The following is a 72,089-nucleotide window of genomic DNA, read 5'->3' on the forward strand; positions in this document are numbered from 1 at the left end:
TATCTTGCTTCCAAGATTCCATACTTCCCTGATTTTTATTTTAATTCTCTGGCCACTTCTAGTTTCTTTTCCTGGTTCCTTTATTACTCCTCAACCAGAAGCAGCTACATGATTTGTGGAGCACAGTGCAAAATGAAGATGTGGGGCTACTTAGTTCAATCAAGAATTTCAAGGCAAAGAACAGAAACTTAAAACAAACTCGAGGCCCTTCTGGGTGTGAGGCCTGGAGCAACTATAAAATATTAAAACCAGGAAGCCAAACTTGCCCAACCTCTAAATTTAGAGTGCCCAAAAGCCCTAAATATGAAACATTAGCAATGTTCTCTTTTCTCTTTACATCTAATCCTTAGGTGACCTTATCCGGTCTCTTGGATTTAAATCATTATATGCTGATGATTTCTGAATTTGTATCTTCATATTGTAACTCGAATCTGATTTCCATTTTTATGACTAATAGGAATTCCAAACTCAGTGCACCCCAAACTATGCCATGGATCTTCCTTTCAAAACCAGCTGTACTCATAGCCTTCTCCAATTCGGTTAATGAAAGCTCTATTCCTTTCATTTCTTAGTTTCAAATCATGGCGTCGTCCTTGATGCTTCTCATTTTTGGCCAATTCTACCTTCAAAATCTATCCAGAATATGATAACTTATCTGAGCAACCACTGCCATCATCTAATATAGTCTATCATAATTTCTCATGTGCCTTATGGCAATACCCTTCTGGTTGATCTCGTGCTTCTACTATTGACCTCTTTCAGACTATTCTTAACTTAGCATCCAGAGTGATCCCCATTAAACATTAGACAGATAAAGTCACTTTTTCCTCAAAACCATCTAATGTGTCCCTATGTCATTCAGCATGTAAGACAAAGCTCTTCCTATGTGATGTATTGTCATATCCTAGACATTCTAGGTAACTACCACAAAAATTGTCACCCATGTGACCTCACTACTCTCTCTTGCAGCTTTCTTCTTGTTCCTGAAACATATTAGGAATACTCCTAATCAATAACTTTGTGTTTATTTTTTCCTTTCCCTAGAAAGGTCTTCCCCTGGATATATTGCATTGCTAGGCCCCTTGTTCTCTCAGGTCTTTATTCAAATTTTACCTTCTGTGGCAGATTGAATACATACCACCCACCTCCTAATCACTAGAACCTATGATCATTTTACCTTATTTGGCAATAAAGTTTTTGTAGATGTGATTAAGTTAAAGATCTTGAGATGGGATTTTATTCTGGATTATCCAGTCAAGCCCAAATTACTCACAAGGGTTCTTATAAGAAGGAGCCAGGAGGGTCACAGTGAGTAGTAGAAGATGAGCCAGTGAAAGCAACAAGGTAGAATGACTTGAGGAAGAAACCATAAGCCCAGCAGGCAACTTCTAGAAGCTAGAAAAGACAAACTAATTCTCCTAAGATGGAACACAGTCCTGTCAACACATTGATTTTAGACTTTTCCCCCAGAACAACAATATTCATACACTTGTATTGTCTTAAGCCAGTAAGTTTGTGCTCATTTGTTACAAATCAATAGAAAACCAATACATCTTCTCAATGAAGTCTACGTTGACCATCTTGTTTAAATTTAGTCCTCCTATTTATTTTTATTCTTACCCCTATCCTATATGCCTCATACTGTACATCATCCAGCTGATTTTATTTAAGTACTACTATGTTGTCAATTCCTTCCACTGAAATATGAGTTCCATAAGTGCAAAATTTGGGGCCTGTTTTCTGTTCAATGCCCTATTTGTAGTACCTAGAACATGCCAGGGGCACATTAGGTGTTCAATAAATATTTGCTAAAAATGAGTAAATAAATAAGCTTAGACTTTTGTTTCTCTTTTGTTTCTCAGTGATTTTTATGCATTCTACAATAGTGCTCATGAATCTTCTGGCATAGTATAATGTGCTCTAAAAGCAAATGTGAGTGTGTGTGTGTATGCACAATATAGTAGCATATTTATATGTAACTGGAAACGGCAGGATACAGGCATAGGATCATATTGTGATCTTAATGTGTAATCAGTAGGACTGACATGACCAGACCAAGCATTTCCTATCTCATGGCTGCTTATTTCTGCATTGGAAATGAATAAAGTCGTCCATGATGCTTTTAATTAAAACAACATAAACAACAGAAAAACAGTGTCAACAATTAGGGATAGATGGCATTGCCTTTTATTTTAATATATTACTTCTTAGAAAGGGTGAACAATATAGTAAAGAAAATCCAATGCCTCTTTCACTTTCTATATATATATTCATTACTCTTAGCACATAACCATAGCATTTCCCACTAGCACATAGCCTCAAATACGCCATAACTATTACAAAAGAATGTATCACCTCTTAAACATCATGGTAGAATGTCAATGTTAGATTTTGACCTTAAGAAAAACTTAAAATCATATACTCTAATTTCATTTATGCCTATAGAACGTCATGTTAGAGGAGCAAAGCAGTCTTTGAAATAAAGCAGACACCATACATAAAAGCTGACTGCATTTTAAGTTTTAGTTTTTACAAAGAAAACACAAAGGAAGCTAACTATAACTGTGCATTATTTCCACATAAAGAAGTCCTTAAAAATCATGCTATTCAAGCTTAATAAACTGGAATCCTCAATTAGCTTGTTGCTTATGCAGTGTCTGTAGCATATCCAAGCTCGTTATCCCATGCCACAGGGAGTACATCATTCTGACAAAGATATTTCCTTAGTGATATTTTTATTTACGGCCTATAATACAGGAATCGATTGGGGGAAATGTTGTCTTATTACAGAAATAGAGATTTTTACAATTGGTTTTCATTTTCCCCTCTAGGGTTGACTTGGCAGTGTAAATTTATATTTAAAGTATATTGATAATTCTCAGAAAGTATATTTAATCCTATTAATTGAGATCTCTAAGAGGACTCAGTGAGGTTAAAATAAAAAGCTACTGTGAATCTCTAGTATTTCTGGTATTGCTGACTGTTTTTAATGTCAGAGGACAAAAGAAAAACACTGCTTCCTTGTCATTATAATTTCACAGAGCAGGTGTGACACTGAGTCATGGAGTGGGAAAAAGGTAGACCTTTGACACAATTTGGCCCCAAGGGTTTATATATCACACCAGCAGTAGAAGAAAGCTCTCCTGCTGATAAAAAATTACTTATCATTGACAGAGCCATATTCAGGGTGAGGGGAGAAAAGAAGAAAAAGAATATGCATTTTTTAAACTTTTCATGGGAAAAGTCCATATGTGTTCATTAAAATTAGCTTATGCAAATGTACCAGAGGACATGTGGAACCAAACACCCATATACAGTCCAGGCATATTCCCTTATCATATAGCTAGCTCACCTCACAAGCTACTCCACTTGAAATGTGCAAAGTCAGCATATACAAAAATGCTTTTAAGCATTATTAATAACAACATCACATATATAAATGTCAACTTTGACCAAGTAACTCAAGCCATGTTACAGAGAATCCTTCTTTAAGTAACTAGCTTCACTATGGAGGTAAGGAAACTGATGAACAAAGTAAATGAATTACTTATCCAAGGTCTATTTCACAGGCCAGGAACAGAGCCAGTACTAGATCTTATCCATGAGAACAGTTCAACTCCCTCTCTTAAAGCTGGCATATTACACTGAAGGTAACATCATAGGAGTATCTAATAAAGACTTTAAGCTATTATAGTAGAGTGGCTTCAGACAAAATTCGAATTGATTGAAACTTTCCTCTGAAACTTGAATCAAAGCAAACCCCATCTTTTTTTTTTTTTTCTGTACCTCTTCTCTTGTAGTGAAGGATCCAAAGATAGCACACAAATGGATGTTTCTCTGATACCTGTGGCTTATCAGTAAGAATAGAAGTAATGGAAATCTCATGGGAAAGCCTGCTCTTAAAAGATTTCCAATCCAATTTTTGAGCTCAAAAGGCTTGAATTAGTTTCAGATTAACATCCAAGTCTTTCAAAGGACATCTCCCAGAATTCAGTTGTCAGGAGGACATTGGACAACAGAACCTAGGTTCGATTTTTTGTGTCAAGAAGACAGGAATTGGCAAATATTCAAGTTTTCTTTCTTTTTTTTTCACTTATGCTTTTTCTTAAAAAAAAATAAAAATCTTTTTATCTCTTTTCTACATGTAGTTTGTTTTCTCATTTAAACTTTCATTACCTTCTTATAAAATAATTACCCACATTCATGCATGTATACACATACAGCTGTATGTATGCCATGCAATGTGTCTTAATGTTTGGCTAAGGCAGTAGTAACTCAACAGAACATCTTACCTCCCTTTACGTGTGATACTCCATGGCTACTAAACCTAGAAGAATTAGAGTTCAAAGATGTTCAGTTTCAGTGTCCTTCATATGAATTTCAGTGGAGGGAATCCCATTCCATACATAGTGCTCCTAATCAGTGTCACCTCCATCCTTTTTCCTGTCTCTGATCCTCAAGTTTTCCTCATTGCAGACGTAGTTGCGTTGACTGCCAAACTTTTTTCCAAATTTTTTCTTTGAGTCTGTTGATACTGACGTATAATCTCTATAAGAAAAGCAAGTGGTAAGGCTACTACAGAGAGATATTCACCTCAGTCTTCCTGTGATAACTTGAAGCAAGAATATTTATAATACAGAGAGGAAGCCTTTGGGGGATGCACACATTACCAATTTAACCAAATATACTGATGTTTATTAATTAGAGAGAAAAATCTAGTCTTTTTAAAGAGGCCACAGAAGGATATTATTAAGAATCCCATTCCAATGTACTTTCAGCAAACTATTCTTCTGTGTCCTCTTCCAAATCTTCCTTTTGAGGACAGTTCTCCTGCTGAGGTCTGGTACCTGTAGAGGGTGAGCACTACCTTGAAGTTTCACACTGTATCCCTGAGTGCTTTGTCAAATTCTAAAGAAGAAAGACGTTCACATCTCACATTACAAATTGGGGCAAATGCTAATATCCTTTTATGTACACACGTTTATTTTTATAAAACTAATATTTAATTTGTTTTAATTAAAATCAAGCGCATATTATTTGCCTACAGATTGTACATATTTGAAAGCTGATGGCCACTATATGAGGGAAAAAATAAAAACCCATAGGTTTTCTGCAACGCTGAATCAAGTGCAGTGCAAACTGAGGCAGGTCCCTGCTGGGTAGTTGCACATGCTTCTACTCTGGGTAAGTCTAATGTCAATATTAGAGGAAATAAAGGGTCACAGTAAGGATCCATGTTTCTTTAGCTTATGCCTTTCTCCCTAAGTGACTTTAATGTAGCATGTCTTCAAAGCTGATACAAACTGCAACTTTCCTTATAAGGTCTCCCCACAAAAATGTTTGTTTTCCTAAAATTCTGGTTGATAATAAGATAATTGTGAAAACCTTTGTTTTACCTCAAGGCATGAAGAGTAGATTGTAAACATACAGTCCAATACAGAGGAAGATCCTATTGTATATAGGTTCACATTTTCTATAGTAATTACATCCCATAAAACCTCTCCTTATTTCCTCTGAAGGTTAACCAATATTCGTGCCCAATTGTAATGCTAAGTAAAAGCTACAGGGAAGAATTTGCCTCATCCTTGCCTCACAGCTCTCTTATTTCCCAGAATTCTTCTGCTTGTTTTGCTTTTTCTCTTGGTGTTTTTCTTTCTTAAACTTAACTTAACACTCTGCAACAATTGTCTCCTCAAATACGAAGTGTTCCAATTTTAATTCCTGTAGTGGGTTGAATGGGGGCCCTCCTAAAAGATGTTTCCATACCTCAATCCCCAGAATCTGTGAATGTCATCTTAACTGGAAAAAGAGTCTTTGAAGATGCAATTAAGGTAAGGCTCTTGACAGGAGATCATCTTAGACAATCTAGACTAGCCCTAAATCCAATGACAATTGTTCTTATAAGAGGAGAAGGCACAGAGACAAAGAGGAGAAAGCCATGGGAAGATACAAGAAGTGATACATGGAGTAATACAATCGCAAACCGGGTAATACCTAGAGCCACCAGAACGTAGAACAAGCAAAGAAGGAGTCTCTCCTAGAGTCTTTTTTTTTTTTTTTTTGAGACGGAGTCTCGCTCTGTCGCCCAGGCTGGAGCGCAGTGGCCAGATCTCAGCTCACTGCAAGCTCCGCCTCCCGGGTTCCCGCCATTCTCCTGCCTCAGCCTCCCGAATAGCTGGGACTACAGGCGCCCGCCACCTCACCTGGCTAGATTTTTGTATTTTTTAGTAGAGACGGGGTTTCACCGTGTTAGCTAGGATGGCCTTGATCTCCTGACCTCGTGATCCGCCCATCTCGGCCTCCCAAAGCGCTGGGATTACAGGCTTGAGCCACCGCGCCCAGCCTGTCCTAGAGTCTTTAGAGGGAATAAGTCACTGTTGACAAGTTGATTTCAGACTTCTAGTTCCCAGAACTGTGAGATAATTAATTTCTGTTGTTTCAAGCTGCTACATTTGTGGTAATTTACTAAGGCAGTGCTAGGAAACGGAATCAGCCCTTTCTTCTTTACCCATCTAGCCCAATATTCACCTGTTTCACACATTGTAAAACTTTTTCCGCCTTTCACTATGTTTCTTCTTTGTCATCTCTTCAGATATTTATATACTATGAACAGAACATGACCCCCAAAATATGCTTCTTTAGCATAAGTATTGTTGAGCTGAAGGCAATTAAGAAGAATCAAGTGCAAGAAAGTGCTTTGCTCTCCCTCTATTTGCCTAAGAATCAAGACACGGATTTACAAAGAGAGAAGGTATCCTGCTCCTGCCACCCTGTTTCTATCAGGGAGAACCAAAGAGAAATATTCATAATACATCTATGGAGAAAACAGAAATTATAACTAGACTTAGATTTCTTAAACTCAGGGACTCAGTACTGTATTGTCATCCTGAGATCACTGACATCTAGCATAAATACAGACACACGTATTGTTTAATACATATTTTTAATTAATAACTTCTCAAGTTAAGTAAAAATGAAACATCAATCATTTCAACCTCTGAAGTCCTGAGTTGAAAATGTTTCAAACTTAAACTCTACTTAAATTTGCCAAGATATTTTCATCTATCTCCTCATCCTCTTCAAATTCAATGTGTGTCCTCAAACACCAGTGATCCATATGAGTAAATAATAATAATAATAACAATAAACAAGTGACAGTAACTCAGGGTCCAGTGGTGCCAGAGTCCAAGTCATGTCATGACACCATATCTAATTGTGTCAGTGTCTAATAAGGGCATGTCAAAATGAATATTTAGTTTCATTTTAAGAAAAATATATTTTAGAATTTTATCAGGGAACCTAAATACTATTTAATATACTGTTTACATTAAAACGTATATTCCTCATCCCAAGAAATGTTTTGCAATGTAATTCCTGGAACACAGAATATTTATGAGATAGAAGCCGTCCTGTCCTATTGTTGATAATCCCAACCCCATATTGGCATGTTTGTGAGATTGGGATGCTTGGAAGAACAGAACATTCCCTGCCAAAATATGCTTCTTCAGCATAGGATTGTTGAGCTGAAGGCAATTAAGAAAGAGCTAGCCGGGCGCGGTGGCTCAAGCCTGTAATCCCAGCACTTTGGGAGGCCGAGACGGGCAGATCACGAGGTCAGGAGATCGAGACCATCCTGGCTAACACGGTGAAACCCCGTCTCTACTAAAAAATACAAAAAACTAGCCGGGCGAGGTGGCGGGCGCCTGTAGTCCCAGCTATTCGGGAGGCTGAGGCAGGAGAATGGCGGGAACCCGGGAGGCGGAGCTTGCAGTGAGCTGAGATCTGGCCAGCGCACTCCAGCCTGGGCGACAGAGCGAGACTCCGTCTCAAAAAAAAAAAAAAGAAAAGAAAAAGAAAGAAAGAAAAAGCTAGTGCAAGGAAGTGCTCTGCCCTTCCTCTATTTGCCTAAAAATCAGGATATATATTTATTAATACAAAGAGAGAAGGTATCCTGCTTCCCCCACCCTCTTTCTATCAGGGACAGCAAAGGCTGACCACTGAAGACTTTAGCCCTGAACAGTCCAGAGATGGCAGCAGAGGAATTGACAGTCACCGATTTATGCATTAGCCTTTATCTGCCAGTTATTTGTCTTCCTACAATTGCCACCCCTAGAAACTCAAAGTCCTTGTCCTGTGTCTTGTCAATTCTCTAAACATTTACTGTTCTTTGTTGAAAATGCTACATTAACTGGAATGTAAAACCATCTCTTTTACAAGTACTCATTTTCTGGGTATCTCTCATGTGTATATGAAAAAACTGTTGTTTTAAATTTTGTTAATGTCTTTTGTTAAAGGGGTTTATTTCAACCAAGAATTTATGAGGTCTGAGAAAAAATATACTTTTCTCCTCTAAACTAGATATATCCATTTATTGTCATCTCTAAGTAACAGTAGTGGGAACTTGTAATAATAAAAAAGAATCTTCTGTGAATAGCATCATTATCAGCAGCTTTGTGACTACCATCCATCTTCCCTTCTCATTTGCAATGTTATATTGTAAAAGTAATTCCTGTCTTTCTTCTAATCTGAGACAGGGATCTCTGAGACTTCCTGAAAAGTCTCAATACTTGTCCTTAATTTCCTCTGCCTTTGCTTCATGAGTCACCTCATTTTGTTTCATCACCCCGTGTTTTCTATTGAAAGGCAACAGGTACCTAAGTTCACCTTGATAGTCTCCTTAACATTCACTGCTTTTCTTTATTGCTGTTGTTTAGACTACCCTTCCCTGCTCTGTCTTTTGTTCTTTTATCTTATTTTGGTTTCTAAAGCAAGGTAGAATAGTCCCCTCTTATCTGTAGTTTCCAATTCTGCAGTTGCAGTTACCCACAGTCAATCACCGTTCCAAAGTATGTGAATACAGTATAGTAAGATCTTTTGAAAGAGAGAGAACCACACTCACATAATTTTTATTAAAGTGTATTGTTATAATTGTTTTAATTTATTATTAATTATTGTTTTTAGTCTCTTCTTGTGCCTAATTTATGAGCTTTATCACAGGTACATATGGGAAAAATGTAGTATATATTATAGGGAATTAAGTACTATCTGCAGGTTCAGACATCCACTGGGGGTCTTGGAACTCATCATCAGGGATAAAGGAGGGACTACTGTAGTTGTGTTTTCTTTTTAAAGCCTCCTGCTGTTTAACTTTCTCTTCATCTTATTTCCTTGGCTCCCATTCTCCCTTACTACAATTCACTGCTACAGCTTCCTGCTGCTCAGATTGTGTTAGTTTTAAAATCTACAGAAGAGTTTTCTTTCTGACATTTACTAGCCAAGTTTCTTACTAGAGTCCTCCTGCCTGTGATTTTGTATACTCTTTGAATACTCAATAAGTTACAAACTGTAAAAACCCATTTATTGACAATTTCTAGATAAAAAGAGAGAGCTGAGATGTTGGGAAAACTTGGATGGCAGTAGTTTCCCAGGTTTGAATGGCAAAGGGACTCTGATCAAGTCCTGTGTACTAATGTGAGTTGATTTTGCTCATCTAGATAATGAATGATAATGCCTCTTACAGAGGTCACATGTGAGGATGCATTAAAAGAATGAGAGTGAAAAATATTTAGAAAAAACAACCAAGATATTCAATATCTTGAAGGCTAGTATCAAAGAGAATGTAGAGAATTTAGTTGACAAATAAAAGGAGATACCTACGAGTGTTAATGAGATTCTTCTGTAGTCCTTATATAATTTTTTTGGTGAATTTTCTCCTTTCTTGTGGCTGGTATTAAAATATGGCAGGTCATCACAGAAATTTACTTGGGTACTTGGTCATTCTTTTGCCTCTCACCATTTGATCAACAACATTTATTACATTTGATGTGCTCTGTGCTTGAAATAGTATGATGAAACAATGCACATATAGACAAAATTATATATTATTTCTGCCCTCATAGAGAAAAGGGTAACATGACTGGAGTTGTAATAAAAAAGTGTAAACCTGGGTACAATATTGCGAAAGTTTATTTTATGTGTCAACTTGGCTGGGCCATAGAGCCCAGATATTTTGGCCAGACAGTATTCCAAATGTTTCTGTGCAGGCATCTTTGGACGAGAGTAACATTTAAGCTGGTGGACCTCAAGTAAAGTAGATTGCCCTCCATAATATAAATGAGCCTAGTCTACTTAATGGAAGGCTTGAATAGAACAAAAAGCCTGACTTCCCTTGAGCAAGAAGAAATTTTACCAACAGGCAATCTTCAGACTTGAATTGCACATCAGCTCTCTTTTGAGTCTCCAGCCCACTATGGAGATTTTGGACTTGGCTGCCTTCATAATCACATGAGACAATACCTGAAAATAAATATATTTATGTTTATAATTAAAATATATTTATTAATGTACTATTTATTATAACACAAACATACATATATCCATATATAACTATATATGTGTGTGTATCTATACATATATGTAACTATCTTATTGATTCTGTTTTTGTGGAGAAGCCTAATACAAATTTGAATATTTGGTTGTGGATCAAGAAGAATGTTGGCTATTATAGTATTTCAGGTGTGGGTTCACAATGTCATGTTTTAGGGGAACAGTGCTGGAGGTTGAGGGAAGTGGATTGAAGAGCCAATTAAGAACCAAAATATGCAGGGCTTGGTGTTGCACTGGATATTACAGGCATGAGAGAAGGACAAAATAGACTCCTGAATTTCTGACTTGCCCATCTAGATGCGTGATAGTGCTGATCACTAACTGGTATTGCCCTGGAAGAGGACTAGTTTGGAAAGAAGGAATAAGTTTGAACAAATTGAGTAATATGTTTTTGATAGATCGAAACATGGTACGTTAGTGTCTCCGTATAAAGTCTACATAACAATGAAGATTTAGAGTACATGTAAATTTGAGAATCATCTTTTTATAAGTGGTAATTGAAAAAGTGGACATAGATGAAAATACATAATATAGAGAAAAAGAAAGCTAGGACCAAGTCTTGAAAAACTGCAACATTAAATGATAGGATGGAAGACAAGAAATGTATTGACATTTTAAATAAATCTTAAGGTTTTACAGTTTTAAATTTTAATACAACATACCGGGCTAATGTGTTTGAAGGTCTTTGTAAAGTGTCATAGGAGCAAGGCAAGATCTAATTTTTGATTTGATTCTTCTTCCTTCATTCTTCAAGGGAAAAATTGGTCATTTGCATTATTTTCTTACTTTTTCATTAATCAAGAAACCAGGACAGAGTGTTGTGTAAGTGTCACAACAGTACCTGCGTTCAGGTCCTAATTTCTTATTTAAAAATCTTCTTTGCATAGCATTTCATGAGCATAATGCATGAGCAAGTTAGAGGCTTTTCCACATTTATCAAGAACCTACCCTTGAGCTAATTTTATAGGATGTTTTGAAAGTTATTTTTGTGGTTTCTTATGTAAGTGCTTCAGGAACAAAATCACAAAGCATTCATCCTGCAGCTGAAAATATTAATTTATAAAGTTTGTAGAGTTTTCCAGATATACAAGTTCTGTGAATACATAGGTGTCTTGAAGTTTATCAGACATATTTACTAATATTGGGCTTGAATATTATTGGATTTATGATTTTGTATTGATACATAAAATTACACACAAATAATTGCTATTTGATCTGAACTCAATGCTGACTTATTTATTCAACAAACTATTTATAATCTAAAATGTTCTGGGTACCTTATGAGACAGTAGCATGCAAATATAATTAAGACACAGTTCCTGTGCCATTAAGAAGCTCACAGTCTGGTGGATATATATATATATGTATATATATATGTATATGTTTAATGGAATGTGTTGTAATATGCAATAATGATAGTTTATTCTCAGAAAAAAGAAGTGGAGATAATCTGTCTTGCAATGGGATGGAGCCAAGAGTGAGGGAATTTTTAAAGGATTAGAAAATATTAACCAAACCAAGGGGGAATGATAGAAACTGCATTCCAGGCAGAATAGACAGCATTATCAAAAGTACAAAGGCATGACATATTTTGGTTCTTATCAAGATTGCAGTTGCATAAAATGAAGGCAAAAAATGGAAAGATATAAATGGTAAAATCCACATTACGAAGTCAATTAAATGGCAGACTAGGGAATTGGTAATTATCCTGATGGCAACAAACAGCTGCAGGATAGGCTTAAGTAGAAAAGTTATAATAATTGGATTTCCATAGTAGAAAAGTTATTGGATTTCCATAGTAGAAAATATTGATATTTATGAATCTAAGTTAACACAACTGCTCACATGTGGTATTCATATTTCAATCCTTTTCCATTGCTAGTTTTGTGGGTTTGTTTGATTTTGTTTTGTCTTGCCTTTGTTTTTTTGAGACATAGTTTCCCACTGTAGGCCAGGCTGGAGTGCAATGGTGCAATCTTGGCAAACTTCAACTTCGGCCTCCTGGGCTCAAGCGATTCTCGTGCCTCAGCCTATCAAGTAGTTGGGATTACAGTCATGCACCACCATGCCCGGCTAATTTTTGTATTTTTAGTAGAAACAGAGTTTTGCCATGTTGGCCAGGCTGATGTCAAGCTCCTGGCCTCAAGTGATCACCTGTCTCGGCCTCAAAAAGTGCTGGGATTATAGGAGTGAGCCACCACGTCCGGCCTGTTGTTTTTAAATTCATGATTATTAAGGGAATATGATGCATTATTTTGCTGTTCACCAAAAATCCTACTCTGTGGTTCATGGGAATAGTTATGTGACTTTCTTTGGTTAAAAAAAAAAGAAAAAGAAAAAGAAATGAAATAAAGTACGCCCAGATACAGAACGTAAATTTTAAGAATTAATATGTGGCATACCTAATCTCATTCTCCTTTACCATAAATGGCAATGTGATGGTAAATTACTAAAGTGTTTGGATTGTTTGTTACTGACTGCAGCAATCTAGGAAATCCTGACTGATGTAGGAGGTTATGTCATTGTGGTGATGCTTCCTTTCAGACTGGGAATTTTTTAGTAGCTTACTTGATCTCACTAATCAGATAGCAATATATTCTATGTTATGTTGTTTCTGCCAAATAAGCTAAATGATAGAGAGTAGCAATTAAAGACAAATGAGAGTTTTACCATCAGTTACATTGTTATTCATGATGACGAGAAATTGATTTGTGTTCTGTTTTTCTACAGAACACTTGAATACAATGGAATATATTTATTCATTTACAGTCAATTCTCTTTATTCAATGTAGGTATGTTTATAAGTACACCACAAGCACTGAATTAGTGAGTATGGAACTATGGCTCTGCGGAGCACTAGAGAATTAGATGCCTGGAAGACAATGGTCACAACACTTCATCAACAAAAACACTGTTTGAGCTGTATGGGACATTCACTAATGTTAAACAAGCCAGTCTCATCAGCATTGAAAACCCACTCTTCCACAGAATACTTTTCCTATATAACAGTATTTTCTAAATTCCTTTTCAGCCCCCTGATCCGTAGAACCTACGTTACCCATACTTTCAGTATTTTTCATACCACAGCACCTTTTGAAACATGAGAGCCAGTTGGCACTACCAGAGAAAGGTTTAGTGTTTTCCTGATACTGGATAACATGAGCATAAATTTATTTGGCTTTCAGCATCATAATGCTACCCACTGTGTGTGTTTTTTTTTAATCAGTTGAATTGAAAAATTAAGCTTTTTAAATCTTTACCATAGCTTCATCACATACTGTAGAAGTTACTTTAGCATTTTCTGGAGCATTCTCACGTACAGATTGGTAAATTTCTTCTTCCTTTTTATGGATGCACTATATTGCTGATTCATTAGCATTGAACTCATGGCCAACAGCACTATAACTCATGTCTGAATAAAACTTACCTAAAACAAATTCTCCCCATGTGGCACAGAACTGCCTTCCTGCATTTAGCAACATTAGACAGCACTTCAGCACTATGCTTGGAGGCTATTTAAACAGCAAACATCACCTAAAAAATCACAAAAATACAAACAATGTGCCATTACGTAGGCCTCAAAACGAACACTTGTTTGCCGTATGACCAAGACCTGAAACAAGAAGGCAGATTCACTTTGCTCAACCTCAGCGGGGAACGCGCCCAAGGGCCTCAAATTTTTGGCTATTCTGTACATGTCTGCAAATGACCCAAAAGCCCACAAGTATTAATTTTGGGTCTGCAAAGACATTTTAACCAGTAGACAAAATTACAAATTCAGAATACAGAACCTGTAATAGTGAGAATTTTTGTTTCTTTATTAAGTATATTGACTTGTCTTTTTTGAACAAGACTAAATCAATACTATGGAAGTACTGTGGAAAATAGAGGCACAACCTAATGAAGGTCTGGCCACCTAAATTCTAAAGCTCACATTTAATACAAAGGGAAAAAGTCATGATGTCAAATTAAGTTTATTAAATTAGGCTAATGTTTATTAGCTACCAAGTAATTAGAAATAACTAGATGTAGTTCCGTTGGTGTTTAATAAAATAAATGCATTAACTATAGCATGCTTTCCAAGCAGAATCAGCCTCACAAACTCTCATTACATATAGAAAAAGCATCCAATCCGCTAACAAAGATTCATCGAAGTTTGGCAACAACCAAATATACACAGGGTAAATTATATAATTAATATATTACATGTATGGTGTGAGAAACTAAGTTAAATTTGTGGCTGTGCATCTGATCCTAGCACCTGACTGAGAAATGCAGAAAGTTAACCAAAGAAGTCTCTTTTTAATATTGCTTACAGAAAGGATTGTGGGGAGTTATTTCAGGTCCAAAAGATAGCAAGCACAAAATTGAAGCAAAAGTATGGGACCACGATGGAATTAAGATGAATGGATTGCACTAAACAGGTGTTTACTTAGTTACTTGTCAATTACAGGCATGTGATAATTGACAATAAAATTGTGTCTCCATGCTGTGTGAGTTCTTATACAAAATGTCAAATTTCTTAAGCTATGAAGAATTTAGTGCCAATCAATCTGAAGAAAAAGCACTGTTGATTTTGATCGACAACTAACTGCTTTTAACAGAATATGATATCTAACTTGTCACATCACAGATCAGATGAATGATTAATTTTGCCTTCGCAAATACAAAAAGATAAAACTCAATGAAGTATGTTTTCTGCACCATTATAAAAAACACTGGCATCATTAGGATGACATCAATTGTGAAATTAAGGACTTTCTTCACTTTCTGCTGGTAGCAGGACTGAATCTGCATTTTCCAAGATCAACTCTTCAGCATCAGAAGCTTTGACAGCTCTGAAGGGGGAGAAAAAAGCATTTGTATTCTCAATAGAAAGTACAATTGCAGGTATTGATGCAGTTATAGCTTGAAAGCATGTTCTTATGCATTGAAAATGACTCGGTAGGAAAATGGCATGGGTTTAAGTTTTAATAATGCCACAGTAAAGAACAGAATAAGAAACTTAAATTATACACACCTCAGGAAGGTAAGATTCTACATTTACTTTGCAACTCTTGACAGGTAGAGCCATATTTGACCATTGGTTGACATATACAACTCCCACAACATTGGCTAGATTACAGTTTACTTGTTGGAAATTGCACTTCTAGCCATGGTTAGCAGCATTCAAGAACCATGTGAGAGGTTATACGACACAAAAAGAAGACATCTTCCTCTAAGTCATTTTTTAAGAAATTGTCCCGGCATTTTTATTCTCTTTGCCTTTACACTCTCCTTTGCTATAAGCTCCATGCTCTATATGATTTTCATTCCATGCTTGTCCAAGCCAAAGATTCAAGGAAAGGAGAAAACAACAACAAAAAGTAGCCAGTACCTTCCCGCAATGATTTTACAGCTGGCAGAAAAAAAGATGAGATGCTGGATTTTTGTCCCAGAGGATTTAGAGATAAATTCTTGGCCTCAGACATGGAATTCGGTAAATACAAACCAACTAGTACAGTGGTCACTACTGGTTGTTTACATAAAAGTATCTGTGAATTGTTATCATTTGACTTAAACTCCCTTTCTAGAGTCATACAACCACCAGGAGAATCATGTTGGTGAGTTTTGAGAACACACCAGCAGTCACAGTTTCTCCCAGGATGTCCTGGGAAGGGCAGGTAAGAGACTTTATTCTTCTTGCATCAGTGAAAGTCAGCAATGAAGAGCTGGAGAGAGGACTTGCCCTTCTTCAGGCCAAGATGCAGTTTAGGACTGAGCAGATCTTTGGGAAAATCCAGATAGCAGAAAACAGTGAAATCCCTGGAAAAAATAACAGCCTGCTTGCCATTTATGATCCAGGGAGAACCACCCCTGACCTGCAGGATAATGTCAGGATTAAGCTACATCTCAGTTCCCCAGTTGAGTAAGGGCTTTGATTTACACACAAGAAAATCAGGCCGCATCAGGATTCTTTCCCATTCCTCAGTAGAAGGGTAATTTTCTCCAGTTTGTCACCAATTAAATTGCAAGAACAGAAATTTCTATGCCTTTATTCCAAAATTTACCTGCTGTTTTATAGAAATATATGGTTGCTGACAACACATTAAAAGGTAAAATAATATATTATTTTAAAAGACTGAGGGAAAATCAAGTTTAATTTTAAGTAGTAAAAATGAAAATACACATGGAGAAGCAATTAGAGCACAAAATGTATTCAACAACACATATTATATAAATTTTGAGTGAAAAACTCAAGACAGAAATTGGAAATTAGAAGAATCACTGTCAAGGTGAGATCTTGTAACCTTGAAGATCAAGTAGAAAACAAAATTTTACAACACTAAAATAAAAAATAATTTTACAGCACTAATAAAAAGGAACACAGCTGAGCACAATGGCTCATGCATGTAATCCCAGCACTTTGGGAGGCCCAGGCAGGAGGATCACTTGAGGCCAGGAGTTTGAGACTAGCCTGGGAAACATAGTGAGACTCTCATCTCTACCAAAAAAAAAAAAAAAAGTTAATTAGCCAGGCATAGTGACACTCGCCTACAGTCCTCATTCCTCAGCAAGCTGAGGTTGAAGAACCACTTGAGCCCAGGAGTATGAGGTTTTAGAGTGATCTGTGATCGTGATTGTGTCTCTGCACTCCAGCCTGGGCAGCACAGTGAGACCCTACCTCAAAAAATAAATAAATACAAAGGAATGTAAGTCTTGAAGGAAAAGCTAAAAGGTAAGAAAGGTATATCTAGGGACTTACAATAGGAATGCCAAAAGGAGAAAAAAAGAAACAAGTGGAAAATTAATAACTTCACAATGAAAGAAAAAAAAAAGTCCTGAGCTGAAGTTTGAAATTGCAGTGGAAAAGACTCACAAACTTTCAGGCAGAATTTATACAAATTTTAAGTTCCACATTCAAAGGCAAAACCTCATCCCCTAAGATGAGGGGAAAGTGGTTCTATATTACAATATGCAAATCAGATTAGCGCTACAATTTTCATCTGAAGCATTGAGAAGCTATGAAATAACAACTAAAGACTATTGAGCAGAGATGCTATAATTCCATAATCTTGTATCTGATCAGGTCAAAAACTAATAGAATTAATAAAATAATTTGGTATAATGGCTAGAAACAAGATCAATAATACATATTAATAGGCTTTTCTAGAACAGATATAGCTACTTAAAATTGAAAATAGTCCATTTAAATTACATTGAAACTACAAAAAGTATTGGAGCAAACTATACAATAGAAGGCCAGAGTCCCTTTAGAGAGAGCTTTAAACACATAAGGGCATGAAATAGATCCTAAGTAAATGGGAAAACACGTTGTATTCCTGCATGGCAAAACTTAGTATCATGAAAATGTCATTTCTTGTATGTGTGCGTGTTTTATCATTCATTAATTCAATGAATATTAATTTTTGTTACTTTGTATATTGAGAATGCAATGATAGAAGTGGGATGCAGAAAATAAAATAAACACATTATATGCTAAACAGAGTAAAATGCTATGAAGAGAAATAAACCAGTAAAAGCCAACTGAAATTGTTGTAGAGATAGAAGTTTCTCATAGGGTAGTCAGAAAAGGCTTCAGTGAGAACATGACATTTGAATGCAGACCTAAAGGAGATAGGAGAGCAAGTCATGTGGCATCTGATTAAAGACCCTCCCAGGCAGAGGAGGAAAGTACAATGTCTCTGAGTTGAGCATATGCAAGACACTAATACAGATGAAGTGGAGTGAGCAAAGGGTAGAGTAGTGAGGGAGAACCAGCTCATATCATTGTAAGTATTTTTTTCATTCTGAGTAGGATAGAAAGTCACTGGAGGGCCTTAAGCAGACAGAAACATGCTCTGAGTTTTTGACAGGAAAACTCTTGTTGTCCAATTCACCATACCAAGGAGAGCAAGGCAGAACAGGAAGAACAGTTTCTTGCAACTGTCCCCGTGAGAAATAACGGTGGCATAGGCCAGGTTGTAGCCACAGATTTTTAGAGATGTGATCATATCCTGGATATGTATGAAAGCTATAGCCCTGATACTGACTGTTTGGTGTGAAGGAAAAAGTGAAATGAAGGATGAGATCAAGATTTTTGGCTCGTGTATACATAGGATATTACCATTAACTGAGAAAGGAAGGGTTGCAGCAGAAACTATGTTGGGCATGTTAAATGTGGGCTGTATATTTGAAATATCCAAATGAAAATATAGCGGGTTATACTTGAGTCTGGAGCTTAGGGGCAAAAATCCAAGCAATTACTATATAATCCAACTATCATTCAAATGAGGGATATTTTGGAACGTTCATAAAATTGATTTTAATTAAATTAAAATTTCAGTTGAAAGAAAAATGTCTGTGAAAAAATATAGGAATATTATGATGAAAAAGACTGTACAGAGATATTTGCCTTACCAAATAGAAAACTTAAAATAAGCTCAATATAATAAAAATTGTATGGTATTGTCAAAGGAACAAAATTGCATCTGTATTAAAGAACATACAGAAATAAAAATTTATGTACATAATATACAAATATAACAATGTTACACAAATTGTATAATGTTATGCAAATATAACATTGCCTTTCAGGAAAAAATGAAGTATTTAGGAAATATTGATAGCATGTCAAAGAAAACTATTCTTTATACCATATACAGAAATGATTATATTATAATTATTATATTCAACATAGAAGTGTAAATATTACATATTTGTTTTAATCAAGTTTAGCAAAGTTTCTCATTCCAAATTTGAGGAAAATTGATTATTTAGAAATTAAAATTTAGAAAAATTAAGAACTTGCCCACCGGATCAACATAGCAATTTGATCTATATTAGACCACCATTAAGTGGTAAACTAGAATGTGAATCAGTCATGTTCCAAAGTATATCCTTTTATCCCCATGCTAAATTATGAATCTGGTCTTTTGTGTTTATAAGATACCATTTGGTGATTTTGCAGAAGATGCAAGATGAGGTTCTACTCAAATGTTTGACTCCCAGTCTTTGTATTAAGACCATGTTGCCTTTACAGTTGGATGCAGTGATGTTCTTTGAGCTGTGTTAGACCACCACAGGAGGCTCCAAGTTATCAGAAAGGAATCTTCAAGCTGGAGCTTAAATTTGAGGTTCTCAGCAGACAAGAGGGAGTCCCAGGTCCCTTGATCTCACTTATATATCTATGATTTTTCACAATTGACCATTCTGAGTCCTGAAACTTACTGAAATGTTTGTCTCTACACTAGCCTACCTCTTTCCAAATCAACCCCTATGATATCCATTCAATCACTTTCTTTTTCCCTATATAAGGAACACCTGTTCAGACTGGTTTGCTAAAGCAATTAGGTCCCCTCTCTTATATCTGAAAGCTCCCTTTCATCATACTTCTGAGGAGTGCTAGGAAAGCTATAAGACAGTGAGAAGTAACAAGACTCAGTGTGATAATGGGAGATCACGGCCCCTAAAAATCTCATTTATGATCTTCATGGCAAACATTCTCTTATGTAACAAAAAGGTATAAATTCTATGTCTAGAGATTAATTTCTCTCCTTTAGGCAAAAATATTTCACACAATTCCCCAAAGATCACTTCCAACATTCCATAGCCTATGTTTGAAAAAAATAAGACATAATGCTTCCCAAAACAGATAACATCATTAATAAAATAAGCTATTCTCAGGACAGTCTTGGTCAGTTAAAATTTAATAAATTTCCAAATAGTTGAATGGATTACTTTTTCTTCAGTAGACTAGAAATATGAATTTTGCCTATGATTGTTTTGTAATTTTTAATGCACATTACAAGAATGAGTGTGGACGTTAAATAAGCCTTTATTTATTTATTTATTTATTTAGACATGGAGTTTTGTTCTGTCACCTGGACTCGAATGCAGTAGCACCATCTCAGCGCCATCTTTGCTTCCCAGGCTCAAGCAATCCTCCCACATGAGCCTCCTTCGTAGCTGGGACTACAGGCATGCGCCACCACATCGTTATTTTTTTTTATTATTTTTAGTAGATACTTGGTTTCATCGTGTTACTCAGGCTGGTTTCAAACTCCTGGACTCAAGTGATCTATCTACCTCAGCCATCCTAAAGTGTTGAGATTACAGATATGAGCCATCAGAACCGTCCTCTAAGAAGCCTAGGTTTAATGCAGGCGTAGGATTATAAGACTGAAAATAAAATTGTATTATGGTTGAAAGATTCATACTCTGCAACTGAGCAGAGTGTGAACACATTCCAGACTCAGGTTGATTCAACTTCCACATCTACTTTAGTCCCTGGGTGTAATTGATAGGTGGATTGTGACTTCTCCAATGCACACATACTTGCCTCTCTTAACCATATGAATTTTATAAACTCCCAACACAATATAACTCCCTCTATTGTCATTAAATCACAAAACCACAATGTAAATAGAAGAAAAAAACAGACACTCCTAAAAATGATCTTTAAAACACTAGCTCCAGATATACAAAACCGAAAAATGCATCCCCTCACAACAAACCACACATAAACTCAAAGCTGCATAAAAGTGCAGTAGTAAAAAACGATAGAAACTATAAAGGTTTGGACCATAAAATATCCTCGTTTCATGTTTCATATTTCTTTGAGATAACCTGCAACCTTCACTGGTAATATGCCTATAAAAACCGGAAGTGAGTTATTTGAACTTATTTTACTGGATACAACTTAAAAATCACTGCTAAAGGAATTCTGACATTTCCCACAAGGAATTCTGGAAAGTAATGACATAGGAGAATCTCAATTGCAAGCTCTAGTTATGTAGGGAAACCAGAGCCACATGTCATAAAGACGCTGACAAATCTCCCAGCTGAAATTAGACTCGTCCATCCATATTATTTTGTATATTTGCTTAACATAATGGAGTCACCTTGGTGTATGCCCCACTTGAATCTCCTTTACTGGCTGATACTCTCATCCCCTGTTGAATGCACACACAACCTTTTCTGAAGCCTTGCCCTGGACTAACAGGGTCAACTCCTCTCCACAGGTCTGAAGGGCTGCATCCCCAGAACTACTCCCCCTGGCTGTAAGGCGGAATTCCTGCACAATGCAATTCACACTCCAGAATACTCCCACGATAAGGCTAAGGACAGAATTTACCTAAGTGCATTCTGGTCAGCTCCTTCCTCTTCCTCACTTTTTCCCCCCACTCATGCCCCAGATATTTCTTGAAAGAGCATTATTTCAATAAATTTAGGAATTCAAATTCCTATTTTAGGCTCAACTTCTAGAAAATACAACCTAAGATACACAATATGTTTTTTCTTCATAATTAAACTACTAATATACATGTCTATTTTGCCATGAGTTTAAACTCCGAAAGAAAGGAATAAATCTCATATCCATCTTGTGAAAATAAATTTCTTATTTGTTCTTCTAATACCTACTTTGCAACCATCCAATCATCCCATCTTTCCTTTTCTATTTAGTTTTAAATCCGGAAGTGGCCTAGATTAGGAAGAACATTCACTTACGTCATCTTTGTTTACTTAAAAATGAGCATGCTTGAACGGCAGTGGCGGCTCACGCCTGTAATATCAACACTTTGGGAGGCCAGGGCAAGCAGATCATGACGTCAGGAGAAGATCCAGACTATCCTGGCCAACACGGTGAAATCACGTCTCTACTAAAATGCAAAAATTAGCAGGTCATGGTGCCACGTGCCTGTAATCTCAGCTACTCAGGAGGCTGAGGAAGAAGAATTGCTTGAACCAGGGTGTCTGGGGTTGCAGTGAGCTGAGATCACACCACTGCACTCCAGCCTGGTAACAGAACGAGACTCAGTCTAAGAAACAAATAGGCAAAAACTTTTTTTTGTTTTTTACTGCTTATCTCATGTTTTTATCTGTTATTTTTTACTGCTTATCTCATGTCTTTATCTGTCATTGTTTTCTTACTTGGCCATTTCCACCTCCCCTAATAGCCCTCCTATACTAAAAATGAATAAAATAATTTAGAATTGGATAAACAGTATGTTGATTGTGTATGTACCTATTCATGTACAAGCATAAATACCTCTGTCCACTTAGAATCAATCTTGACTTGGTTAATTTTACATTGAAAAAGAAAACCAGGAACTGTATTTATGTTCTTTTCAAAATCCATGGTTTTGTAACAACTAGAAAACATTGTACATGATCTTAAACATAAGCTATAATATGGTTTGGATCAAACCTCATATCAAATTGTAATTCCCAGCGTTGGAGTTGGAGCCTAGCGGGAAGTAATTGGATCATGGGGGTGGATTTCTCCATTGCTGCTGTTTTTGCGATAGTGAGTTCTCATGAGATTTGGTTGTTTAAAAGTGTGTGGCACCCCCTCCTCTCTCTTGCTGCTCCAGCTATGTGACATGCTGGCTTCCCCTTCATCTTCCGCCATGATTTTAAGTTTCCGGAGGCCTTCCCAGAGGCCCAGCAGATGCCAGAATTATGTTTCCTGTACAGCTTGTGGAACCTTGAGCCAATTAAACCTCTTTATAAATTATCCAGTCTTCGGTATTTCTTTGTAGCAGTGCGAGAACATATGAATACAAGCTCCAATCTTCTAGAGATTTGCCGTAATAGAACAACTTTATCTAGAAACAAAAGAATAGAAAGATCACGGTAATACAACTTTTTATTGTCTCAATAATATTACTTTACTTAACGGACTGACTTTACAGGTCATTTTAGTAATTTGAATTAATCATTACCTGCTGTTTTATGTTGCAATATGACTATCTTGAAAAGAGTGTCTGTCTCCTTTATTGATTATATCTTTTAGTGCTACTCTTACTTCTGGCACTGAAGCAAATTATTGACTTTCAGTGAATGGTTATTCAATGTAAATTTATTGTGTTATTGTTTAGTTTGTCTAACTCTAAACCACATTCAGTTGCTAAGTAGACAAAGATTGTTCCTCACATTCAGTCCACCAACGTAAAAAAGGAAAACACATATGGACAAATTTTGTTTCTAACCAAATCTATGAGGAAAGGATTCTTCTTTCCCCGTACAGGATTTCCTAAAAAAGGAGGACAAGGAAGCAAAAATAAAAGCAAAGTTTTCAACAGCAATAGCATATTAAGTTTAACAGTTCTCAAAACTTAAAAACTAGATTTTTCTATTGAATCTAGATATCTTGAAAAGTGATCTAAAATAGTGTGTTACTAACGTGTAATAAAAGAGTATAGAAAATTACATCAATTTCTTACTAAAATCTTTCTTTAGTCTGCTTTTTAAAATTTCCATTCCAACTTTTCACAAGTTTGCTAAACTTGTGAAAAGTTTAGGCACTGTGAAAAGTCCAGGCACTATTTTTAGATTTTTTTCTCATTTTTTAATCTTCATCTAGTTTATAAACATATTATCTGTCAAGAAAAAAAAAGTTCTCCTCTGATGGACTTCTCCTTCTACTAACCAGCAGAAAAAAACAACTTGACTGTAAATTCAAAGGACTGATATGATTTTCCCACAAAAGTTAATATAGGAACCCATATTTTCAAGCACAGAAGGAATCTACAGATCTATTTTGTACACTTTTAAGCACTATTTAAAATTATTTTATTTACCTGTTCTGAGCTACATATTGCATCTGTTCAGGATGCAAATTGCTAGTTTTATTAAGTGTATATATGTATCACATGTTCTGGTAAATAAATAAGGAAACGAATAAATGCATTAAGAAAGAAAAAATTAATTTTAATAAAACTGATATTTCAGGTTTTTTTTACTAACACTACTAAACTATAATATGGCCACAGAGAATTGCATAATTGTTGCAAGCATATGTAATAACAATATAATTTTTTAAAGTCTATCAATCTGTTTCTCTTTTCCCTGAATTATGCATTTCATCTACTCCAGCCATTAGCCATTATATAAATGCTCACTATATGGATCAGATGACGTTTTGATATTTTGTAATAGTTACTGAAATATGTTTTGCACTCATAATTGGTTTTCTTTTTTAAAATTTATTTCACCGTATTGGAAAATAATGTTGAAAACAATCAGCTATTCTATTAAGATTTTTTTGCATGTGTGTACATAGGTACACACACACACACATATATCTCCTATGTATTAGATGCCTCCTTAACATTTTAATATAAAATTCATATGGTTAAATTAGTAACAGTCTGAAATACTTCATGATTTGTTATTTTAACAAAAAATTACTGATAAATGGGCTATGGATTTTTGTTGTTGTGTTAATGCATAGTAGAGAAATTTTAGGTTCACAGTAAAATTGAGAGCAAAGTACAGAGAGTTCCCATATGCATATGCACAGCCTCCCCTATTCTTAAAACATCCCCCTCCAAAGTGGTACATTTGTTACAATTGATGAGTCTACACTGACACATCATTATCAACAAAATCTATAGTTTACATTAGTGCTTACTCTTGATGTTGTACATTCTATGGGTTTGAATAAATGTATAATGACTTTACATTATATAATGATGTTACAATTATAGTGTCAGAGTTTCAGTGCTCTAAAAATAATCTGCGCTCCACCTATTCATTACTCCCTGCTAAACTTTAACAACCACAGATATTTTTACTGTTTCCATAGTTTTGCTTTTTCCACAATGTCAAATAGTTGGAATGATAAAGTATTTAGTCTTTTCAGACTGGCTCCTATCACTTAGCAATATGCACTCAAGTTTCTTGTTTGTATTTAGTTTGTTTTATTTTACATTTCCTTGAAAAGCATATGATATGTAACATCGTTCTATATACTTATTTACATCTGTATATCTTCTTTCATGATATGTCCAGATCTTTTGCCCATTTTTCAATTGAGTTGTTCACTTTTGTATTGTTGAGTTTTAAGTGTTTTTTTAATATTTTGGTTAGTAGTCCTTTATCAGATATATCTGATGAAAATATTTCCTACCAGTCTGTGGCTAGTCTTTTCACTTTCTTTACAGTGTATTTCACAGAGCAAACAATTTTAATTCTAATAAAATCCAGTTTATCAATTATTTCTTTCACTGATTGTGCCTTTGGTGTTGTATCTGAAAAATCATTATTAAACCCCAGATTTTCTTCTACATTATCTTTTGAAGTTTTATATAGTATTGTGTTTTACCTTTAGATCTGTGACTCATTTTGAGTTAATGTGCATGAAAGCTGTAAGGTCTATGTCTGGATTCATTTTTTTTACATATGAATGTGCAGTTGTTCCAGCACCACTTATTAAAAAGACCTATATTTTTAATAAATGGTGCTGAAACAACTGGACATTTTGATCTCTTGTCAAAAATCTGTTAACAAAATTCGTGTGGTTCTACTTCTGGGCTCTCTGTCCTGTTACGTTAATCTGCGTTTATTCTTTCACCAGTGTCACACTGTCTTGATTACTGTAGCTTTATAGTAAGTCTTAAAGTCAGGTAATATCAGTCATCCAACTTCGTTCTTCATCTTCAATTGGACTATGTTTTTTGAATGATAACTATATGTCAAACTACAACCTCTCATTTAAAAAATTGCTCAAAATTACTTTATTAATTAATGTGTATATGGTGACATATGACATCAGTGTAAATAGCACCATCCATGCATTAATCATAGTATCAATCATTAAGCTTTAACATGTCCATTAAAGCTATAATGGAACATGTCATATAATTCAGTCCCAAACAATTTTAATGACTATTTGAAGACATAAAATTAGAGTAAGTTTCTCAGAAACGAGTGTGCATACACTACTAAGGAATTCATGTATAAATTAATCTGATTGCTTCTTTAAAATGTAGAGATTGATGTATTTTAAAGGCTCAAGATTGATTTATTCATTGCAATTCAGTTGGCCAGAGATCAATTTGATCTAGTATTTTTAGTCACATTCAAAATTAAACAAATTACTAAATTGACCAAGAAATCATGCTCTCTTATTAAAACTTAAAGGCAGAGAACTAGGTCAGGCACAGTGGCTCATGCCTGTAATCCCAGCACTTTGGGAGGCCAGGATGGGTGGATCACCTGAGGTCTCGAGTTCGAGACCAGCCTGGCGAACACGGTGAAACTTTGTCTCTAGTAAACATACAAAAATTAGCCGGGTATGGTGACAGGCACCTATAATCCTAGTTACTCGGGAGGTTGATGCAAGAGATTCGCTCGAACCCGGGTGGTGGTTGCAGTAAGCCGAGATTGCGCTGAACCGAGGTTGTGCCACTGCATTCCAGCCCGGGTGACACAGCAAGACTCTGTCTTAAAAGAAAGAAAGAAAAAAAAAAAAAAAAAGACAGAGAACTAGATACTTCCTTTTGAGGTATGGATCAGAGAACATTTGCTTTTTACTATAGATCTTTGAACTAATTATTTTTATGCTGTGTTTATGAATTTCAATATATAGTTTTTAAAGAAATTCTTAAAGGCCACCTCAAACTCAGAATTCAGTTTACATATGTTTGATATGCATACACATGTATATATATGTATATATGTGTATATGTAGTTTTATACAAATTACATATACTACACATATATTTGTATGTGTGTGTGTGCATGTGTGGTGTATGTGTGAGTATGACTGTTGTCTAGGGATTCTGTGACAGTTGATCTTCAAAGAGGCCTTTAAGAACTACTGACATATAAAACAGCAGGTGTGAATTATGAGAGAAACGTGAATACTTGTTATTCCATTGTTTTTAATAAGATGTAACTGGTTTAGGGCAGAATTGCTAAATCAAAGTTGAGAGACATAATACAAAGATTTTTAATGAATACTTGCATGTACCTATGAGGCCACTGAATGTAAGTTTTGTGTTTGAGAAATATGATTTGCTATTACATAGCATAATAGTTGGAAAAAGCACTCACTATAACAAATGTGTTCTAATTGGTGGTGGCAGGTTGACATGACTCCTGCTTCTCTGGCACAGTTCACTTTTGATGATAAGGATTAGTTATTCTCTGTAAAACTAGATCTCAATAAGTCATTACAATGGAGAAGACAGTGGTGCAGATAACGCAAAACATCGTAATTTTCAAACATAATTTGTTCCTATCTTTGAAAGAGTTCTCTTTCTACTTATATTTGTTTGGCAATGCCTAAATTAGCTTGTATTTCCTAGATACATAGCCACTGACAAGGAAGTTAGGTATATGTTGCTAGAACAGGGGAATAATTCATTAAGTTAATCTATGTAGGAATAAGAACATGTTGGCCATATTTTTCTTCAGAGCCCTTAATTTTGTACAAATATCATAAAATGTGAGCTGTTACTGATTTTGTAACACTTTCTTCCAAAGAGATCAAGGTTAGTAATACATGTCACAGAAATAATAGGCTGACAATTAATTTCTAGTAGTGAAGCAAAAGCAGTGGTATTCCTGTAATATGATCTAGGGACACAAAAATGGATCATGTAGCTGTTCGCTCCAGCAACTCATGACTGCACTCCTAGTTTAAACAAAACAAAACAAAACAAAATGTAAGACGATGACAGAACAATATGAGTCCATGTTGAATAATTGTTAAGGTCAAGGACTTTGGACAGATTTTAGCTTAAATAAATTACCTTATCTTTCTAAACCCCAGTTTCCATACTGGAGAAAATAATTATGATTTTACTTATTCTATGTAGCTATTTTGAGGATTAACACAGATGAACCTGTAAAACATACAGCATTATACCTGTCACATGGTAAGTGCCCGGTAAATGTTGTACATATTATTATTCATGGTTCTATAAGTGCTCTGAAGACGTAAGGCAGTGATTTATGTTGTCTAGGCAAATTGTAACAGAAAATATGATATGAGAGTTAAGTTTAGAATGATAAATAGGATATTTGCAAATGAAGATGAAAGAAAGGGCTTTTTTTTTTTTTTTTTTTTTTTTTGAGACAGAGTCTTGCTCTGTCTTCCAGGCTGGAGTGCAGTGACACAATCTCAGCTCACTCCAAACTCTGCCTCCTGGGTTCATGACATTCTCCTGCTTCAGCCTCCCAAGTAGCTGGAACTACAGGTGCCTGCCACCACAACTGGCTAATTTTTTTATATTATTTTAGTAGAGACGGGGTTTCACCATGTTAGCCAGGATGGTCTCGATTTCCTGACCTCGTTATCTACCTGCCTAGGTCTCTCAAAGCGCTGGGATTACAGGAGTGAACCACCGTGCCTGGCCAGAAAGGGCATTTTTGATGCGAACACATGGGCACAAAGAAACAACAGACACTGGGGCGTACTGGAGGGTGGAGGATGTGAGGAGGGAGAAGATCAGGAAAGTAACTACTGGGTACCAGGCTTCATACCTGCGTGATGAAATAATCTGTACAACAAACCCCTATGACATGAGTCTACCTATATAACCACCCCCCACAAGTCTGCCTGTATAACAAACGTGCACGTGTACATCTGAACTTAATGTAATAGTTTAAAAAGGGAATTTTTATGGCAAAAAAAGATTATATAAAACGTATGACAGAACTTCATGTTGAGAAAAGTGGGTAGTCTGTTGTGGTTAGAGTGAGAATATATTCACTGGGGAAGGGTTAACAAGAAATGAAGCTGCCTTCCAGAGATTAATGCAGAAAAAACATGCAAAGTATAAAGAGTGTGTATGCCAGCAAAATACATCTGTGTGATTGTGTGGACCTGAATAGTATTAATTTGTATTGTGGCAGGAAAAAAATGTTATAAGTTTACAATACCGTGATTACTATCCATAGTGCGATCACATTTTTCAGCCTCTCTTCCAGGTGGATTGAGGCTATGTGACAGTTCTGTCGATGAAATTGATGCAACATCATCCAGTCATAACCTGTAAAAACATCTCTCAAAATTTTCTAGTTTTCTTTTCCCCTACCTCTGTAGCCTTTGAGGCCAAAATTGGCAGAGATTAAGGCTGAAAGAAGGTCAATCAACCTCTCCATCCTGTAACATTATAGGCTGAAAAAAAAAAAGAAAACAGAAATAAAACAAAACAAGACACCTTTTATTACAGAAAGCCACAGAATGCTTGAGGATTGTCATTTGTGACAGCTAGCTTACTATACACGAACACACACACATGCACGCGTACACATATATACTCACAACCCGTACTTATGAAAACTTCAAAAATTTTCCTAGGTGAATAAAATATCCTAATAATCCACAGTTTAACAAGACAAGGATGCTCACTTTTACCACTGCTCATCAACTTTGTACTGGAAGTTCTTGCCAGAGCAACTGAATAAGAAAAAGCAATAAGAGGCAAATAAACTAGAATAAAACTATTTCTATTCACATGTGATATGGTCTTGTATATGTCTTATATGTAGAAAATTATAAATAATCCACAAGTAAGCTGCTAGAACTATTAAATAAATTGAGCAAAGTTTTAGAGTACAAGATCAGCACACAAAAATGACTGGTCTCTCCCCACCAGCAATGACTAATTCATAAAGAAAATTAAGAAAGCACTTTCATTTACAATAGCACCTAAAAGAATAAAAACCTAGAAATAAATTTACCAAAAAAGTGAAAAGCTCATGTGCTGAAAACTATATGATATTGCTGAAATAAATAAAAAGATACCTAAATATTAATAAATAGAAACATAGCTTATGCTTATGGATAAGAAGGCTTAATATTGTTAAGATTATCAGTAATACCCAAAGCCATATACAATGGCAGTGCAATCTCCCTCCAAATTCTAGCAGACTTTTCTGCATAAATGGAAAAACTGATCTTCAAATTCACATAGAATGGTGAGGGGCTCCAAATAGCTAAAACAATCTTGAAAAAGAAAAGCTAAATTGTGGGACTTAGGCTTCTTGATTTCAAACCTGACTACAAAGGTATGGTAATTAAAATAGGGAAGTACTGCTATAACGATAGACATATGAACCAAAAAAAAAAAAAAATTGAGAGTCCAAAATAAACCTGTGTTTCTATAGACAATGGATTTTGTTTTTCACTCAATGGGGAAAAAATAGTCTCTTCAACAGCTGGTCTGAGATGACTGGATTTTCATACATAAAAGAATGAAGTGGAACCTTATCTTGGCCTATATAAAAAATTAATTCAAATAGGTCAATGACCTAAACATAAGAATTAAACATAAAAGTCTTAGAAGAAAACATTGGAGTAATCTTCATGATCTTGAATTTGGCAATGAATTCTTCAATATGACAACAAAGACATGAGCAACAAAATGTAAAAATAGACTGGACTTCATCAAAATTAAAAACATTGGCATATCAAACAACATTATCAAAAAAGTGAGAAAACAATTCACAGAATAGAAAAAATATTTTAAAATTGTACGTCTGATAAGGTTTTACATTTAGAATATATAAAGAATTCTCACAACTCAACAACAAAAAGGCAAACAATTCAACTTAAAAATGGGCAAAAGCACTGAATACACATTTTTCCAAAGAAGCATAAAAATGGCCAGTAAGAATATTAAAAATGCTCAATATGATCATCATTAGGGAAATACAAGTCAAAACCACAATAAAATATCACACATACACTAGAAAGGCTGTAATTTAAAAAAAACAAAAATCAGAAATTAACAAGTGCTGGATTCACGTTATCAGAACAGTGAGCCCATCTTTCCCACTGAAACACACCAAATTCTTTGTTTTGACTAATCCTTGAGTAATGCGAGCAAACATAATTCATGCTCTTTTGTGTGCTTTTGTTTACGAGCTTCATAAGAGGAGAAATCAAGCCTGCTTTTATTTCTCACGAATATCCGGCATCTAGCACAGTATCTGGAACAAATAGACTCTTAGTAATAAGTTTTTTAATGAATGCATTAAAACACATTTGGAAATTGTCTAAATCTTCTACACTGAAAAAAATACTGTATTTAATGTGAATGTTAAGCTACCTGTAAAAATCATTTCTTTCCAAAAAATTGTAATAGACACTAAAATTTCAGACCAAAAAAAAAAAAGAAACCTACAAAAACGAAACCCATTTGCAGGATTCCTATGGCTATTGGTGTTTATATTTTAATGTTCTCATACTGTCATGTTTCCAGGCTTCAAAAAGCTTTTAGTAATTTTTACCTCCATTTGAAGTAAGATACTTAGTATGTTTTATTATATAATTTTAAACTAGTTTATGTCTCTATATAAGTATGTGTTTAATATGGTATGGATATGTGTCCCTAACAAATCTCGTGGCAAATTGTAATTCTTAATATTGGAGGTGAGGCCTGGTGGGAGATAATTCGATCATCGGGCAGTTTCTCTAGAGTGGTTTAGCACCATCCCCCTTGGTACTGCTGTTGCGATAGTGAGTGAGTTCTCACAAGATTTGGTTAAAACTGTGTAGCACCACCCCTCTTATTGCTCCCGCCATGTTAGACGCTTCACTCTCTCTTTGCCTTCTGCCATGGTTGGAAGTTTCCTGAGACCTCCCCAGAAGCAGAAGCTGCTATGCTTCCTGTATAGTCTGCAGAACCATGAGACAATTAAACCTCTTTATACAATATGCCATCTCTGGTATTTCTTTGTAGCAGTGCAAGAATAGCCTAGCACAGTATTTCTGAAGCAATTGTCCTTACTTATGTATGTCATTAAACATAGAGAAGCAGTTCATTCATGGGTCTGTGATTTCATAGTTTGAGGCAAAAGCTGAAGGTCTTAACCATAATAACATTTTTTTTTTTTTTTTTCGGAGTCTCGCTCTGCCGCCCAGGCTGGAGTGCAGTGGCCGGGTCTCAGCTCACTGCAAGCTCCGCCTCCCGGGTTTACGCCATTCTCCTGCCTCAGCCTCCCAAGCAGCTGGGACTAGAGGCGCCCGCCACGTCGCCCGGCTAGTTTTTTGTACTTTTTAGTAGAGACGGGGTTTCACCATGTTAGCCAGGATGGTCTCGATCTCCTGACCTCATGATCCGCCCGTCTCGACCTCCCAAAGTGCTGGGATTACAGGCTTGAGCCACCGCGCCCGGCCATAATAACTTTTTTTTTCAGTTTATTTTTAGCTATTCCTTTTCCAAATCCTCTTTTGAGGGCTTTTAAGAATATAGGTTATAAAAGTAATAAAATTCTACAACCGTATTTTTGATTCTTTAGAAAGCATATTCCATCCAATTCTTGTAGTTCACATAATTTTCCCTGTTCTGATATGAGACTTTTTGCCCATATTTTTTTTTACGGCTTAAAAAGAAAATGTTACCCACACTGAATGTGGTGGCAAGTTTTCTCTCTTTCCCCCACCAACATTTCTATCTCCATCTCTCCATACAACTATAAAAAATCTGTCTCTGTAAATTACATTACAGGCTTGTTCTTACTATTGCCTTATAATCTTACATGTCCCAAATCCATTGTCATCACACTGTCTCCCTCACTCCCTAATAACTGTTTCACATTTCTTCTTACCCTCAAACTCATACACTTCATTCCACATTCTGTTTCTCCACTGATGATCTGGTTGGCAATTTCACTGAGAAAACACCAGCAAACAGAAAAGAATTCCGAAATCTCCTATCACCTTGGTTATCCTCCAATCTCCATCAAGGTCCGTATTTCCTGCCTGCCTTCTTGTTATTTTGCGAGAACTTTTCACACTGCAAATCCAAGGTCATTCTTCCACTAGTGTCCTCTCATCTACTTAAGGACATAGGACCAACAACTCCGCATGACCTATTTGGATCCTAAATTTTTCTCTCTGCATTGTATCATTTCTGTTAGCATATAAACATACTTTTGTGAAGAAAAACTCATCTTTTGACTTCCTGATCTCCTCAACCAAATACTTCTCTTTGCTTCTGCCTTGTAATATAAACATTTTTTTAAAAAGATAGCTAGACTGACTACCTCTAGCTCTTCTCATCAAAGTGGCTCATAAAAGCATCCCAATGACTCCATTGAAGTCTTCCTCATGACTCCACTGAAGCTATACTGATGGCTTTCATGTTGAGGTGGCCAATTCTCATCTGACAACTTCTTGCACTATCAGCAACATTTGCCATCATTGGTAACATCCTCCTTGTGGCTTTGGAAACCAGGCACTACACTCACCTGTTTGTTTTGTTTTGTTTTGTTTTGTTTTCTCCTATTTCTCTGGCCTTTCTTTCTCATCTTCTTTGCTTGTTTCTTCTTCTTCCTCAACCTGTAAATCAAAGTATCTCAGGGCTCCCTCCATTTGGAATCTTATTCTTTTTCTCTGTATTACCACCTTATTGATTTCATCATGTCTTATGACTGAATGCCATCCATATGTTTTATGACACTCAATCTGTTTATCATGTTGTAGTAGCTAACCTTTAAAAACGGCCTTTCATGAACCACATCTACTGATATTCTCATTCTTGCATAACTCCCCATGAATCTGGGGCAACCCTGGAAATTACTCTTAACCAGTAGAATACAGCAGAAGTGAGACTGTGTAACTTTCAAAGTTAGGCTATAGGAAGTGTTACAGCTTGCATTTGCATCAATCCCTTGCTCCTGGGATCTCTTTCTTGGAACCCAGCCTCCTTGCAAACCAAAGTCACAAGGAAAGATCACATGTAGATGCTCTATAAATAGCCCTGGCTGAATCCTAGCTTACAGCTAGCATGGACTGCACACCATGTGAATGGGTCCTTCACTGCCTAGTCAAGCCTTCAAATGACTCCAGTCTCTGCCTTCATTTAACTGCAGCCATGAAAAACTCAAAACAAGAACCACTAAGCTGAGCACAATCTACGAATTCTGAGAAATAGTAATAAACTATTATTGGAAGGCACTAAATTTGGGGTAGTTTGTTATTCAGCAATAGACAACATGGGTCACCTGAACTCCCCACTCAGATATCCAACTACTCATCTGGTATCTCTACTTGATGTCTAATAGACATGCCAAAGTCAGCATTTCTAATATAAACTCCTGATATTCCACCAACAAACATAAGTATCTTACAATTTTCCCCATCCAATTGAATGGCCACTCCATAATTACAGGTACTTAGGTCAAAAATTTCAGTTTCATCATTGATTCCTCTTTCATTCACGTGGTTAACCCAATCTGGTGATAAATTCTGTTTGTTTTCCTTTCAAAATATAATGAGCATCTAGCCATATTTCATCCCTGCCTTTGCAACCTCATCTAATATTATAACAACCTCCTCCTTGCCTACTCCATTCCAGATACCTTGGAATACTCCATATACTCTCATGTCTTAAAGCTTTTGAACTTGTGTTTCCTCACATTTAAGCACACCCACTCTCTCAGCTACATTATGTCTTTGCACAAATGCCATTTTGTTTTCAATGAAGCTTTTCCTAAACAATCAATTTAAAATTACCAACCCCTCTCTTCCCAAAATATTACCATTTCACCATCCCATCCTTCTTTCATCACAGTATTTCCTCCAAGCTGACATACTATATATTTGCATTAATTTTTCAGTATGTGACTGTTTATTATCTGGCTTCTCATAAGCCCCATGAGGACAGGGATTTTAAATGCTGCATCTCCACCACTTACAATAGTGTCAGCAATGCAGAAGGTTCTCAGTAAATGCCAGCGCAGTGGGGGAGTAAATAAGGTTCTTCTTCTTAAGTTATTTTAATGTATACAATTAAAGAAAATTATGTTTTGGTTTAAATCTTTTTTTGTAATTCATAAGTTAAAATTATTGACCGAATTAATTACAGTAATGAGAGAAAAGAATGTTTGACAAAGATTGGTAGAGATGAAGCCAATTTTCTGCAACTTCTATCCTCAGTGTTGTGTCATACTTTTCAAATACATTTAAATGTATGTTAGAAGTAATTAAATTAATTTTTAACCAGCCAACCCAGCACATGCTTGCCGGGAGTTGTAAAATTTAAAGCTAATTTGCATATTAATCCAGCCTGTGGCTTTTACATTTACATGCATGTCTTCTTTCTTGTACGCTTCTATTCTAAGTCCCTAATCTTCACCTTGATGTAATATTTCATCTTTAATAATCGATTACTAGGACAGCATACACATACACACATACACTCACTCATACTCTCACAGGTTTAGGAAATATCTTCAGTGGTGGGAAACTGAAATTTGGAATAAAAAAATTAAATGTTGAAATATATTCATGAAATTTAACTGAATAAAATATGTGGAAGAATATAAAATATTGAATAACTGCAAATTCTTTAAAGCTAGAAAATATGACAAATAAGTCCATATTAGACTCCTAATACAGTGACTTTAACCCAATAAAATGAAGAATAATAAAGACAAATATCAAGTGATGGCATTCGGTTTAGTAAAAACAATTCTACAACTATGAGAAGGGAAAGTGTGGCTTAGCAGCTATCTAAGACATATGGGTTTAAAATACCACCAACACAAGAGAAATGTTATGTTACTGCACATGAAAATGTAAACTTACTCCTAAACTATATTAATGAAAGAGATTGAGGGAGGTGACCATTATACTCTGCTCTATTCTTGTCAGGACCTACTTATAGTATGTTCCTCAGTTATTGAAATATAGACAGTGCCAACAGAAATGCGCTCAGAGGTAATGGTTCAGTATGTTAAGTGGACTTGAAATGATGTCAAATGGGAAATTTTGAACAGGTCAGGAGGATGCCTAACACACACACACACAAAGATATAAAGGGTTCAATCTCAGTAGCTACGTTCAAGTACATAAAGGGCTGTGCGGTCTAGAGAAGAAGGAACAGTTATTTTAAGAACACCTGTGTGTAGAAAGAGTATTAATGATTCCATATGACACCATTATGGTAGATAAATCATTTGAAAAATCTTCCATTTCCAAAATGTTTAGATACTGGTAAATTATAATGAACTTTCTTTAAGTGTGCTAATGTCAAAATAAGGAAATTAATTTCTTGGGGACTAAAAATAAAAAAAATAAAATAAACAGAATTCTGAAGCCAGAGTTTTAAATAAACATAGAAGGTGTGGTATCCCTGGGCGAAAATGGATACTGAGAGCTACAATTTTGTGTTAAGTTTAATACTTGGGAAAAATTAGATGAGCCTCTGATCCCCAAAAGGTAGGGGCACCACACAAAGTTAGATATACCTCAATAGTGTTCCCCTCTCATTGAAGGTGAGGATGCTATATATATTCTGTGTGTAGCAAGGAGAACTAAAGAGAAATCATGTCAGTTGCCAAGGTACAGCTGGGAAATTAATCATAGAAATGGCAGTAATAGCCTGGTCTGAGAATTATGATTATAGACCTAATCTCATGTGAGTCTGTTTATTGTGGTGACCACGAAAAGACTATAGTCTAAGAAACTCCAAGATAATAAATCGAATTAAAAACATATTGTTTCAATGGAAACAAACACATTTACACTCAAGAGGGAAGCCTGTCAATTTAGGCTCCAAGGGATTTTTATGGATTAAGTCCAGGTAAGTATGAACTCACAATAGAAAGAAAAATATCAAGTACACAAGGAAATAAATCACCATGAGTGAGAAAAATATTAAAAGCAGAAACAATAAATACTAGATTTAGATCCCCAAGGGCTTCAGATATTAGAATCATCAAACACAAAAAAAGTATTTATAAAAATATTCAAAGAAATAAATGATGGAGTCCAAAACATAAGCAAGGAACCGGAGACTATCGGAAATGCTTTAGCAAATTTGAGAAAAAGATCAAATAAAACTACTGGAAATAAATTTCACAATCATTGAGGTCAGAGACATTGTATAAGATTTAAGAACCAGATTGGACACAGCTGTCTAGAGAATTTGTGACTATCATATGTGCAGAATAAACCAGCAATGCAGTAGAAGGAATCAAATGGATGAAAAACATAAAAAAGAGATTGCAGAAGTAACAGGAAGCAAAGAGACGAGTCCAAAGACACAATTTATTTGTAATCAAAGTCACAGAAGAATAGAAAAGAGAAAGAGAATGGAGAAAAGGCAATGTCCAGAAAGTTAATGGATGAGAATTTTTCAGAATCAATTAAGAAATAAACTTTCAATTTCAAAAATTCCAACAAATTCTAAGTGCAGTAAGTAAAAACAAATTCCAATCAATACTCATTCACAATAAACTTCAGAGTAGCTCCCTGCTCCCATTCTCAAATGTTTAAAATCCTTCCGAGAGTGAGGCATGGTGGCTCAGCTTGCCATTCCAACACTTTGGGAGGCTGAAGCAGGAGAATCACTGGAGCCCAGGAGTTCAAGACTAGCCTGGGTAACATGGAGAGACCCTGTTTCTACAAAAATTTTAAAAAATAGCCATGTATGGTGACATGAACCTGTTATCACAGCTACTGGGGAGGCTGAGGTGGGAGGATTGCTTGAGCCCAGGAGGTCGAGGCTGCAGTAAGCCATGTTCATGCCACTGCACCCCAGCCTGGGCAACAGAGTAAGACCATCTCTCAAAAACAAATAGATTAATAAATAAATACAATCTCTTTGAGAATGACGAATAAAACACTAGAATTTCAACAGCTATAATGTAAGTAACCAATAGGCATCAGAGCAATGTCTTTAAAGTGGCAAGAAAGAATTAAAAAGTCATTCTAACACTGTGCACTCAGAATTCTATTTCAGCAATAAAGATAAAGAAAACACACTGTCTGCTTTTTTTTAAGAGTGTTATTGCCAAAATATCTCCCTAAAATACTTTGGGAAAGAGTTCTTGGAGAATATGTAGAATCAATATTGTAAGAATATCCAAAATCTGGAGATACTGAATCCAGGATCAGTGGGTCTAGTTCAGGAATGCTATGAAATTGAGGCATGAGAATAGTAGCTATGCACTAAACCTGGAAATCAATCATTTTGTATAGAAAACATACACTCAAGGGACTCTGAGAAGAATGTCTTCCGGAAATAAGTAGATTTTCAATTAAAGGTGAATAGTCTTGAAGCTTTGGGGAAGACTTGTGTTCATTATATAAACACAGAAAAAAAAACAAAGGGAGGCCGGGCGCGGTGGCTCAAGCCTGTAATCCCAGCACTTTGGGAGGCCGAGGCAGGCGGATCACGAAGACAGGAGATCGCGACCACGGTGAAACCCCGTCTCTACCAAAAAATACAAAAAATTAGCCGGGCGCGGTGGTGGGCACCTGTAGTCCCAGTTACTCGGGAGGCTGAAGCAGGAGAATGGCGTGAACCTGGGAGGCAGAGTTTGCAGTGAGCCGAGATCGCCCCACTGCACTCCAGTCTGGGTGACAGAGTGAGACTTCGTCTCAGGGAAAAAAAACAAAAAAAAAAAAAAAACAAGTGAAAGCCATTAGAAGTTCCAGTGGTTTTTTTTTTTTTTTTTTTAAAGGATTTACTAAACAACCATGGTATACATATGAAACTAACTAAAATTTTGCATCATATGAAGCAATTCAGTAGAAGTAAAAATTGTGTAAGGCTTTAATATTTGAAATAGTCTCTTTCGTGTTGCCCAAGATGAGTAATATTCAACTCATAGACTAAACTAAAATCCAGTGACACTATTTTACTGTTTATTTGCATAGTAAATAATTTTTCATAACTATACTAATTGTATTAATCATTAGACATTAGTTTATAGTCCTCTGCAGAAACAATCCAATAGGGCAACAGGGTGTGTGTGTGTATGTGTGTGTGTGTAATAGGGAATTGGTTCACATGATTATAGAGGCTGAGAACCCCCAAGATTTTAATTTGGCAAACTGGAGACAAGGAAGAGCTAATATGTAGTTCTAGTCTGAGACCAAAGATTTCAGAACCAGAAGAACTGATAGTATAAATTTTTTTGGAAACTGAAAGACTTGAGACCCAAGAAGAATTGTTTTGGTTTAAATCAGAAGACTCATGTTCCAACTCAAAGTAATCAGGCAGGAGGAGTTCCCTTCTACTCAGGCTTTTTGTTCTATTCAGGTTTTCACCTGATTGAATGGGGCCCATCCACATCAGTGAGGACAATCTGCATTACTCAGTCCATAGAGTCAACTTTTAATCTGCACCTTCACAGATACATCCAGAATGATGTTTGGCCAAATGTCTCGGCACCCCATGGCCCAGTCAAGTTGACACATAAAACTAATCACCACCACAACAAAAATGGCTTTATTTTTTAAATCACTAAATAAAACCCAGAAGACTTAATTGTGGTTACAGAATATAATATTCATGCTATGCACAAAATATTTAAGCATCTGCATTACACTACTCTTAAAGAAAATTCTTTATATGTATCTTTAACTTAAAATGGGAGAAAAAAGATTTGACTTGAGTGCTATCCCTAAACTCTCCTAATATTTCTCTGAAGCTTTCTTCTGGGGTTGTTTTCTGTGTCTTAGAATGTAACATTCACTCCAGGTAGAACAGCTAGGATTGAAAACCATCTAAGTGCTTATCCACCAGTGTTTTTCTACGTGTAACGCTCACTTATCCGGCTTCCTATGTTTTGACAAAGATATATGCGAAAGGGTGTGGCTCGGTCCTTCAAAGAGTAACGTCATACTTCGATGTGTGAATGAATAGTCTAAACACAAGAGACTGGGTGCTTGTGCATGTGGATGTACAGAATTTCTTTTTCAAATATATATTTGAATATTATTTGCCTTTAATTTCCTTTTAAATAAATTTAAGCTCAACAAACACATACCCAGTGTGAAAATACATCCAAATGAAAAATAATTGTTATTCAAGGTTGCATTACCTAAGTTCAATAACACATTATTTGAAAACATTTATTTGTAGATCTCCTTCTTGCCTACAAGAATATTTGGAGTATTTTAAAAACAGTTTAATTATACTATATTTAAAAGTTGGCATCATGATTTTTATGGAAAATGATAATCCTCTGTGATTTTAAAATACACCTAAGCTCAGATCCCAGTCAAAACCAATTAAATCAGAATCCCTGGAGGTGGCGCTAGTCATATTTATTCTTTTAAGTGCACCCTAGATGACTGTAAAGTGTAGCCAGGGTTAAGAATCACTGAAGGAACATATAAGCATTGTCCGTGTTATTAAACAGTTTTCACAAACATCACTTTAAATGAGTACTCATACTGCATGGGCATACCAAAATTTATTTTAAATTCCCTTAGTTTGAATATTTAGGTTATTTTCAGTCATATTTTTAAATGTGGATAGATCCAATTATATAAAAAAAATCTTCCTGGGTACTGATTATCATATAAAGATACATATGTCTTGGTCTTTTAAGCCGGAGTTAAATCATGAAAGAAAGCAAATACCCTGAGGTGACACATATTGTACTTTGAGTTCTTTTGGCCCTTGATTAACTGACAGCAGCAGCAGCTGGGGGCTAAAAAATGGGAAAAAAAAAAACAAAAAAAACAAAAAAAACAGAAGAACTGAGCATCATTGCTAGATTTTATAATTTTTTTTGCTAAAAATTTAAAGTCAATTCATTATACCTTTAAGAAGGCTTCACTATCTGTTTTATGTTTATTGTTTTGTATATTATGTATATGAATATATATGTAAATAAAGTAAATTTTAATTGAGTAGGATTTGGGTGTGGGGGAGTTGGAGATTTTTTTAACCTTAGTCTTTCAGAATTTTGAAGACTATTAACTATATACAACTCATGGAAGAATAATTTAAGAAATAGAAAAAAATCACATTGTATTTGATTGGAGGGGTTGTGATGAAGAGAGGTATTTTGTCAAAATCCAATTCAGACTTCCCTATGGAAAATCAAGACAGCTGGGATTAGATAGTATCCACTTATCCAATTTCTGCCTCACTGTGTCTTTTTTATTTGAATTAATCTGGGTAATGAACACCCAAACCAAATTATTGTGAGTTGATTACCCATGAAAAGTGGGTTAATTGTTTAATAGCCATGGGTGCGAGTGGGTATAGGTATTTTAATATACATACACTTCTAGTTGGCATATATGAGAGTAGCATAAAATACATATACAATGAAATCAACATTGCAGTTTCATATTAAAAGTTATTAATATTCTTGTTAGAGTAATTTAATTATCTGTAAAATTGGTCGCTAAATACTGGAAAAAGTAGTCATCTATTATCATTGTTTCTGTTTTAGAAAAAGAAAGATAAATAAATGTTTTTTGAGTTCTAAACAAATAAATCTTAATTTTGGGAAAACACTGGAAGAAAAGAGACATTTAGTGCTATTTACAATCAAAGGCAAACGTAACAAATGGTTGTTTCCATCATAAGCTCAGCTAATTATCAGACTTGCTTACAGTTAGATGCAGTCATCCACATTCCTGTGCAGTTTCAAGTGAAAGCTACGTAAAAAGTTTCCATTTTTGGGGAAGAAGGTGGCATCTAATTGAGGCAATGCTGCCTAGCATCTACATCCTTTGGGCAAGAAAAATGTATCCGATCAAGTAACACCAACTACAGCCATGTTTTCTAATTTACTTTCTAAGACTATTAAGGGGAAGACCTTATTAGAAAATAGCTGCCAGAGCCATTATCTTTTTTTCCCTTTCAGTAAAGGCACACAAGATTTCGATGAAAAATGTCAGCATTCAGCTTTTCTTTCATGGTAGAAGCAATGGACCCAATTAAAAAATTTGGTGAATGGATCCATTACATTATGCCTCTTCTGGAGGAAAAAACCAACACAAGGGAATTACAAAATAACAACCACCACCAAAAAGAATAGAGACCACAAGAGTAAGCATGCTGCACCAGCAGGGAAGCTGCAAATGTGGGCAAAATGTTATTATAAAATTCACGAAGTTAACAATGAGGCCAACCAAAAGACTACTTGATTGTGAAATCATCACTAATTCTCTATTTCTTTCCTTGTCTTATTATCCTCCTTTATTCAACTAATACTTCAGCTGATTCCTTTTGCTTCTTGTGGAAATCTGGGCTACAGCCTAGGGTTGCTTTTTGCATTCTTAAAAAAGGAAGAAAGAATGATATATTGTCCTTTAAAATTAATTTCAGAGGGCAAATCCTGGTAATTCCTAACTGAGAGGCAACATTTTGACATCCATCATTTTTACACAGCCCAACACGGTCCTTTAGCTGAAAGGTATTGAAAAACAACAATATGTCAGAAATCTTGATAAGCCCAATTTTTGGTGAAAACCAGAAAGAACCTACTTGCCATGCATGGGGTGCCTGTTTCTTTTGTAAGAGTCAACAATGTTTTAGCTTAGTCTCACAACTCAGCAGCCTTTAGATGATACTTGGTCCTGTGGCACACAAAGATTTAATTACAGCTTATTTGCCATTACATCCTCCCCAGTGCATTAAAGGATAGGGTACACAGCAAAGCCACCTTTCTGCAATATGCCTGGGAAAGAGCCAGACCTGAGAACCCTTCACAACTGGTCATGAAGCTAAAATAGAAACAACAAGAGCAAACAACTACCTACAAATGCTCACACCTAAAAGAAGCCAGAAACTTCTAAGAAGATGAAAGAGGTGGTCGTTGGGGAGTTTCAGAAAAATTTCACCTAGAAAAACACAAAACAAAGCATCAGAAAGAGTAGGACTGGGCAGACTGTGCATGGGATTTCATCAACCTTACCCAAGATAGTGGTCCGGTCTTGGGTAGAAGAGGGCCCGGACTGCTCAGCTCAGCTTCTCTCTGCATACTAGACAGATGACACTCCTTCATAACAAGATGTATTCCCAATTGTATATATTAATTTTGATGCTTGCCTGGAGCCACAATTTCTCATTCTCTGTCAACCAGTGTGGTTAATTATGTACTGTAATATTTAAATTACAATTCTGATTATTTTTGAAAGATAATTAGACTAAGAAAAAGAAGGAGACTGTGTTGCAAGGAAGGTTGCTTCAAAGGTTCCTGTTATGTAGGAAGACAATATATTTTCCCAGAAGTGAGAATCATTTGTGGTACAACTGGGCCGTGGGGAGACTGCAATGAACGCTTTGGAACCATGCACTCATTTTAATTAAGGAGGGGCCATCTGGTTCAGGTAAAAAAAAAAAGATAAATTCTATTAGATGGCTCGTCAACGCTTGAGTTACACATACACTTCCCAAATAAATTTTCTTCTATACTTTTGTCTTTTTGTTCAGAACTTCCATTTTGCCCAAAACCTAAAAAGACTTCTTACCTTGTTGATATTCTTCATTCACTCAGATTCTGAAATGCAGTTAATGCAAAATCACATTGTTAATATTCAGATATTTCACTGCTTCAATGTCTCTACTGATTCTCCTTCAGAATTACTATAAAGTATCAGATAAGACAATGTTGTGTACATTTGGTTAATTGTTTTCCCAACAATAGAGCTATTCATATAAATTTAACACATGCATTCACATAATTATTGAATCTATTAGTAGATGGATTTGTGCCAAGCGGGAATAAGCATTCAATTAAAAGAAATTAGCTCTTAATGTGTTTCTTTGTCAATACCAAATACATATTTGGCATGAGTCAATAGCTTATTTTTATTTTAAAATCTGTTTTCACTAATTTTTGCAAACATGCAATAATAGAGGCAAATGTCCATAAACAGTCAAGTCATATATTCGAAGAATGACCTCAAGAATTAAAACATGTGCTAGGGTGCAGCAATATCTCCAAAACTCATCTGCTTTCTTTCCTCATTCTCTTTCTCTTTCAATCTCCTTCCTTCCTTCCTTCCTTCCTTCCTTCCTTCCTTCCTTCCTTCCTTCCTTCCGTCTTTCCTTTCTTCCTTTTTTCTTTCCTTCCTTCATTCCTTTTTCTTTCCCGCCTTCCTTCCTTTGTTTCTTCCTTCGTTCCTTTTTCTATAAACACATCATACGTTTTGTATTATTTCATTTCGAGTTTATTATTAAAGAAACAAATAAAAAACACATAGTAACAGGAGAAGCAAGTAACTGTGGTTTCACTCATTGTGATAAATATTATTTCACATGGATATTTTTCTAATGAGCTGGAAATTATAGTTGGAAAATACAATTAAGTAGTTTAGCTGTTCAATGTTGCAAGAAAGCTGGATAAAGGCCAGATTCCTGTAAGACACTGAGTAACACACCAGGAAGTGACTTTCAACAACTTTTATTGTCATGTAAAAGCAACTAAATTTTCAGAACACCAAGTGTATTTTAAAGTATTGGAAATAGTATAGCATAGTGGTTAAAGTATTGGCTTTGTCTTCAGACAGATTCCAGTTTTAATATTAGGGTCAGCACTTAATAGTGGTGTGATTTTGCATAAATTACTTAGTTGTGTCCATTTTTTAATCAGCAAAGTGGTATATAAACTGCTTTGTTCTGAGGACTAAATGCATAATGTATACAAAAAGCTCACTAGAAGGCCTGGCTCATTTAATCAACAACTATGTTATTATTTATTTTATCATTATTATCTCAAAATTGAAACTATTCTGCTTATTCAAAAATCATAGGCAATTCCTCCATGTGCATACATAACTACCCAATGATGATTTTTTTCAATATAATCCAATCCAATATAACTTAAGGGAGATAGACCCATCTGTTTTCTCAATTCTCAGTAAGACACTCTGGATTTCTTTAAATGCAGAATTTGGGAATACAGTAATGTCTTTAATGGTTAAATAGATTCTTGACTAAATCAATACTAATGCAAAAGAAATGGGGTGTTTGACTAGAGGCAGAAATGTACTCTTTACATCCTATTGATTATAGCTGATTTCACAAAGAGCAAGAAACTGTTGGCTCTTTTGAAGTGGATGGGTTAGCTTCTATAACCAATAGGGGATAATCTCTTGCTCTGTTGACCTTTGTAAAATGGCTTGCCAGGAAATGCTCAAGTCCCCAGATAATGCTTACAACATGCCTGACTCTTGTCTAGAGAAGAAGATAATCAACAGAGGATTAAAAAAAAAAAAATCTATAACAAATGTTTCATGATGTTTATAAAAGATGACTCCAATCAAATCATTTGATAATAAAATAAATTGCATTGGAAGCATTTAAAACAACATGTATAATAATTTATTTATTGTTGATGACCTCATGAAAATATCCTAATGCCCTTTGGGAAGTAGTTACCTTCACTGGGGTTATTATGGGGGTCAGATAGGACTCTAAACTTAACTTGATTATTCTTACCTAAAATATCTTGTTTCCTGTTAGTTATTCAATTCCAATTTACATTTTAAAATACCAATCTTGTATAGAAGTTTGTTTTTTGATATATTAAAGTACTCCCTAAATAGATAACATGGTTTCTGACAGCAAAAATCTATATATTCTACATTTATAAATTTTGCTGCTTGTTCTTACAACTCATTTGTTTAAAAGGAATCCAGCAAGATGGATTAAATTTATAAAAAAGTCTTTTAACATTTTTAAAAATCAGAAAATAAAAAATAAATCAGTAGAAAACAATTCAAATTACAGATATCTCAATTCACAGTCTTTTTAATAGGAAATGCCAGATGTTAGGTAGCCCTTTCTTTTGATGAAAGGTTTAGAAATGTCAGCTGCCAACTGAAAGCCTCATCAGCCTCAGTGAAGAGAGACTATACTCATCTCATAACCAATAGTACAAAATAATAATAACAAAACACTAGTGTAGTATTCTGAAAATGGCTGAATTCAATTATTCAGTATACCAGAAGCATGTAAAACTGCTGTCAGCTTTTTGAATGAGAGAACATGTCACATTTGAAAAAAAGCAAACTTTCTCATTCATTGTTACTTGGGTGAGAATCCTAGCTGCCAATTTGTCAATTGAATCACCAACCAGATAGTTTAGCCCTGATACGGGGCTTTGCTGTGGAAGAAATTAAGTAATCCTTTTTCTAATAACAGAGATTGCACTTCTTCCCAAGAGAGTTAGTAATAGATTAGGAGGAATTTGGGGTAACATATTACAATAAATATTATAAATATCTCACACATTTAATAAGATAATTTCTGTTGATTACAAATCAAATGAACATTAAAAACACATTTATTGAAATTCTTAACCACTACAAGTAATATAGAGTAGGTATCTATCACATTGTTTTTAACATTGTGTAAATAAGCCTGAGAGAATAAAAATTATACATTGTTATTCAATAGCAGCTATTTTTGTTTGAAAGGTTAGAATAAATACAGTCATGTTGGTACAGTGTGTTAAAGACCAATAGAATATTCAAAGCATATTAAGTGAGATTTAGTAACCATAAATTTGATATGTGTCTATGATATAACTTCTCATCCTCAATAAATAGGTTTCTAATAAGCAGTTAGTATTTATTCAACAAAGGCAACTGTTAAAATGAATAAATTGAATGCCTGTTTAAGACATTTCATCCATCATAAAAAGGTGGCACAGTATCCCCAGAAGCAGAAATGATGGTGTTAATACTGGAGAGAAGCCAGTGGTCTAACACCCTGTTGCCAGTGAGAAGCATGCCATGCTCTGCACTGCAGCGTGACCAACACTGCACAGCATGAGGACTCACAGCCATGAAGAATCAATTCAGGAATTTTGACAAGATTCTGTTGGCTGAAATCCTTGTAATCCTTAAACATCAACCAAGAATACATGAAAAAAAGAACAAGTCTTCATTTCTTTTCAACAAGCCTGGAAGAAAAGGACTTCAATGTTTACCTTGATTTTATAGTTATATCATTTCCAGTTATCAAATATGCCACTTAACATAGAAGGTGATTTGCCAACTCAACACTGGGTGTGTCTGTGGAATTCAGTAATCTTGGGATCTGCTTTAGTAGCCCTGAAGCAGGATGTTTCTGAAATTATTATGAGCTCCTTTGGTACACAGGCATACAGCAGAGATATTGCAAGTTCAGTTCCAGACCACTCCAATGATGTGGTTTGACTTCCTCCCATGAATATTGCAAAAAAGTGAGTCACACAAATTTTTTGGTTTCTCAGCACATATCAGAGTCATGTGTACACTATACTGTGTGTTATTAAGTCTATTAAGTGTGCAATATGATTACACCTAACAAAACAATGTGTATAACTTAATTAAAATATGTTGCTGCTGCAAATGCTATCATTTGATTCTTCAGCAAGTCGCAATCTTTTTGCTGGTGGAGGATCTCACCTCGATTTTGATGGCTGCTTACTGATAACGGTGGTGGTTGCTGAAGGTTGAGGTATCTGTGGCAATTACTTAAATAAGACAACGAAGTTTGTCTCATTGATTGACTCTCCCTTTCATAAAATATTTTTCTGTAGCATGTGATACTGTTTGATAGTATTTTACCCCCAGTAGAACTTCCTCCAGAATTGGAATCAACCCCCTCAAACCCTGCTGCTGCTTTATCAACTAAGTTTATGTACTGTTCTAAATACCTTGTTGTTATTTTAACAGTGTTCAAAGTGTCTTTACCAGGAAAAAATTCTATCTATCTGTGGCAATTTCTTAAAATAAGACAATGAAGTTTCTCTCATTGATTGACTCTCCCTTTCATAAAATATTTTTCTGTAGCATGTGATACTGTTTGATAGTATTTTACCCCCCGTAGAACTTCCTCCAGAATTGGAGTCAGTCCTCCCAAAACTTCCTGCTGCTTTATCAACTAAGTTTATGTACTGTTCTAAATTCCTTGTTGTTATTTTAACAGCGTTCAAATTGTCTTCACCAGGAAAAGATTTTAGCTCAAGAAAGCACTTACTTTGCTCCTCTGTAAGAAGTAACTCCTCATTTTTTCAAGTTTTATCATGTGGTTGCTGCTATTCAGTCACTTCTTCAGGTTCTAGATTCCACTTCTAATTGTAGTTCTCTTGGTATTTCCACCACATCTGCAGTTACTTCCTCCACTGAAGTCTTGAACCTCTCGCAGTCATTTAGGAGAGTTGGAATCAACTTCTTCCATACTCCTGTTACTGTTGAAATTTTGACTTCCTCCCATGAATCATGAATGTTCTTAATGGCACCTAGAATGGTGAACATTTTCCAGACTGTTTTCAATTTACTTTTCCTGGATCCATCACGGGGATCATTATTTATGGCAGCAACAGCCTTATGAAATATATTTCTTAAATAATAAAACTTGAAAGTCAAAATTACTCCTTGATTCATAGGCCGAAGAATGGATGTTGTGTTACCAGGCATGAAAACATTTATCTCCTTGTACATTATCATCAGAGCTCTTGGGTGACTGGGAGCATTGTTAATGGGCAATAATATTTTAAAAGAAATATTTTTTGCTGGGAAGTAGGCTTCAACAATGGTCTTAAAATATTCACTAAACCATGCTGTAAACACATGTGCTGTCACCCAGGATTTGTTGTCCCATTTATAAAAGACAGCAGAGTAGATTTAGCATAATTATTAAGGGCCCTAGGATTTTCAGAATGGCAAATGAAAATTGGCTTCAACTTCAAATCCCCAGATGCAACAGCCCGTAGCAGCAGAGTCAGCCTTCACACAACTAAAGAAGCAGAGAAGGGAAAGGAAAGGGAAAGGGAAATGAAGGAGGGAGGGGAGGAGGGAGGAAGGAAGGAAAGAAGGAAGGAAGGAAGGAGAAAGAAAAAAAGACATGAAGGAGAAGAGAAAGAAAGGGAGGGGAGGGGAGAGGAGGCAAGGGGAGAGAGGGGGGAGGGGAGGGAAGGGAAGGGAAGGGAAGGGAAGGGAAGGGAAGGGCAGTCCTTTGAAGCTTTGGAGCCAAGCACTGACTTCTCCTCTCTAGGTATGAAATCTCCAGAAAGCATCTTCTTCCATTAGAAAACTGTTTTGTCTACACTGAAATTCTGTCCCTGGAGTGTAGCCATGTTCATCGAGAATCTCAGATCTTCTGAATAACTTACTGTAGCTTTTAAGTCAGCATTTGTTGCTTTATCTTGTACTTTCATCATATGGAGATGGCTTTTTTTCTTAAACCTCATGAACCAACCTCTGCTAGCTTCCAACTTTCCTTCTGCAGTTTCCTAACCTCTCTCAGCTTTCATAAACCTAAAGAAATGTATGGTCTTGTTCCGGATTAGGCTTAAAGAAATGCTCTGGCTGATTTGGCCTTTTATCCAGATCACTAAAAGTTTCTTCATATTAGCAATAAGGGTATTTCACTTTCTTATCATTCGTGTGTTCAATTGAGTAATACTTTTAGTTTCAAGAACTTTGCCTTTGTATTGTAATTTAGCTAACTGTTTGTGGCAAGAGGCTTAGCTTCAGCTTATCTTGTCTTCCTACATGCCTTCCTCACTAGGCTTAATCATTTTGAGCTTTTGATTTAAGGTGAGATACACACAGCTCCTCCTTTCACTTGAACACTTATAGGTCATTATTTACTTACTAATTGGCCTAATTATAATACAATATTGTCCTGTCTTGGGAAATAGGGAGGCTTGAGGAGAGGGAGAAAGAAGAAAGAATGACTTGTCAGTGGAGCAGGCAGACACACACATTTGTTAAATTTTCTGATTTTAGCAGGCACAAATCATGGTACTCCAAAAATTTACAATAGTAACATCAAAGATCACTATAATGAAAAAGTTTGAAATATTACGAGTATCACCAAAATGTTACAAAGAGACCGGAAGTTAGCATGTGCTGTTGAAAAAATGGTGCTGATAGACTTGATGGATGCAGGATGGCCACAAATCTTCCCTTTGTAAAAAAGCAGTATCTGCCAAGTGAAAGGCAATAAAAGAAGATGTGTCCTATTTCCAGTTAATTTTCCAGAATCATTTTATTTTTTTATTTGAGTGTTTTTACGAAAAATCATACATTTTGATCATTTAATGTTGTCATCTATTATGTCATGGGCTTGAATGATGGAGTAGAATTAATTTAGTTATCAAATCTCTTTCCCACCAGGAATACCCATCTTTTATAGAAGTGAATATTTTTAGATAGTTTCTCATAGGTTGTATGATTTTAGGTGAATTCATAGTTTGCATTTTATAGACAAGGATGATTCTGTTCTTATTTAAGCTTTTCATAGCAAGCGTCTTACAAAACAACTTAGTGTTCACATTCAATTCAGTAATTAACATGCTGTTTTCTTCCAGTGAACAGAAAAGTCATTATAAAACAATATGTATTTCCATTCATCATTGTCTTTTCTCACTTCTAACTAGCCACAAGGTCTTGCCAACTTTTTTTCGTATGCAAAATGAGACTGTGCTATGAACATCTCAGAGGTTTTAAGAGTATTGTACATAAGGAGCTCTAGCTACCTATGTTGGTGGTGTCAGTGTAATAAATCACGGCCTTTCCTTAACTAACCTGCCAGGCCTAAAATTGTAAATTTGTACATAGCCTAGTAGATGTATATATATTTTTTAATTTAAGGTCTTGAAATATAACAGATATAGAGATAATATGAGGGGACCCTTAAATCCCAGGAATTTCATTCTGAGAAAGTTTCTAATAATTTCTTGTAGGCAGACTGCATGTAAAGAAAGAGTCATAGTAAACTTTGTAATAAGCAACCTATTGAGAAACTGTAAAATGAATCTTTGTATTTAAGGAAGAAACCAATAAAAGGAGGTATGCCTGCGTTTGGGCACACCTAACTGGGATTCTGGCTACAGTCAGGGTTAGGGTTAGTGCTCCTTCGACAACCATTTGATTCTAATTCCAAGAAGAGAGAAAGAATGAAGCTGACACTATGGATAGAACAGTTACTCCATGAGTCCCCTTCAACTCCTCTCCATTCTCACCCAGCTCCAGGAATTTCTGCTTCAATATATTCATTAACCTTTGCAATTTTTCCTTCTTCCAATTAGAATACAAAATACAAGTCTGTGTGTGTGTATGAATATGTTGTTTATGTATATTCAACTTCTCTTTAGTTTTCTATCAGCAAAAAGAGGAAGATACACACATAAACAATAGAGATGAGAAAAAAAAAAAAAGAAATTACCAAAGACATTAAGGGAACCCCAGTAAACAAAATCTACTCCTCTTCCATCATTTCTAGACAATTTGAGAAATATAATAAAAAAATAAGATAGAAGCTGAAATAGTCAGAATTCTAAAGTGACCCTCAAGTTCCTCCTTACCCCAACACATACACCCAGTATACATGTACTGCATAATCTCTGGGACTGTGACTATGATGAATTTTTCTCTTGCGTTCAGATTTTGTTATATGGCATAGTTGGCCTTAAGAGAGGGAGATTATCCAAGTGGGCTGAAATGATCACATGAGCCCTTTAAAAGCAAAGAGTGTAGAGTGTTCTCTGACTGGTCATCAAAACCAGATATGCAAAACAGGAGAAGGGTTTGATTTGCTATGGCTGGCATGAAGATGTAGGAGATCATGGGGTAAGAAGTGTGGGCAGCCTTTAGGCACTGACTGGAGCCCCCAGATGAAAGCCAGCAAGGAAATGAAGTCTTCCAACAGGCATTTGGCATGGGGAAGGACTCCAAGCACAGATGAGAGCTGTAACCTTAGCCAACTTCTGGATTTCAGCCTAGTGAGATCCCAAGCAGAGAAACAAGCTAGATAGCACATCGTGACTGGTCACCTACAGAAACCAGGAGAAAATACATTTGTGTTGTTTTCTACTTTGCAATTTGTGGTAATTTCTTATGCAACCACAGAAAACTAATACAGAGGCAAAAATGGCACTTTTGTTATTGATAGAAGTTATATTAGAGAAGATTGGCTAATGTGAGAATCAAATGAACTTGGCCACTGATTTCCAAAATTCGACTGATTAGCTCGCTCCCTCGTAGGGAACACAGGGTTAGAACAGGCATTCCCAGGTGGAAGGAGTTAGTACAGAAAAGACAAACAGTAAAGAAGAGAGGAGAACTGAGCTTCCAGAAGTCAGGTCCCCTCCCAAGAAGAACAAAGGAAGGTGAACTGATAATATTTAGTTATTTTACCCAAAATGACCAATCCGTTACATCATTCTTCTTACCCAGAGACAGAGTGAGTAAAATTATAGAGATATCCAGAGTTATAGTAATTGAACTCATTTCACTGGAATTAATATTAAGAATTGGAAGGAGTTTGGCATGGTGGCATGCATCTCTTAAATCTCAGGAATTTCATTCTGAGAGTTACTAAGGAGGCTAAGACAGGAGGATCCTTGAGCCTAAGAGTTTGAGTCCAGCCTAGGCAACATCCCCAAAAAAGGGGGAAAAAACCTATGGAAGAATTGTGCCACAATAAAATGAAGGAAAGAGAAAGGAAGAAAAGTTAGGTGAGAGGGGTAGGGGCCTTGGTTTAATTTTCTTTATACTTAATCTCTAGCATTGCACTAAGTTTATAATTATTGCTCAATAAAAGTTTATTGAAAGACAGATTGAACTGTTGAATGATTCACTAATGTATTCTTTTTTCACACTTAAAATAATCATCTTTATCTTGTCAACAGGGATATACCAAAATAGTATAGCTAAGTATGTAAGAGCAGCGTAATGCAGCAACCAGAATAGAGCTTGACACCATACAGACCCAGATCAGAAACTAGCTAGCTAACCTCTTAAGAACTAACCTCACCTCTGGTGTTTGTCTATTAGAACTAATGCATGTCTTGGGGATAATTAGAAAGACAGAGTGAGAAGATCTATGGATAGTGCTTAGTACAGCGCTTATCACTTGGTAAGTGATTAGTAAATGGAAGCCATGAATCGTGTTGACTAGCTCTTCAATGTATATAGATTCAGACCTCCTCTAATAACAAGTACACAGTCAGTGCAGGCCTTAACAAGTGTGAAAGTGGATGACTCCCCAAGACAGCTGCTCGCATGTGGGCTTAATGCTTCAGACTGCGTTACTAAAGTGACAACTCTTCCTCAATATGAAGCTTCAGGAATCTACTTAGTAGTGGAAGGAAACATGAAAAATCTCATACCTCAAATTAATGCTCATCACCCCTTATCAAAGCCCACTGGCCATCACTAGTCACATGGCCCTGCACAAAAGTTAATCTTCCCTTGGTCCAGGAAAGGGATGAAAATCTGAGGCATTGGCTCACACTAATAATGCTATCCACACCAAGTTTGCTGTTCTTTATTGATTTAAGTCCTTCTGCTATACCCCCACCCAGGAAGAAAACATTCAAACTTTCACTTCCTGGACAAGTTCCTTCCTTCTTAACAACTGTGTTCTCTCAATGCCTTGATTCCTCAAAGAAAATTCACCTTCTACTGTGAATACCAAAATCTCACTTTCACAATTACTGGAATGGAGAAAGTATGGCTTTACTTTTGGAAAATAACTTCTAAAAAAGATAATAGTTTGATGTGATGATCAGAACTACTGGATTTCTAGTTTAGTTATTAGAAACATAATACCCCAAGACAGTGGTCTTGGTCATTCTTTTCCTGATATTAGGCAAACCATAGTTGTATTAAGTTGTTGTTTTCTGGACAATTCACTTAGGCACGGACAAAGATAAACTGTAATGCATTCAGAAAAGCGCAATCAGAAAGATGAAGAAATTCAATGGCCAGTTATAAGAAGAACAATTGAACTAAGAGACAGGAATTCAAAGTCAGACTTCAAAGTCAGAAAATGAGCAAACTCAGGCAGGACATGACTGCTCTCTTCAAATATTCAAAGGTCTGTCATGCAGGAAAAGAGGCAGACTTGTTCTGTATAACCCTAGCATATGGTGAGAACCAGGAGGTAGAAGCAAAAACCAGACCCAATTATCTTACTTTAACAAAGACCTAAGAAAACCAAACCATGATATATTAGACTTCCTCAGGAGGTAGTAAGTTCTCTGTCAGAAAAGTGGTTCAAGCCAAATGCTAACCATATGATAGGGATATTGTAGAAAGTATTTAAGTATGAGATGAAGACTGGACAGATATCTTTAGGTAGGATGACCATGCCATTTATTATCCAAACCACGATAAGAATATCAGGGCCTGCTGTTAATAATTGTGCCAAAAAACAGGCAAAAATTTGAACTATCCCAAGAAAAGTAAAATGCATGCCCTTGCTGCATTTAGGGACTCTTTCAAATCTGAGATTATTTTGCATTATATTTTTATATTAAAATATTAGTTAGCAGTTTAATAATTTGTATCCCTGTGGTATATTTGCAAGATCAAGGAAGGATTTCTGAACAGTCAGCCATGGGCCTTTTTTTTTTTTTTTGGCATCGTGGTAAGCTAATGGGGAATGTTTTGATCTGGTTGGCATTTCTGCTTTGTAGGTTTCCATCTAATGCAGTTGCCTTCATGACTGATTTGGTTACAGGTAGGATTCATCCAGAATACAATCATATACCGAAACACAGGGCATAAAAAATGCATGGCATATATTTAAAAGCCATGTAGAAAGATTTCATGGTCTCCCAGATTTGTCCACAAGGCTAATCTAGTCAGTCAAGGGAGATGGATCGGGTGCCTCCTCAGAGCCAGGAGCTGTGCCAGCTGTCATCTACTACTCCGTTCTCACAGCACTCCTGTCAGGTGGACATTATCACTTTGGGAGGTAGGTATTATTTTCTCCATTGTATAGACAAAAACACTGAGTTTGAGAGAGGTTTCATCACTTATTAACATAAAGTTAGTAAGTGAGAGAATGAGAACTGGAATCTATGTCTGTCCTTGTTAGAAGCATTTGTTTGTGACATTCCAGGGTATCAGCATTGGATAGAAACTGTAATGAACCAAAAGAGGATATGATGTTTGAAGAAGACACCTAACATTTGTACAGTACTTTAGAGTTTCTAAATGAAATCATTCGGTTTTATTTATTACACAAACTCTTGAACATCTACTAGGTTCCAGGCACTGATCTAGGCACCAAGAATCCTAAAACAAGATTATTCCTACAAAAGAAAAGAGTCAAATTGCAACTAGTTGAGAAGAAATGTGCATTACTCTAGCCTACTTTGCCTGTATCTTAGCTTAAAATACAATGGGAATATGTCACATATGTGCCCATTTTTCTCAGCTGAGAAGTGGCTGGGTAATGGCTAGAGGATGGGAGAAAGACAAACTAAATTGTAATATTATTAAGTTTTCTCCAGGGTGGTTGGTGAGGGATAGGGTAGGGGCTGGATTGAGAAAAGAAGGAGAGAAGATAGGGGGACTTTGAAGCTGCTGGTGTGTAAATTGCTTTAAACTTCCTGTGGTGTCAGGAGCTGGGCAGAGATATGTAGGAAGACATACAATTTGAACCTCATAACCAACCTGGAATTAAAGCATGAGCTGTCATTATTTACCCTATATAACAGATTAGAATCCCAATTTACCAAAAACCACACAAATTCCAAGGTCTGCACTCATCCCTTTCTGAAACACTGTGCCAGACATGGTTGTCATTAGTAATGACAAAAAAAAAAAAAAATCCAGAAAATGAAATGTGATAAATGAGTTAAGTCCTTCCTGATATTGTCTGTCTTGATTATTTGAGCAACTTGATTTAGAACAATAATGTTTTCAGCTCTTCACTTTTTCTCTCCCTGCTCTCTCACGTCCTTGTTTTCAATAAAATTACAAATAAAGTAATGAGCAACAGAGAGAAATTTTAGCTTAGCGAAATTGAAACAAAAAGGCTGAAGACAAGAAAATACTCCTGTAACATGTTCCAAAGAGAATTTCCAAACAAGAATGAAATATTTCCTGCTGTAAATGCCCTCAGTGGACTGAAAAATGTCTTTGGAACCCAAGACAACAGGTAAAGTCTGTTCCTCATTAGTGTGTGCAATAATGACCCACTCTTACATTTTCTATTTCTTTGGAATTCATTTGTTTTCATTACATCAGGTGGTTGTTATTATGATGTGTTAATGGGCTTCAAGCAGGGCTGTCCTCTGTGACTCGACTCTGATTACTAAAATGAAAGTTTTGATTTTCTTATTATACCAACTCAGTTTGCATTCCAATTGTTAATATTTCTGTCCACCAGAGCGATGCTCTGAATTTCAAAGGCATGTAAAGGAAAGAAAAAGTAAGAATCTTGTTTTTATTTTCAACTCCAGATTCTTTTCAACCCAAAGTTTGTCTTTCATGACTTAGCACTGTACTTCAATTCTTTTATGTCTCCAGTCTCATTACTAAAATCCTTTAGAACGTTTTCAAACAAGAACAACCATCCACAATTTTTCCGTTTGTTCACTTCTGCTTTTAGGCTTATGTATCATTTTTTTGGCATAAGCAGCCTTTCCCTGTCTTTGCCTTCTTCTGATCCTATATCCATAGGAAATATGCCTAACCATTTAAGTCACGATAGTCTTTTGGTTGAAGATGATTGCAATGAATTTCTGTAGCTCATTATTTTTAAATATAAATAAGTTAGATGAGTTGCTCCCAAACATCACACTTCATCAAGGGTGACCCCCACTCTTAATGACATATCAATGCTTTTCTTTCCTTCATATATAAGAAGTGAAAATCTTGAAACCAGAGATCAAATTCAGTTTCTTTGCAAGACTAGAGAGAACCATGATACTTCTAGTTTGATTCAGACTATGGCTCTTTTTCAGAAGCTCATTCTATTTTATTTTATTTATTTATTTATTTTTTGAGACGGAGTCTCGCTCTGTCGCCCAGGCTGGAGTGCAGTGGCCAGATCTCAGCTCACTGCAAGCTCCGCCTCCTGCGTTTACGCCATTCTCCCGCCTCAGCCTCCCGAGTGGCTGGGACTACAGGTGCCCGCCACCTCGCCCGGCTAGTTTTTTGTATTTTTTAGTAGAGACGGGTTTCACCGGGTTAGCCAGGATGGTCTCGGTCTCCTGACCTCGTGATCCGCCCGTCTCGGCCTCCCAAAGTGCTGGGATTACAGGCTTGAGCCACCGCGCCCGGAGAGCCTACAAATGGAACATTTCCATACCGCCCATTCTAGTTATCCAGTACCTTTGCAATATCAAATGCATTCTTCTCTTCATTCTGTTCAAACAGGTACAGCAAGTTCCCTATTCAACTGGATAATGAATGAACTTTTTAAAATGCCTTAATCTATGTTTACACACACAAGATGAGATTGGTGTTTACCTAAGGGGACTGTCTTTACTCACTAATGTGCACTTTACAATAACTTAAGAAAACAAAAACAACCTTCTCACTCCCAGGAAAATGGTAATTGTGATAATTACAGCAATACTAAACAACCTTGCTTTTCCAGACACTACAGAAATACATTTGGCTGAACACATTTTAGTTTTGTGTTTATGGAAAGATTTCTTTATGTTTTCTTTGTTTAGGTAACTGTTAATGTTATTGCTGTTTATACTATAGGACTTGCAGTTAAGGCTTATGTTTCTGACTGCCTCATCTTTTGCTGATGTCTAACACATGTTGGTTTACCTCACACAAGTTTCCCCACCGCCCCCGCACCCACCCCCAAAATATTAAGCGTCACAGATGGCACTTTATAGACACCTATTTTTGTGTATGTGTGGGTGTTTAACTTTGTGTTCAGCTTGGGGAGAGATGTCATGAAGGCTTTGTCCTTCAAAGTGCACTGTTATGTTGCTATTTCCCTTTAAAGTTAATTATATGTTTCATTGTCACTGATTAAATAGATGTTCTGAATGTGTCTATAAGCAGCCCTTTCTAATTTCTCCTGTTTGTTAGGGTTGGATTGCATTTATGAAAACTCAATACAACAGCTGCTTTTACATCTTTATAATATGGAAATTTAGAAAGGAGCCATTGAGGAGTCAAAGCATTGAAACACACTGGGACAAAAACAGGGAGAAAGAACTATAGGCAAAATGTAAACTATTTCATTAAAACATGAATTTTCATACATAAAATGGTTATCCCTATAACCATTTCATTGGGTAGAATATAAAATATGACCACATTACCTAATGATATGATCTGTGTTGAGTTGAAGAACTCAAACAAATTAACAAAATTAAAAAGGATTTTGTTTTTTCACTATATGCAACCTGGTAACTGATCTAAGCAAAACATTGTAAAAATGATAGTTATGGAAATAAAAGAGGTTACAGCAAAGATGCTATCATTAGTTTGTCTACAAAGGAAAGAAGTATTCTCAGTGGCTAATGACACTTTGGAAAATTCAGCTCTTTCCAAAGAAATACTAGAAATTTAAAAGAAGTAGTAGTTTTAAAAAGTGAAGAAAGAAGATATTCAAGCTTATAAATAATTTGTGGCAGAATTGTTGGCAGAAGTTAGAAGTAGAGAGTAAGCCGCACATGTATAATCACAAACTCAAATGCCCATAGGGCAGATAAATAACTTGTGAGGGTGGAAGTTGAGATGATTTAAGTCATGGTCCTGAAACACTTGTTTGTCATTTAAATTCATAAGAATATTATTTTCTTCTACAAATAAACATGATTTCTCATTTTTCTTGTGGCCTATCTTTTATTTTCCCATTTTTGACAGAGATATGGAAACAAGGAGTATTTCACTTTCTTCAAAGCTGCGTAATAATGGTGCAAGTATGCTTATAAATAGCAATTGCCAGTAGGTTTCAGTGTTAGGGAAACACAAATGCATAGCTGGTAATTCAATATCTTTAAAATTGTGAAGGTCACAGCTCTCTGAACTAGCAGCCATGTATTTGTAAACTATAGTAGATTGTAAATTCATCAAGGGCAGAAACAGGCATTATCCATCCTCAACACTTACTCTAGTACTTGACATATGGAAGGTGTTTATCAAAAGTTGATTGAATTAAATTAATTTTTATAAATATGAAGGAAGACCAAATGACAGAATGAAACTGGAATAGCTCAACAAAGAGTAAGAGAGGTAGGGAAGAAAAATGTAACAATGTACCTCTCCATAATGTAACACTTGAAAGCCATCTCCATCAATCAAGCATATGTGTTTGGTTATCTGCATGTTTACTGTGTGTGTGTGTGTAATCTACACATCAAAAAGTCTCACATCCAGAGGTCATGTGGCCACAACATCAGGCTTATCAGGACACTTTAGCAGAGTGGTAAGGGGCATGGTCTAAAAAGAAGGCTGAATGATGGATGACAACATGCTCATGCCATCTGCCTCTATGCCCGTATCTGAGTTTTCATACGTTGTGTATTTCCAAATGTGTCATCAAGAAAGGCTAAATTATGTTCACTGGATTAAGGTTAAATGAACAGAACAAATGACACATTTTTGAAAGTTCTAGAGTTAGAATAAAGGTTTAAAGAATAAGGAAAATAATCCACTACTCCTAACAAAGTTTATGTAAACTCATTCATGTCTTTATGACCCAGGTTAACAGAAGTTTGCAGTAAGGTGCCTCATAGATAGTACCTCTAGGCATGGCTTGAGGGACGCTGGCATTTTGTTTGAGAGCAACATTATGCTCAAGCTCCCTAGCTCAATTAAATGTAACATTTTACCTTTGAAAATTTCCATTATATGTGAAACTAATAGCTTATCCTAAGTTGCCTTGAAAAGACAGAAAGCATTGTACAACATAATTATTCAACCGTCTTCACAGGGTCAAGTGAAGTAGGAAAACAAACGTGTCATTTAAAAGGCTTCTATTTGTTTATGTTACACAGACTTGGGAAGCATTATTTACTTGAAAGACTGACTTCCTTATTCAATTTTTCTCAGTTAATGGTGAGTCAACTTTTAAATTCTTCTCTGGATTTGTTGATTTATTTGTATTACTGGGGATATCAACACCAAATTGCTTAATGGCCCATATTTCAAACATTTTGTTTGATACATATGGATTGTTAAGAAAAGAAAATAATGGCTTCATTTTTATTGGATAACTAGCTAATCAATTAATCAATTTAACAACAATTTATTAAACAGCAAGTATAGGGCAGTCTTTGGGTTCATGTTGACACTGCAGAGACAATGGTCTCTGCTTCCTAGAGATCCATAAACAGCATTGGGGTGTATTGATCAGCGTATTGTTTATAACATGCTGGTTTTTAATACTTCCAGACGATTTACTTATTCTGTACATATTTTCTTTGCACCCTCTTGTTTATATCATGCCTGTGAAAGATGAACTCCATTTTTTTTTTCTTTTGAGATGGAGTCTCGCTCTGTCACCAGGTAGAAGTGCAGTAGTGCGATCTCGGCACACTGCAACCTCCACCTCCGGGGTTCAAGCAATTCTCCTGCCTCAGCCTTCCCAGTAGCTGCGACTACAGCTCCTGCCACCACGCCTGGCTAATTTTTTGTATTTTAGTAGAGATGGGGTTTCACTATGTTGGCCAGGATGGTCTTATCTCCTGACTTCGTGATCTGCCTACCTCGGCCTCCCAAAATGCTGGGATTACATTTGTGAGCCACCATGCCCAGCCAAAGATGAACTCTTACATGATTCTTTTCAGTTTGGTGCTGAGAAAACCATTTGGTCCCATGAGATGAGATACTTATTTACTTATAATATTTATTGTTCTAGAGAATTTTCTGGATAACACAGCAGCACTTCTGTACTGAAGAATTCTATCCATGTATCATTAATACCTTCAGCAGGATCATTACCTTCAAAACAAATAAGAACTAAACTCTATCTCTCTGTATGACCCAAAGTGAAACATGCACAGGAAATTCTAGCATCATTTTGATCAATAAATAATTAATCAAATTTATATATTTAGGAAGCTTAAAACGACACAGACCAAAATTATGGTACTACAACCATCTTCCAATATCTTCTTTCATTATTTTCCAGTGGGTAGGTAAGAAGCCATTTCCAATGGCTAATTGAGAAGAGGAATCTGCTTTTTCTGATGTAAGGTTAATTATCTTCAGTATCAATTTCAGGATCTAAATGGAAATTGTGAACCAGAAAAAGATAGGTAGAAGAGAATTACAGAATAAAAAGCCTGAAGCCCTGTTTCCTACGAATACTGTTCTTGGACACAAAGGGATTTTGCCTACCAATGTAAACAACTAGGGGAGGATGGCTCTCTCCAAAGTCATAATGTGTACAAGAGGATTGTGAAGAAAAGTGGAGGCTCCTCAACAGCAGTCCATAAACAAGGATAGTCATTGCAGGTTAACTTCTACCCATCTTGGCCATTTTTCAAGCTTATTTCCCAGATTCACTATGCTTCAGGTACTTTAAAAGACAGAGTTACATTTCAGTCCTGCATCTGCCTCAAACTACGTTACATCGTCAGATGAATTTTTAAAATGTATTTAGAGTGCAATTTAATGAAAGGTGAAACCATACGATCTCTAAATACCTTTCTGATCCCTGAAACTAAATCTGATTAGCAATTTATTTATCAGTATATGATAACAGCATTTATTATCTTAGCAAACTCCTTTGCCAATCAGTTCACTTTATCTGACCCTGAGGAAACTGCCTGGGAAAGGAGTTAGAAAACATTAAAATACCCACAGAAAAAACACAAATCAATAAAACCCAAAAACTTCAGAATGGGGCAGGGCATGGTGGCTCACTCTTGTAGTCCAAGCAATTTGGGAGGCCGAGGTACATGGATCACTTGAGGTCAGAAGTTTGAGACCAGCCTGGACAACATGATGAAAACCCATCTCTACTGAAAATACAAAATTTAGCCAGGCGTGGTGGCACACGGCTGTATTCCCAGCTATTCAGAAGGCTGAGGCAGGAGAATTGCTTGAACCCGGTAGGCTGAGGTTGCACTGAGCTGAGATTGTGTCACTGCACTCCAGCCTGGGTGACAGAGAGAGACTCCTTCTATTAAAAAAAAAAAAAAAAAAAAAAAACCTCAGACAAGTTTCCTGGCCATATAATGCATTGATACTATACTTGAACCTGTGACTAATTGTTTCCAGGCACTAACACTTTACAAACAGGAGAATATACTAATAAGATGTTCTAATTCCACAATTATCACTTTTTCTGTTTTCCAGCGTGTTAGCCAATACATTAGACATCTTGTTGAGTAAAAACATTAAGTTTCATTTGTGGACTTTTCTCTCTAAGGTGGAAACGTTTTTCTTTAATGCATTTGGCATATGCCAATTTTAAAATGTATGACATCAACTCCTATTCATGAGTACCTTGCACAGTGCTCAAATTCTTACAAGTAATATTTTCCTACACAGTTGAAATCCCAATTAATCAACATTTTAGTACTCAGTTCTCAAACTTGTCCCATGATGCAATCTGCTTCAAGGACTCACACTATACAGTGTCTTGAAGTACCAAACTCATCATAAGAATCGTAACACTGAAATGAACTCTCCATAAATATTAAAAATTATCTAGCCCTCACAGATGTTCATTCTGCTTATTATATGCAAACTTTCTGGATCAAATGTTCAATAGGAATATGTTAGTATCCACCAAAGATTGGTTTTGGCAGGGTATATGTTGATATCAGCAGGAAATAAATAGGAAAACATTAAAAGGTATGAAACTTTAAAACAATAGCTTAAAGGTGTTTTATAAACTACAGATGGCTTACAACATTTAAGCGAATATTTGCTCTGGGATGAGAAACAATCAGGACTGAGAAAAAAAGGAAGGCATTTGAAAATAATGTCTCTTATGCAATATATTGTAATTAAAGCAGAGATAAGTAATGTAGAAATTGCCTCCTATTATCTCTCCTCATAGGACAGATGAAGTATGCTAGAATATATATGAGCACAAATCAGGACAAAAATTTAAAAACATTCTAAGTAGTAATCTTAAATCTTAGAATTATGCTACATGGGATCTCTTTATTAATGTAATGCTAGACCATACACCACATCACCCAAATACACATAATTGCCACATGTATATGCACACCAGTTTTGACTGTTCTAAGAATTACCACCACTGGCTATGAAAACAGCAACAAAACAGGAAAAAGAATAAAAACAAATCTTAATGTCAAGGAAGATGGAATCTGAAGTTCAAACAAGTTAAGTGTGCTGGCTTCAACACGCTTCTCCAGAAATGCTTCCAGAGTTGGGCAAATCACTCCGCACCTTTCCTTCCACTATTGCAGGATGAACAGATCAAACTCAAATGAGGCTTTCCCTCCTTAGGCTGTGATCACATTCGTGCTTAGAGTTGAGCAGCACAGAGCTCAGAAATCATTAACAATGTACAGATGGGAGATGATTGTAGAAGAGAGGCAAAGGAGAAGCTGGGGGCAGTTCACTGATGTTCTCCAAATATTCATAATTGAACCTGTGTGCTAACGTGATGCTAGAAGGAACCCTTGCTTTGGGTATTGCCTCTGGAATGTGGCATTAAACAATGTTCCCTAGCATCCCCATGCAATTTTTTTTTTTAAGTAGGTAAGGAAGTCTGGACTCCCTGTAGTAAAAGTCCTTTGAGTTCTATATTGTATTCACACATTTTTCACTAAAAAAAATTTTTTTTTTTACCCCTACAATGAGCTTGGCATTATGCACAGATTCGAGCTTCTCAGAATGAAGGACTGTTTATATTAATACGTAAAGAAACCTATTGTAAAATATTATACTAAACATATGCTTTTGATGGTGGTATAGGACAAGGTATTATGGAGAAAGCAACTAATAATCTAAAAGCAGATATAACATGAAAAATCAACATTTTACAAATTATTGCAAATTTGGGTTAATGTAATGTGTGTAAGTATATATAGTATCAAAACTAATAATCACTGTTGATTCTCTATAATTTTTAGATATTATGTCAACTGTGTTATAATGGAGAGGTGGACCAAATATCAGATCTGGCTTCTAGTTCCATTTCTGCCACTAAAATCCTTCAAGTTTTAATTTCTCACATGTAAAAATATAAATTTTAAAAGTGCTGGCCGGGCGCGGTGGCTCAAGCCTGTAATCCCAGCACTTTGGGAGGCCGAGACGGGCGGATCACGAGGTCAGGAGATCGAGACCATCCTGGCTAACACGGTGAAACCCTGTCTCTACTAAAAATACAAAAAATTAGCGGGGCGAGGTGGCGGGCGCCCGTAGTCCCAGCTACTCCGGAGGCTGAGGCAGGAGAATGGCATAAACCCGGCAGGCGGAGCTTGCAGTGAGCTGAGATCTGGCCACCGCACTCCAGCCCGGGTGACAGAGCAAGACTCCACCTCAAAAAAAAAAAAAAAAAAAAAGTGCTATACTAGTTTTCCTCATTACCTTTTAGGATAAAATTAAATAATGCTTACACCTTCATATGAACTTTTAAATGTTGCATGAATATACAATTTGTTTATTATTGGAGATGGCGAATGAGACAGATGTCCCAGTCTTGAAACATTTAATGAAAGAAGATTTACTTAAACATCAACTTCCCTGTGGTATTGTTTGTTGTGAGCACAGGAGATGCCTGTCTAAACACTACATAGAATTCTGAAACTGCTCTGATTCAAATTTAATTGATTAAGCAATGATTCTTCACAAAATCTTTATAAAACCCTAGGAGCCAGGGGGAAATCATGAAACTTAGGGAAAGAAGGACACACACAAAAAAAAGATGGGCAAAGGAGTGCCTCATAAACAGGAGGCAGGCAGTAAGGACTGTTTTCCTTTCCCCTCTAGTTACTGGCAAAGCCACTCACCACAGTAAAGATGGATTATACCTGGGCTGAGGAGCAATTAGTAAGATTTCAGAAACAGAAGCCTGAAAGAAGACAAAGAATGAAGAGGAGGCCGAGAAAAACAAAGACAGGTGCAGATAATGTTCCAGGAGAGATTGTCAACTCATTTTATTGCTTGGGGATCAAAAAGAAGATACCTCAAATCAAATCAAGTCATGCAATAGATGTGGGATTTCAATTTTTACAGGTTGATTAGATTCTATTTTCACTGAACCCTGTGGACTCTCCAAGAGGACTTGAAACTCCTTTCAGTGCTTTGCAAAATTTCCCTACATGTAAATGTTTTGCAAAGAGGTTGCCCTGTATATTAGCCACCAACAATAGCATGGAGAGGGCAGATGCCACAATAGGTACAGAGTCAAGGGTTTGAACCACATTTGTGATTCTTAAGCCCCCCAGACCATCTGAGTGAAAGGAAACCCCCATCAGCAGTCATAAGCTGTTCAACGGCAGTGTAAGCTTCCAACACTTTACTTCCTAAAGGGTAAATATTCCTCCCCGTTTTTTAATCCCTTAACACCATGTGCACAAACACAAAGAAAGAGTGGTTCTGGCCCACTGAGTACTTGGCAGAGCTGAAGTATCAAGAGGGATAGAAACTCAACAAAGAGAAATGCATAACACTGCTGCAATTGACTCCTCAGGTGAAGGGCACACCGCTACTGAGGATCAGAGCATCTGTAGCAGGTGCAAGATACCAAGTGCCCTATGTCTGTCTTATCAAAGGGACTAATAAGCTGGTACACTAATGGTCCCCACCTTTCCTGATTGCATGCCTCCTACTCAGAAGTGTGTGGTGTTTATTAAAACTGTTGTATTGCTAGGCACTCAGTGTAGCTATGAGATCAGACAAACATGTAAGTATAATGCAACCAAGAGAAATCAGTTTCTCCTGGGCTTCACTCCATTTAAATCATGTGAATGCAAGTGGGAAAACAAAACAGGCTTTGACAGACTTAGGATGCCAAGTTAGTGAGTCTGTTGAGGGAGGAAGTTGTATGTGCCACGTTGTGAATTATTATACCAAGACTCGGGTGGATATGTGATAAGTGAGAGGTCTATGCTCTTGGGTTTCCATTTCCAAAATGTCTTTGTTGAGGTCTTTTCAATGTAGTCCTAGAAATAAACAACTGCTGAGAGTTAGTGGTGATTGAAAGTAGGAAGGGGAAGAAGACCTCACTAGGCTATGTCTGAAGACGCTGGGTCTCTAAGACCTTCAGGATTCAATGAGGTGGCTGAGGGTTTTAATTGGATTTGATATTGTATTAGTAGTCAGGAAAGGTTTGGGGTGCACTGTGTCTGTGCTTCACGCCCAGCAGGCAGCTGTGTTTCAAAGCTGACCTTTATCAGATGGTGGTGTGTTTATTTCAGCCTGTCACAGAGAAGGAAAAAGAAAACACTGCTACTAGGCCATGCAATTTTAGTTAATAAAAAACAACAACAAAAAAAGATACCCTGCTTAATTGGCTAAGCTCCTAAATGGAGACATTGGGGGGGATATTCCATCAAGGGAAGGGGATGGATGCCAGTCAGTTGTGAAGGAACTAAAGCCAAAAACACCTTGCACAGGAACTGACGAGAAGAAAATTGAGCTGACATGAAACAAAAGTAGAAAAACTTGAAATAGACGGCAGCAGGGCTTAATTATTCTAAAAAATTCAGGGCAGAACTCCAACAGTGGTCTATTTGACTCCCCCCCCTTCCTTCTCCCCTTCCCTCATCAAGGCATTTTCTAGGTATCAAAAACTTCAGCACGTTCAGAGACTTGGCTCCAAGGTTAAGAAGGAAATGCTACACTGTACTTTTGTATAATAAAGTTCAGCTATATCTCAAACTCTATTTCCTTTTTAATTACAATTTTCTTACCTGAGCCTCAAGTGATTCTAATGTTACCATTAACCCTGGAGGCCCGAGTTATTTTACGTTCAGCAACAAGTATTGGAACTGCAGTTTCCACATGGGCAATTTCTCCCCTTTGTGAACTTTAACCAAGTTGGTAGCATGAGGCCAAAGTTCCTAGTTACTGATGTTCTATAGAGAGACAACTGCCCCAGGGAAAGCTTAGAAATTTGAAACAAACTGAAGATTATATTGCTTCTGAAATATTTGGGCCCTGTGGAATTAGAGAACAGATAGCAGAATTTTAAAATGAAGGATGTTCTAGAACTAGGCTTTTTATAAAAGATGCTCTAGCGCCTGTTTTAAATTCAAACTCCAGTTTTAGCCAAAATTTGTTTTAAAAGCATTATTAAAGAGGATCGTTAAGAAAAGATGGAGATTATTGGGGAAACAGTTGAAATAAAATTGGATCATTTATAAACTTTTAAGAGATTTGGCTAACAATTATTTCTAGTTGCATTGTTTACGGCTAGGATGGCAAATACATGACACAAACATTTCCACACCAACCCTTTTCCCATGGCAGGCATTGTCAATCTATCACAGCGCTCTTTCCATTTCCCAGATGTTGCTAGCTGGGTCATTAAAATGAACTTTCTCTTCTTCTTGGGCACAGGGCTAGACTTCACTTCCCAACCTCTCTCTAGTTATGAATGATGATGTGACGACAGTCCTAACCATCGATATGTAGCAGAAAGGATGTCTTACTTTATTCCGACATGGCCCCAAAGATACTGCTTACATATGATTCTTCCCACTAGTTGGAATGGAGATGATTCACAAAGTGACCAGATGTATTATAGAAAATGTCACTGAAAGGCAGTACTATTATAACAACAACAACAAAAAAACAGTTCAGCAGCAGGTGGCGCTAAAACTGATACCTGAGATTGGACAACTACAATCCTTGTGCAGTACAAATGTCTGGAAAATTGTCTGAGATAACTTGAAAGCATGCCTTACATGTTGAGCGAGAGCTCTAGAGGAAGTGGCTGGGAAGAGCCACAGTATTGTCCACTACTGGCTAGTGTAAGTAAGCTGCTTAAGAATGAGGCAAGAATGGAAACAAAGCTCCAGGGATCAAGGGCCATATAGATTTGGAAATCCAACTACTTCTGCACCCCATACAAAGACTGAAAAAAGTCTCCAGTGACCAACAATTTCTAGTTTCATCTCTTAGGTAAACAAAGTGATTCCACCTTCCCTGAAAGATCACATTAACTCTATTCCTTTACTAGGTCTACTGTTTTCAGGTAACCTCTCTTGGAGAAACTGAGAGGGAAAGGGAAGGAGAAAGCGAGAGTTGTGGGGAGGAAGGCCCAGTCTGAACTGCTATGAAATCTCAGTCTCTAACCCATTGTGCCCTCAAAAGTCTTCTCTCATTCTGGCAAAAGCAGAAGTGGTTTTTCTTCTGCAATCCCAGACCATTTATTTTCTACAACATATTTGACAATCGAATTTGATTTTTTACATGTTTAAGAAGACACTGTGTGTTGTCTTCCTGCCTGCGTGTAACCTTCTTTAAGTCAGAGCCCGTGTCTGTTGAGCCTCTAAAGCTCCCACAAAAGTACTTTGAATATAGAGTAATGCAGTTTTGATACATTAATAAATTGCCAGTGCCTCCAAGCATCCTCTGCTTTGTTTTGATTTCTGTAATTAGTAACTGATATGATCCCACCACCTACTTCTTAAGACTTCAGGGACCTCATTTCCTGAAACTCCATGACTAAAATATACACCTCTGCCTCAAAGCTTTCTAAAATCCCTACCAATCTCCAAACTACACATCTATCATTTCAGTTCCAAGTAAACCATCTTCCTCACTCAGAATAATATATAACTTTAGAGCCAATCTGAAATCAAATCCACCCTTCCCTCTTGACTGACTGCCTATCTGCCTGCCTTTTTTCCTTTCTCTCTTCCTTCATTTTTTCCATTCATCCTTCCTTCTTCCCTGTTTCTCTCCCTCTTCTTTTTCTACCTTCTTTCTTTTCTTCCTCTCTTACTTTTTCATGTGGATGAGAAAATTGAATCACAAAAATGATAGAGTGCTTGGCCACCATCACATTGTAATTAGTCAAGATTCATATTTTCCAATTATCTGCTAAATATATTATTTGTTATACCCTCTATTCATCCCATGTATACATCAAAAGTGAAAAGGGTAAATGCCTTCAAGTATAAACTTTCAGTCTTTTCTTTATATCTAGAAAGGTTTTGGAAGATAAATCTTGCCTTTTGTTCTGCTACATATGAATTTAATATATCATGATTACTCAGATACTATAATATAGAAAACATACTGACCCAAATCATTTGTCCCATGCTCATTTGTAATCTTAGGAATTTATCTGTGGAATCCAGGAGCCCACTCCACAAAGGACAGAACCTTCTGGTTATATTGCTGAAAACATACTTCTTGTTTTTTTTTTTTTTTTCTAGCTTTGTTGTAGAATAATTAATAAATAAAAATTGTATGTATTCAAGTTTTTCAATATGATTATTTGATATAAGTATACATTGTAAATTGATTATGGTAATCAAGTTGGTTAACACTTTTCTCACCTTACATAGCTGCCATTGTTTTATGTGTGTATGTGTGTATGCATGTGTATTATAACGACTTTTAAGATCTACTTGATTTGTTTTTCTAAGACCACCAGAGCGAGCACAAAAGAACCAGCGAGTAGGCAAGGGTAGGAGCAAAACTGCAAATTTATTTTTGGTCACCTAGCTTCAGGGAAGAAGGTGGGTAGGGAGAGGTCTGTCGGCCTCTGGCAAAGGAGGCCGACAGAGTCGCCTGGTGGAGCTCTTGAGCGGAGCTCCTAATGCAGTCCCGACAGGAGTGGGGGTGCTGGGAAGTCCATGCCTGGCGTCCGTCGGGAGCAGCTTTTCTAGGAGTGGGAGAGCAATAGGCGGGACACGGGCATGTTGGGGGGCATTCCGTAGGTGCGACCAGGTAAATCTTGGTCTCTTTGGATTGACGTCACCTGGCGCATGCACCTTCCCGGGCGCCGGCTGCATTTTCGCGTGCGGGAAAAGTTGGTGATGAAGAACCCAGAAGTGCGCCATCTTACCTCTGTTCGTCCAAACAGTCCAACCTTTTATTGATAATAGTGATAAGGGGCGCCGTGGTCTGTCTGGTTACTTCCTGCTGTTAAGGGGCGTCGTTAAGGTCGGGGCCTATGGTTGGTATTTGGACGTATGGATGAAGAATAAAATAAGGCACAGTATTAGCATAGGAATGAGGAATGGAAGCATTTGTTGGAATATGGGCAAAACCCAGAAAGATGGTCCTGGCAAGGTTGGGGAGTATGAGATAGTTGAGAAAATTTAGTAAGTTTGAGGCGAGTGGGGGGAAGTTGAACTGATTTCTCGGCCTAGTAAGGGGGTAGGGCATGAGGGTATAATGAGGAACGAGTGCACAAAGTAGTTGTTGGCCAGGCAGCAATTAAGGAGTGGAGTTTTTTTGTGGAGTGGATGGCTTTCCGCTTACTCCTACTACAGAGATATTGGATGGAAGGCTAGGTCCAGAGAAGGACGGCAAAACAGAATAGGTAGCCTCGCTGTTGATTAAAAAAAAAATTAATTGTCTTACCCGCTACCAGGAGAGTTACCCGTGGCTCGGCAAGGGTGATGGGGGTTCCCAAGTCTCGGCACCTTCAGTTGTCGTCGTCCAGATGTAGGAACTGGAAGGAGCTCCCAGGCTCCTGGGAAAGGGGGTCACCTGGAGACGTGGCACCTGTTCTCAGGGTGGGGCAATCAGACTTCCAATGTCCTCCCTGTTGGCAAGCAGGGCAGGGGGTTGCTGGTGGACAAGGTTTAGGACATTCACTGGCCCAATGTCCTGATGCCTTGCACTTATAGCAAGGCTGTGTTGGGACTCGGGGACCTTGCGGACACCTGTTGGCATAGTGTCCTGCCTTGCCGCACTTATAGCAGGCTCCTTTTGTAGCCTTGGAGTCTGCAGGGTGTGTGCTCTCTGGTCTGGGGTTACAACTGGGCTGTAAAGCCACTTCTAGGAGCTGTACTTTCTGTTTGAGGTGAGCCTGCCTCAGCCATCTCCTCTCTGGAGTTATAGACCTTAAAGGCTAATTGAACTAGGTCTTGTATTGGTGCCTGAGGACCATCCTCTACCTTTTGAAGTTTTCTTACGAATGTCAGGAGCTGATTGAGAAATGAAATAAGATGCCAAAATGGTGGCCCCTGTGGGGGAGGCCGAATCTAACCGGGTATATTGGGTTAGAACCTCAGTCAGCCTACTTAAGAATGCGGCTGGATTTTCTTCTGAATTTTGAACAATTTCTTTTAATTTGTTAAAATGTACAGTTTTGTTTGAGGCTGCTTGCATACCAGCCAACAAACACTGGACCATTACGTCTCACCTACAGCGCCCAGGCTGGCCTACTTGGTAGTCCCAGTCTGGGTCTGCCGAGGGGACTGCTTGCTCCCCTAGTGGAATGGCGGCATCAGTTAAATGTAGTTGGTTGGTGTGCTGCCTGGCAGCTGCCAGGATGTCCTCCTGCTCCTCAGGGTTTAGGGTGGAGATTAGGATAACCTGGAGGTCATGCCAAGTTAAGTCATAGGCCTGACAAAGGTATCTAAATTCCTTTATGTATATTGTAGGATTAGCTGAGAAATCACCTAAACGCTTCTCAATTTTGGAAAGATCGGCCAGTGAAAAAGGGACATGTACTCTGACTACTCCCTCTGCCCCAGCTACCTCTCGCAAAGGCGCTAACACTGTAGGAGGGTGTGGGGCAGGAGTGGGGGTGTCAGCAGGGCACTTAGAGCGGGTGTGGGCAGAGACAGGAGACTCAAGACAGCCAGGTGGGGGCCCCGAAGGAGGCATGGGACCGAGTGGATTACTAGTAGATAAGGAAGAGGAAGGAGGAGTCTGGACAGAGGGAGGAGGAGAAGTGTAGGGCGGAAGTGAGGGAAACCATAGGTCCTCCGGCTGAACAGAAAGGAATGAAGACTCCTCTTTTTCGGGTTCCTGTGAGCCGGCGTCCTTGGCTAGCATAACTTGGGCCAAAGAGCACCAGCTACACAGGTCGGGACGAGAGCGTAAGGCCCAAAAGCCTTGTATGTAATTAATTTTGGACCACTTGCTTAGCCACTGGCAGAAATTGCTGAGGTCGGTCAGAACATCGTGGTCTAGGGTGCCCACTGGTGGCCACTGAGACTGATTGTCTAGTTTGTATCGGGGCCACGCCACAGTGGAAAGGAAAATTAACCGCTTCCTCCTAAGGTCTTGTTCGAGCTGTAAGATTTTTAAATTGGCTAGGAGGCACCCTAAGGGGGTGCTCTATGGAAATTTGGACTGGGGGCTTCCCATTTGTTTCCTCTTTACTTACACAATGGACACAATGGAAATGGAAGTGGATCTCTGCCTGGCTTCAAAGCGTCCTTTGGAACCACCAGAGACAGACTGGAGGCTCTTGGAGCCAAAGTGGAGATTACCTTCAGGCGGACGTCTCCGTCCTGAACGGGTCTCCTGAGCCACTTGGTGGCTCAAAAGTCGGCCTCGGACCTGTGCAGGATTTTTGGCCAAGGGAGGTAAAGAGGAGACAAGGGCATTTACCCCAGAGAGGCCGTGAGAGTGAGGGAAGCAGGTCTCAGGTCCT

The sequence above is a fragment of the Colobus angolensis genome, unplaced genomic scaffold (genome assembly GCF_000951035.1).
Source record: "Colobus angolensis palliatus isolate OR3802 unplaced genomic scaffold, Cang.pa_1.0 Scaffold41, whole genome shotgun sequence".
Taxonomy (NCBI): domain Eukaryota; kingdom Metazoa; phylum Chordata; class Mammalia; order Primates; family Cercopithecidae; genus Colobus; species Colobus angolensis.